Here is a 72089-nt window from a genome sequence, read left to right as displayed (position 1 = left end):
TGTAAGCTAGGGGAATCATAATTTTTGTTTCAATTTTTTTCTGTTGGAAATTTTGTCAACATTCTGATGCTTGAAAAATTTTGACCAGCTCTATAGTTGGGTTAAAAAACAAGGGGGTGGGGGGGAGGAATGAAAAATTTTCCTGCTCAAAATTAAAATTTTTTGACTTTTTTACATTGAAATGAGACATTTTGACATTGTTCATCAACATTTTGAAATGAGAAAAATTTAAACTAGCTTTACTAACTTCACTGTCATAGCAGCTGTGCCCTCCATGGTCAGAGAGTTCCAGGCACTATGCCACTTGCCAGTCTTCTTTGCACTTCATTCTAAATTAAGGGCAATGGGCCTTCCCAATAGGTTGCAGCAGAAGATAGCTACAGAAGCAGAACTCAGGACTGTGTAAAAAGAACAGGAGGACTTGTGGCACCTTAGAGACTAACAGATTTATCTGAGCATAAGCTTTCGTGAGCTACAGCTCACTTCGTCAGATGCATTTGCTAATCCTTTGCTCAGAAGATCTTGACTGGTCAGGTTCATTATGAACAAATAGTAAAATCTACTTTTTTAGTGATTGCAGTGGTGGTGAATGGTGCCATGTTGACAACGCTGTATGTTAAAGACACAGATTCGGTAAAGTGACAGGTTTCAGAGTAGCAGCCATGTTAGTCTGTATTCGCAAAAAGAAAAGGAGTACTTGTGGCACCTTGGGGACTAACAAATTTATTAGCGCATAAGCTTTCGTGAGCTACAGCATCCGATGAAGTGAGCTGTAGCTCACGAAAGCTTATGCTCTAATAAATTTGTTAGTCTCTAAGGTGCCACAAGTACTCCTTTTCTTTCTTAGATTCGGTAAAGCAAGGCTTGGGCATTATGAGCTCCTAGGGTTCCTAGCTCTGCCCACACCCTATGTCATCTTTTCTTTCTAGAAAGACACTCCCACCTCCTTAATATTGAGGTGGTAATGATCACCTACTTCACTGGTTCATCAGGAAAACGTGCATCAGTTCTGATTGGCAAAGACTACTTCTGCAAGAAGAGTGAGCACATAGTTGAGTCTTTATGAACATTAATTACTTGATTTTTCCTATTGGAAGTGCCCACTCTCAGATATGGAAAAAGAACCACACTGGCTGCAGTGGTGGTACTTACTATCAGCCTAGTTTTCAAAGCATTGTTTTGGAAATTAGCTGCATGACTTCCATTAATATCAATGAGCCAGACTTACACTGTGTCCCATCTATGTTGTATAACATTTTCAGAGGTTTCTCTCTGTCTAGGTTTTTCTGCCCCACCCATCCTGATGCTATTTGAGCACTTGAAAGAAAAGTTGTGCAACAAGGAAAGAGCCCGATGCACCAGGATGTGGTCAGGCTTGAATGGGCCAGGAAGCGCTGAATATCATGTTCTGCTTCTTACTGATTTTTTGCAATTGACTCAAGGTGAGAACTCTGTGTATAATGCATAAAACACAAGATTCAGTTCAAGCAGGCATGACTTGACATGTGGCATGCAGGGGCAGGGCTTCCAATAACTTACACATTTAGGGAGCAGCTCTCTTTTTGTAGCAGCCTGAAAACGGGGTGTGAAGTTTGTTTTCCATGCTGGCAATGTGGTCTCCACCAAGAGGCTGCAGGAATGATGTCTAAAGGGAAAAACAAGGTGTAGTTCCAGGTAAACTTAATGGATACCATAGGAAGTGTGCTGTCAGAGGGCTGATAGCCAAAAGCACACTCTGGAAATAGAGTGGAACGAGAACTCCAGATCCCAACGCTCCTCAAACTTTGGGGCAGTTTGGATCCAGATCCAAATTTTGCAGTTTCGTCCCATCTCTAACAATTGTCAGGCCCATGGAAAAAGTAAACAAGTTGTCACTAGAACAGTGTGAGGAAAAAGCAACTAATCAAATAAAAGGGTGTGCTTGCTTATTTGGATGGCTACGGCTTTGGTGATTATTCATAAAGGGAAGGCATGCATTGCCAAGAGCAGAATTTCCTAGCTCAATTTTGGGCAGTGACATACACTGCACAAGTGATGCAAATCAGATAGAAGGGACAGATCGTCAGGTGATTTAAACTGGGGTAGTGCCACTAAGAGGTAGTGTGGCCTAGCAGACGGAGCACTAGACTGTGGGTCAGGAGAGACCTGGGTTCTAGTGTGAGCTCTGGCCTGCTGGTTGACCCTCAGCAACTCACTTCCCCTCTCTGTGCCTCAGTTTCCCCATCTGTAAAATTGAGATAATGATGGTAAGCTTTGTAGATTGCTTGGGGATCTAATGATAAGCTAAGCATTACTATGAGGAAAAAGAATGACTCGTGTAAAACATAACTTTGTTGTTAGAATCTTCACTGCCCCAGGGCTGGATCTGGTATTACTTGATTGGTAACATCATTGCAGAATTATTTCTGAGTGTTTCATTGTTCACAGATGTATGTATCTTACTCAGACATTTCAATTATCTGTGTGATATCTGTAGTCTCGGGGACACCTTTGAATACAATTAAGCAGTGATAATTACTTGTGTGTGGGGAAAAATGAAGGTTAATGTGTTGCTTAATCACTTAGTTGATCACTTAGAGGAGAGGAAAGTGATCAGGAACAGTCAGCATGGATTCACCAAGGGAAGGTCATGCCTGACTAATCTAATCACCTTTTATGATGAGATTACTGGTTCTGTGGATGAAGGGAAAGCAGTGGATGTATTGTTTCTTGACTTTAGCAAAGCTTTTGACACGGTCTCCCACAGCATTCTTGTCAGCAAGTTAAGGAAGTATGGGCTGGATGAATGCACTATAAGGTGGGTAGAAAGCTGGCTAGATTGTCGGGCTCAACGGGTAGTGATCAATGGCTCCATGTCTAGTTGGCAGCCGGTGTCAAGTGGAGTGCCCCAGGGGTCGGTCCTGGGGCCCGTTTTGTTCAATATCTTCATAAATGATCTGGAGGATGGTGTGGATTGCACTCTCAGCAAATTTGCGGATGATACTAAACTGGGAGGAGTGGTAGATACGCTGGAGGGGAGGGATAGGATACAGAAGGACCTAGACAAATTGGAAGATTGGGCCAAAAGAAATCTAATGAGGTTCAATAAGGATAAGTGCAGGGTCCTGCACTTAGGATGGAAGAATCCAATGCACCGCTACAGACTAGGGACCGAATGGCTCGGCAGCAGTTCTGCGGAAAAGGACCTAGGGGTGACAGTGGACGAGAAGCTGGATATGAGTCAGCAGTGTGCCCTTGTTGCCAAGAAGGCCAATGGCATTTTGGGATGTATAAGTAGGGGCATAGCGAGCAGATCGAGGGACGTGATCGTTCCCCTCTATTCGACACTGGTGAGGCCTCATCTGGAGTACTGTGTCCAGTTTTGGGCCCCACACTACAGGAAGGATGTGGATAAATTGGAAAGAGTACAACGAAGGGCAACGAAAATGATTAGGGGTCTAGAGCACATGACTTATGAGGAGAGGCTGAGGGAGCTGGGATTGTTTAGTCTGCAGAAGAGAAGAATGAGGGGGGATTTGATAGCTGCTTTCAACTACCTGAAAGGGGGTTTCAAAGAGGATGGCTCTAGACTGTTCTCAATGGTAGCAGATGACAGAACGAGGAGTAATGGTCTCAAGTTGCAATGGGGGAGGTTTAGATTGGATATTAGGAAAAACTTTTTCACTAAGAGGGTGGTGAAACACTGGAATGCGTTACCTAGGGAGGTGGTAGAATCTCCTTCCTTAGAGGTTTTTAAGGTCAGGCTTGACAAAGCCCTGGCTGGGATGATTTAACTGGGACTTGGTCCTGCTTTGAGCAGGGGGTTGGACTAGATGACCTTCTGGGGTCCCTTCCAACCCTGATATTCTATGATTCTATGCTAGTTAGGGAGGCTGACCCAGAAAGAACACACACACAAATGCAGCTGCATGTTTTCTCATATAACCTAAGTATGAAACCTCCCATGGATCAGTCCAATAGCAGATGCGCTTGTTTACATGGAAAACTAACACACCCAGAAGATATGCTCTTCAGATCCTCTGATGCCATTTGATTACATTTGTCAAGTTAGTGAGTATGGTGCTCTTTTTACAAACATAGAAATAGGCATCACTTTTTGATCCAAAGGCCATTAAACATTCAATGGGAAGACTCCTTCTTGCTTTGGATCAAAAGCCCTAGATTGGGCCCCAAGGGTGCTAGTTGTACGGAAATGAGTCAGAGTGGTCTAACCTGCTTTGAGGGCCAGATCACAAAGCTCCTATTGTACTATAATTAGTCTCTCAATTCACAGATTAAAAAAGAAAAGGAGTACTTGTGGCACCTTAGAGACTAACAAATTTATTTGAGCATACTCTTTCGTGAGCTACAGCTCACTTCATCGGATGCATGATGGGATAATGGGATTTTGGTAAGTAATTGATCTTTAAATATTCAGGGTAAATAGGACTAATCCCCTGAGATGGGATATTAGATGGATGGGATCTGAGTTACCCAGGAAAGAATTTTCTGTAGTATCTGGCTGGTGAATCTTGCCCATATGCTCAGGGTTTAGCTGATTGCCATATTTGGGGTCGGGAAGGAATTTTCCTCCAGGGCAGATTGGAGAGGACTTGGAGGTTTTTTCGCCTTCCTCTGTAGCATGGGGCACGGGTCACTTGAGGGAGGCTTCTCTGCTCCTTGAAGTCTTTAAACCATGATTTAAGGACTTCAATAGCTCAGACATAGGTGAGGTTTTTCGTAGGAGTGGGTGGGTGAGATTCTGTGGCCTGCGCTGTGCAGGAGGTGGGACTAGATGATCAGAATGGTCCCTTCTGACCTTAGTATCTATGAATCACCTTTATTCACAACCAATTAAATATAAAGTATCTGAGTACGTCGCATCTGGAGAGGATACAGTGGGAAACTTGCAAATGTCAGACAAAGTTGTTTCCGTACACTGGTCTGGTGTTGAGACAGTTACTTAATTTTACTGACTTGGAACCTGCAGGTTCCAAACTCTGTTCTGTAGGGTGAGAGAACAGGAAACAAGTTGGGAGAGAGGAGAGAACATTGTTATTGCATTACTTAGCCTGTGAATTGGTTTCTAGGAAAAAGGCCATTTTTGTGCCACTAGGGACAGTCATCCTGTTTTTATTAGTGTAGCTTGTTTTAACTTTGCCACTCTGGTAAGATTACAGGCCAAATGTAAAATATAAGATTGAGAAGGCAGGCACTGCCCAGCTGTATCATTACCCCACACAGTCACCTACAGTACGCCTGCTACTTGGTTACTGGGCCCTCCAGCAGTTCTGCCACTGCAAATCCACTTCAGTCCTGACCTGCAGCATTCCCTGCCCTTCCCGTCCTTGCCTCTCTCTCAGCTCTGCCAGTGCACCTCTGTGCAGTATCTCCTGCTTGTTTTCACCTTTGCTGCACTATGAAAATACTGGTGCTGGTGAGTAACTGGAGGTAAAATCCTGGTGAAGACACGGCACTTCGAACTTTTCACACAAGCTGCCAGGGTGAGTTGAACACTAGTCTCTGTCATAACCTGACCTAACTCGTGTGAAAACTACAAGATAAGCTTCTTCTCTAGATTATGAATCATGTTTATTGTGGTAGTGCCTAAGAACCAAACAAAAATGGGACCTCAGTATGCTAGGTAAAACCAGAAGGTCCCTCCCCAATGACCTAAATAGAGCAGACAGGGAGGGGAAGAGGTAGAACACGCCGGCAGAGCGAACAATGTGGTGGTAGCAAATGTCACATTAGTTTCATGATTTGGGGGGGGGAGGGAGTTAGGAGGGGATGAGCTAACTGGGGAGTGACGGGGGGTGGGTAGGAGGGGCAGGTGTGGAGTTAGGCAGAGGTGAAGAGACGGAGAAGGAGGGCTGGACGAAACGGCACAGGGCTGAGAAAACCTGGTAAGAACTGTACAAGTTTCCCTGAATGTCCAGAGGTCCCTGCTTTGGCGGCTTCTGTCTCTATGGGCTGGAGTGTCTGGCTGGCTCCTCTCTGCCGTCTTCCCCCAAGGCCACTGGTGGGGGGAGGGGAGGCCACGTGGGTCCTAGTGCCACCAGAAGGGCACTCCAGTTAGCTAAGGGCATGCCCTGTGTTCTCTGTGAAGGCAAGGCCTCAGTCATGAGCTCCCATAGTCCTGCAAGGGCTCTTGGGTGCTGCCCTGCAGCACCCAGTTCTGGATCCTCACACGGCTCTGCCAGTGCATGTCGGCTCTGCCAAACCAGGCCCTCTGGTGTTGCCTTTCTGGACAGATGCTGTGTTAAAGTATACTGAACAGCGAGGGCACCAAGTGACTTTGCCTTGTGAGGTGAATAGAATATGAACTTGGGCCTCCTAAGAAGAAATGCTGGTGTAATGCTCACCTCATCACTCAGCCTCGTTTTCTGGCCCTTTTGCAAAAGTGACATCGCGTCTATCAGACTATTTACATTGCACCATAAAGTGTAGAATTTAAGAATAAAAGCACGTATCCCGTGACAATCATCCTATGACAGGAACACAACTGCATTACTGTAAGACGTGATATAATTGAAACATCTGGCAGATTTCCCACAGCAAAATTGTTAATCCTCACTAGCTAGGATTAGTCACCATTTTTTACAAGCCCTGACACACAGCCTGCAAGTTATTCAGTTAATCCCCATTTATGGGATAAATAGTGCATCCTATGGGAAATTTGGCAGTGTCTCCCTTCCATCCTATTGCATAATGATGCATTGTGTCTCTTTCAACTGAAGGTAGAGGTGGTGAAAAGCAATAAGGTGTGATTGATGTCAGCAGACTTCATCTGTCAGAACATAGCTGGATCAGCAGGGAAATTTAGTACAAAATAGCTCATTGAAACACACACTGGTGAATTCCCCTTCTCAAAACACTGGAGTATTCCACCTTTACTGTTTTAAAGCAGTAAATAGTCCTTGATTCCAGCTGGGATATACCTACTAATGTTTTCTTCCTTCTTTTTTTCCATAATAGCATGCCGCCGCCAGAAGTGGCGGTGTTGCCTTCGAGCTCATGGAGGTAACATTTTCAGAAGTACCTAAATCCCATTTTGAAAAGTGCCTAGGTGCCTAACCTCCATTGAAATCACTGGAATTTAGGCACCTACATACTTTTGAAAATCCCACTAAGTGCCTATCTGCATGTGTAGGTGAAGTGCCTAAATACTTTAAAAAAATCTGGTCCTACATCCCTTAGGTGCTTTTGAAAACTTCACCTTACGAGCATTTAGTAAACACAGCAATGGCCAAATATTCAAATTTGCAGCTGAAGTTTGAAACTAGCAATTTTGCACCTGTGTTTGTCCATCTGCAGTTGAATTATGGGTACAGATTTGGGTACTTTCATTTACCTGATCGTGGATGCAAATCGGGACACTAGAGTTGCAAGTATTCAACAGCTGTAATTTGTTTGGAAGGTGCAAAAATGCAGCTGCCAGTTGCTCCTGCAAAATGGGAAGCTGGAGCTTAGCTCTTTTTCAGAAGTTAATTCAAAGATACTAGATCAGAGCAGCAGATGATTGAAATCAATGGACCTCGGCTGATTTACATAAGCTAAGGATCTGACCGACTGTAAAAGGCAAAGAGTAGAGCTGCTTGGAAAAGGGTAAATATTTTCTGTGAAATTTTTTTCAAAATAAATTTAGAATTTTTATTTATCTTCCCAAATAGTTTAGTGGAAATATTTGTTTAGGATTTTTCTAATGAAAAAACAAAGTGGGGGTTTTTGGGGGCGGGGGTGGGGAGATGAGGTTGGTGGGTTTCAATATCCAAAAAGTGAACTTACATTTTGTGGGTCTCAGTTTTTCATCAAACAGCCGTAAATTTTCAAAAGAAGAAAAACTTGCAGAAAAAAAGACTTGTCTTCTAATTTTTTTAAATGAAAAATCAGGACTAGGTTTAGTAAAGAGCTAGCAGGGTTATTGAATGTGAACAACTTTGCTGATAAGCCTTTCTGTAACTCACCACAATTTCCAAAGTTTGAGTCTAGCATGCACTGGGGCTTAGATAAAGTCTGGCATGGATTCTTCAGGGGTTTTCTCTGTTGGTCCTGGGTTAGCCCACAAAGCACTTGCTGGTGGGTTTGGTACAAATGAGATCCTGTGTCTCAGAGCTTTCTGTTCCCCTTTCCAATCTCTTGCCCTACCTGATGGACTCCCACCCTACAAGACTCTTCAGGACTGGTAATGTTTTCCCAACATCTGATGGATATATTTGCCTTGTATACATATATCTAAACATTCTTGTATGGGCAACTGAGTTAGCAACTCATTATTCATTCATAGCATATTAGTGACTACAGAGAAAAAGGCTGTTAGATCATCTTTCACATCACCCCTGCCAGTGTAGACTTGTCCCCTGCAGTAGTACTTTGTCGATTCCTGTTTTAAAGAAGGCCCTGATGCAAAACTCACTGAAGCCCCATGGAAAGATTCCCTTTGATTTCAATTGACTTTGGATCAGGCCCTAAATCTATGATGCGCCTATCCCTTCTTTATGGTGTTTATTCTACAATCTAATCTCACTATGAGGTTATATTAATCCAATATTCAACTTAGATTTTAATTTTGTCCTAATTATCTACTCTTTATTCCCTGGGGAAAACCCTCACGCATTCTGTCTGTGATTTGAATTGATTTTGAAATACCTGCAGGTGTTTTGGAGTCAAATTGCTGAGTCAGTTAGCATTTGCAAGCTTTATTTTCCTCCCCTTCCAGCCTTGCTGAGAATTTTGTTTGAGGTTATTTTTCTGTTTCCTCTCCTACATCCCTTGTCATACAAGGTCACTTCCTCAGTTGGGGACTGGTTAGACTTTAATTCTGAAGCCATGGAAAATTATTATCAAACGGGACTAGTTTTAATGCAGATAATTAACTGGCATATCCGGTACCTGGTTATATTTTAACAGGTTGTTACTTCACAATTACCTTCAGCTGTAACAAATCTTAACTCAAAAATAGGTTTTCACTGAACCCTGTTTTCACTTAACTTAAAACATACATGGGCTTGACTGTGGGCCAGATTCTCTCTTGCAACAAGCCCATTTTATACTTCTCTGGCAGAGTACAGGGGACTTTAACCGGGTAGAACTGGCCCACTGAGAACACCCCCATTTAGGGAGCCTTCCTGGCTAGTGTACAGTTCATATAAGAATTCTACTCTGGCCCTGCTCCTAACACTTGGGGGTGCAGGGGATTGGGGTGTGTCTGATACATGGCTGGGATGTGCTACACTATGGCTATTCTCCATTTCCAAAGATTATGGGAAATAGTGTACGGTAGCACAGCCCTGGGGTTGCTCTGAATTACACCAGGGGCCAGGTAGAGCCTTGCATGGCCCCAGAATACATGGAGCACAAAAGTGGCTTCAAGCTTGCCCCTCCTATTCTGTGCCTGCCCCAAGTGCAGCAATGAAGAGACTGCGAATCAGACCTGTTTCTTTAAGGCATATCCCATGGTGGTGGGATACAGTGGTGCACCATGGGTGCATCAAGGAGTGCAACCCTTGAGGCACCTGCCCCATGTCAGGAGGAGTGAATGAATCAAACAGTTTATGCACAAGTGGGTGAGTTAAGGTTGCATGGCCTAACTTCATCTTTTGCAACCTGAAAAACGTTTTTAGCATTTGGGCTCTTGTATGGCATATGTATTGTAATATAGGATAATTTTGATAAATATCTCTATTAGCCATAGATTTGAATGTTGATTATTATATGGAAAAATGATTGATAACAAGAGGGAACATTACAATAAGTTGTAGCTGGGTTGGGAGTAAGGAGTCACAGATTGGGGAATCCTAACAAGAACATGTTTCTAGACTGTATTCATCACTCCAGTTAAAGATTGCATCACTCTTTCCATTACAGATCCTCTTTACTGGGTTTGAACTTATGCTAAGAAAAATCCTCCAGAACATGTTTCAGCCTGAAATGTAGCAGGTAATGTTCTGGCCAAGCCCATTTACAGCCACATCCTCAGCTGCTAGAAATCAACGTCATTCTGTTGACTGCGGTGGAGCTACACCAATCTACATCAGCCGGGGATCTGGCCCTTAGACCTTTACTACTTCAGGATATTTTGTCACTCTTTTCATCTGAACTCTCTGTTGGTCCTTAGGCTACTGCATGGGATGGCACCTCTGTGCAGGTTTCTTATACACAATCTCAAACCATGAAGGCTGGTTCATCTATGGGTCATCCTGTCAAAATGTTGGCTTTAAAACACAGAGGGTCAAATCCATCCCTGCTGTAACTATTGACATCAGTGGAGTTATGCTGGCCAAATTCTGCCATAAATGACACCGAAGCTTAGCTAGTATACAACTGATGACAGAAATTGGTCCTTATAACTTTTTTTTTTACAAGATCATCTCGTTTGATAAACATTAGGGGACAAATCCTTTGAAGCCATATGTGTAGCCATACCTGAGCTAGTTCCAAAAATAATTTCAATGAAGCTGCAGTAGCACCAGCTGTACAACACTGAGTGGGACTTGGCTTCATTGCTATTGTTACTCGAGCTAGCGAAATCAAAGCTAACTCCTCCTGTCTACGTGTGCTGTAGCCATACCTCTGACTGCAGTGCAGCGACTTAGTTATATATGTGCAACTGTGAGCAGACTCTTATAGTTTCTCATGGGAGATCATTTTAAGAGACTGAATATTGATGATGTGACGCACACTGGCTAAAAGAAGAAAATTCCAACCTCAGCTTGATAGTTGGGGTACTTTTTCAAAGGGCTGCACAAAAAGGTTAACTTCGTCTCTTCCATTTGACACTAATGGAATTGACTCAAGTCTCAATAAGCTATTCTAAGAGGGTAAAATTCACCTTACTTACAAGGCTAACATCGTACCTCTGAACAATGTAAGTCTGACTGCATTCCTGATGAGATGAACTTAGAATGGTGTCATTTGGCTTAACCAGAGAGAGAGATTCTCTGTTGACTCACCTGCCGTAGTTGTGTCCTCTGGACCACCAAGAACCTGTTTGGTATCTAGGCTGTACTCATGTGTCAGATGAACATTCACATGCTAAGCACAACCAGATGGTGCAGGATTCTGGCAGCTGGTTATGTTGACTCTGATGATTGGCCAACAGTCGGTAGAGATACCCAGAGTTGGCATTACTGAGTATCATGTCAGGCCCCCAAAATCATGAGATTTTTTTAAAAAAAAAAATAAGTAATTGTGAAGGTTTTTTTTGTCCTCTGATTCCTTAGCCTCCATGACATAATTTGGTCACGTTTTCAACCTTTTCTCTCCAACCATGAGAGCTGGAAGCTTACATTTTATTAACAATGGCTGAGATTATGCCCTAATTATACAATACCAGCAGCTGGGAAAAACTCACAAGAGTCATAAAATCAAGAGAGCCAGTCACAGTGAATACCAGTCCTGTGCAATTCTTTGAAATGTTCATTCTTCATGGCATTCTGGAAAATGCAACCCGACACTATCTCAAAGGTAGGTGTGTGTGAGGGAGGTGGGGAAGGAGGCTTTGCTGGATTGGTGGGAAAAAATAGAGTGGCTCCTTTTAAGGGTTTCCTCCTCCCCACTTTGGGGGTTGGGGGAGGGGTGTCCAGGAGGGCAGGGAAAGCATCCCCTGAAACCTTGGACGGGCTGTTGGGACTCAGATAAGTCTCCCACACTTTCAGGCAAATATATAAATCCTCTCCCTCTAGCTCAGTGGTTCTCAACCTGTGGCCTGCAGGTGCTGGCCAGTGGCCCAATCAGCACACAGCTGCGGCCCATGTGACATCCTCAGGGCCATACAGGTAGTATTGGATGCAGCCCACATAACACATTGTGGGCCTCGTATGGGCCGCATATGCAGCCCACAATGGTAAATAGGTTGAGAACTACTGCTGTAGCTGGAGACCCCTATCTCAAAGACATAGTGTCAGGTTTCAGTCTGAATTGCATTATCCAGCTCAGCTTCTGTGTTTGGTCCGATCATCCCAGGTAATTTTATATTTCCAAGATGCTAGCCAGATGGAGAGATTCAAAATCGTACCAGCTTCAAGTTGCCAAATCATTGGCAAAATCCCAGGGGTGTTTAAAATGGGGAAACAGATTTCTCTCTCCTTTGCTTGTGTTTTCTGCAGAGCTTTGTGTGTTCTCCTGGTGAGACTGCCTGGAAAATGGTATGTCCCAACAAGAGCAGTGCAAGTGTCTCCTCCCTGGTTCTCATCACCGACTCCATTGGGATGTACTGTCTGTAGTTATCGGCCTGTAGAGTGAAGGAGTACTCTTATCCTTCAGAGATCTCGGTACCTCTTTCAAAGCAGTTGAAATGTGGATTCAGGATTTATTGTACAGTATGTATGTTACTGCCAAAATGCAGAAGACGGAGCTGCAAGGCAAGAAACCGCACACTCATACCACCTTGTGCTAACCAGAGGTAGGACTTACTTAGCAGACTTAATATTTTGGATGTTAGACTTGGCAGGTAATGGTGAAGGAGGAATGGTAACTCAATAGGTCTCAGTGAGAACTGTTTGCTGCTTAGGACTCTTGAAAATCAGGCAGGTGCCTAAATATGGTATCCAGGAGCCCAACTTCAGGCTCCTGTTTTAGAAAATCTTGGCACCTGATTAAATTCCTTGTGCACTTTCAATTGGACACTATATTCTTTTTCATTTCCTGCCATAGGTTGAGGTGCAGGGTTAATTACAAAATTTCACCGCAGTAGGTGCATTTCAGTGGCAGGTGCAGCAATCCCTAAACATAGGACTAGGCACAAGACCTGAGTAAGGGGCGGTGCTACCCCAGCAGCAGGCCAGAAGGAGGCGGAGAGGTACGCTATGCTTCCTGCTTCCAGCCCTGCTCTTGCTCTGGAGGGGAAGTCATCTGTGGCAGCCCTATAGCTTGCCTGAGTACTGTGCCTTCTCAGCTGCATTAGCTGGCATGTTTGGGGGGAGGAAGAAACAGACACCACCCACTCTTTGCCCACACGTGCAGAAAGGAAAGTAGCAGCTGTACCCAGGCTACACCACCTGCAGCAATGCCGTGACCCACAATAAGCACAACCTGTACAGGGAAGGAAGGGAATGTGGGCTCGTGCCATGTGTCACCGTTGCACCCACAGCATGCATATCCGTTCTGAAAAGCCTTTTGGGTTGCTAAAAGGTTCTATACAAATGCGAAGGACTGTGGAATTTAATCTGCAAAGGTCACCATGACGAGCAAGGACTCGGAATCAAGGAGATCAAAAGGCAAGGAAATGAAGAAACAGGAGAGTGGGGAGAAAAAACAGGAGAGTGGGGAGAAAAGCAAACAGGAGAAGGCACAACCAGCCCCGTGACCTTTCCTTTAGACTAGGCTTCTGCTCTCCTTTTCAGTCCCTCAGAGGGGGTATGCAGACCCCCACTGGGCTCCTGGGGGTTAAAAGGCAATACTGGATTCAGATAGCCCTACCCCTCCAGTCTGCGAAGCATGCTCCATCTGGAGGAGCAGGTTAACAGGAGCTCAGAAGGCCAGATAAAGGGCTGCTGGGCAGGTTGCAGGAGAGACAAAGCTTCACCTGAGAGGCCAGACAGAAGGTGGAGCCTGAGAAGGGACCACAGAGCGGGTAGGGGCCACAGGCAGAACCTTCTCCAACCACCCCCCACTTGGAGAATCGGCAGCTTCTGCAGAGCCCTGCTCACTTGGACTCTTTGTTACTCTACTGACTGTTTGGGCTGTAGGAGCCACGCCCCAAACTGAAGGAGCACAAAGGTAGGAAACAGCCCAGGGTGGCAGATGTAGGCTCTCTGCAGGGAAGACCCTGCTGATGTTGCTTTCCACAGGACCCTGGGTGGGACCCGATGGAGAGGGAGGGCCTGGGTCTCCCTAACACCCTCCCCCTTAAGGGCAAAGTCCCAGGTGTGGGTGGAGTCCAAAACACTCCTACCCTAAGACCTGGAAATAGGCATATCTACAGCTCCCTGATAAAGAGCCAAGGGGCTGGAGGTCAGATGTGCTTACTGCTAGGCCACCTGGCCCTCTGAGCACCCAATTGTACTCTCTGCTATGCCCTCCCTTATATTCAGCAGTTGTGTTTGGTAACAAGGTTACATAGGGAGGAGTCATTTGCTCAGGTCTGGCCAGAAGAATACCAGATGCATCATAAGGGAACATTGGACTAGCTGCTGAAGCTCCGAACTATAGGACTGGACAACAGGCCAGGTTCTGATCACATTTATGACCACTTGTCTCTCTAGTGTAACATCATCAGCTTCAATTCAGTTGCGCCTAAGTGACTCTATTGGTTTGAATGGATTTGCACCTGTTTACACCAGAACTGATTTGACCCTTTTTCCTTACCTGACCTACTTTTCCCATTGCTGACTTAAAATGGATGTTTGCATTTGTATTAGCAACCAGATTCCACTGTAGTAAGCCGCATTATAAAGGAGTGAAATACATAGACACATATTTTATGATGTTTTTTTAGCTGTTGTAGGTGGGTGTAGTGCTTTGGGATCCTCGGGGGAGAAAGGAGAATAAAACATAGGTGGTTGTTGTTATAGACATTCATCCTGAAGCCTCGTGTAAGCCCCAGTTGTGAAGCTGAGCTTTAAGTGCCACTGTGAAGAATCATCCCTTAAGAAAACGCAGGGAAGCATTCAATAAACTGATTCCAGTTTTGTTAATGAAATTTCAGGGATAGGAGAAGTCACAAGTGCTGAGGAGGTGATGGCAGATTCTTAGGAGTCCTTAAACAGTATTTCCATTAAGGGCCTGATCTCTTTTACACCAAGACTCCTTTACATGGCACTATTATAACTGCCCATAACTATACCCACTTTCAGGTAGGCCTGGAAACTCTCTAGGAAACCCCATGCAGCACCGAGTCCTCCATGCTTGTAGCAGGAGTTGACCAGTTCCTTGTAGAAGTACCTGTTAGTTTGTTCCTGCCAAAATTTAAACTGACAATGCTGAGGATTAAAGGCAAGGGACCGGGTCCTCAGCAGGTGTAAATTGATGAAGCTCTGCTAACTCCAGTAGTGCTCCATGGATTGCTATGAGTTGAGGATCTGGCTCATTAAGTCTGCTACTTGAGCTGAAGGAGACACTTCAGTAGCTCAGACAGCCTCATGCAGACCTCTTTAGCCGCTAGGGAGAACAGTCGTTGGAAGTGACTGCTAAGGAAATTGCAGCTGTTCTGTTTAAAACATGACCTATGAGGTAGCTTAAGAACACATTTTCACACACGCCTACAATTCACTAACTTGGGGCCAAATGTTATCTGTGCTTTCAGAAAATGTCTGTGGACTCACCTGCTGTCTAAACAACCTATCCCAGAATACAGCTCTCAGCTCTTCACCAATCGCTACGCGCTTCAGATAGGTAGCAAGTGGGGCTTGCAGCTTGTCGTGCCTGCCCTGGTCATGGAGACAAGGCAGTGGCAGGAACTTTCCTTCAGCATCTGGGCTTGAGGTTGGTTGGTGTGGTGTCACCCCTTCCTCTGAGAACTGAACAGGGTTTGAGCCTGAGAGGGACCTTGGTTCTGGAGGGGGATGTAAAATAGAGGTCCTGGCTACTTCTTGTAATTAAAGATCTCAGGGCACTTGTCTTTAGAAGAATAAACAGGTTAGCCCAGTGCCTCAGTCAAGTCCTCACTGGGTAATTACAGCTCTTCTGTCTCCCTGCATTTCCTAATGCACACACTCTTCCCGTCAGGGGGGTCAAACTGGAAAAAATAAGTGGTGATGCTCAGAGAAACTCTGCCTGCAGCTTATCCCCAGATCCCTCCACATCAGTGTATGGCCAGACACCTCCCCATCCCACCTACAGTTTACCCCACCACTATGATCATAGATTATAAGGGCAAAAGTGACTCCTGAGACCAGCTAGTCTGACCTCCTGTATGACCCCAGCCGTAGGACCTCCCTGAATTAATTCCTATCTGAACTAGAGTCTTTCTTGGTTGGGGGAAGTGAGGGAGGAAGAGGCAGTGGTGGGGGAGGAGGAAGAAGAGAGTAGCGAGTCAATCTTTTCAATGTATATTAATGCTCGTATTTAGTGGCTTTTACATTAAAAGCAAACTATATCAGGAGTGTCACTGTGCAATGGCTACTGTGTGCGATCTTGGAGATAACTAACCACTCAAGTGCAGCCAAGTGAGTTCACTTAACTAACTGGATACTGTATGCTTATAGCTGGACGAAGAAGAGAGAGTGACTCTGAGATGCCTTTTCAGCTGAGAAGTACAGTACAGGTATAATATAAGGAATTGCATCATTATTATTGTATTCCTCCTCTTAGAATCCCAAGGGATGGCCTAAGACTCATGTATGCACACTTACACAGAGCAAGTTAAAGTGCCCGTGACATATATTGCAACCACATGCAATATGTTTGGGACCCATCCATATTGTATTAGGTTATGAATGTTTTATGTATCAGTGTGGACTACAGACGGCATGCAATTCTATGGAGGGAGGGTTACCAGAGCTCCCCCAGGAACTAAAAACTGGGTGGGTGATTACTACTGTCCCTGAAATTGTAGAGACTCCAGAGAAGTACCAACCCCATTGGGTGGTTTGCATAGACTAGTTAAGGCTGAGTTTTCCAGAAACTGGGAAACAAAGAAATGGCTTTTGGTGTATAAAGGCTGAGACTAAGGGGTCTTCCTCTTGTCACCAAACAGAGGATCATAGGTCCTAGGGGGGCCCAACCCTTGCTGAAAGGTTGGAAAGACTTGGGCTTAGTAGAACCCCGAAGACTGATTGGTGAGTCTGGTGGTATGCTTAGTAAGCATGTAGGAACTTCTATTGGTCTTTGTTTTCTCTGTATGCTTTTGTCCTTAAATGCTCTGCTGAGAGAGAGCGCTCAGCGGTGTGGTTGCTGCTAAAAACACTGTTGACAGTCTTCGGAGAGAAGGTCACACACAGGGTCTGGTCTTTAGGCAGACTGGCTTGCTGGGGATATCGCAGTGTAGTCAGGGAGCTGTGCAGCCTCCAAACCCCTGGGCAGGAGGGAGAGAGACAGACAGACATAGGGTCTCCATCCAAGAGAGGTGATGGCTGGGAGCCTAAAATCTCAAGGGAGTTCCTTGGAGGGATCGCAGGGGAGAAAATATAGGTGCAGTTACCCTGAAACTGTGACAGCTCCATTTATCACAAAGGACACTAGCTTTGTTACAATTTGTCTTCTTACCGTAGTTCCTAGTACCCCATTGTGCTAGCTGCTGTACAAACATGGAACAGAGAGACAGTCCCTGCCCCCAATGATCTTATAATCTTAGTATAGTTCTTCAGTAAGGTGGTTTGTTACAGTGGAGAGCTGGTTCTCAGTTGTCTGAGCCAAATCCATTTGGAAAACATAGAGTACTTCTCACCTTTATAAGGTATTTTATGCTCCAGAGCTGGCTTACTCACACCTAAAGGCAGGTGGGTCAGACCTGACTGTTTGTCTGGAAAAACAAATAAAAAACAATGAGTCACTTAATATAAAGCTGGAAAAAGCAGCCTTTGAAAGTAGAATTTTATCTTTAAAACAACAAAGTTTTGATGAAGGACAGAGGTGAAAAAAACTTTGTGGATGTATCTGCAATCTTCCATTCTCTTCCCCAACATGTATGAAAGGGGCCATGTTAGAGAGAGAAAATAGAAAATCAAATAGACTTATACAGTTAGGTATTTTATTTGTTACAGGTGCGTCTTATGTTGGCCTCGAACCACATGTTATGTGGGGTGGCAGTTATTTTGTTAGCTGAAGTGAGTCTTGCAGGGCAAATTCATCCTTGGTGTAGCTCCACTCAACGCAGTGGAGTTACACCAGGAATACATTTCATCCTTTCAGAGTATAGGACATAAAATAACACAGCAGGTCCTGCACTGCACAGGGCCTGCGTTATGTCTGGTTATCAGGCTGGGATTTCATATTTATTATAGTACGTCACTTGCAATGTTCAAGTGAGCTCACCAAATCGTTATGATCTTTTATACGCACCAACCGGCAAGGAGAAAAATATATTTAGATGTTTGATATCTAGACACATTAGGTACCCTGTTTGTTTCCACTGAATGGAATTCTGCCACAAGACCTTTAAGCACTCTCATAAAGGAAATGAGATACAAGAGAACTGCATTTTGGCTAGTAGTATCTCTAGTTTCCAACTTACTTTGAGCACCAATTTCATTTAACTCCATCATGACAAGTTATGCTAGCTCACCATCCAGCCAAGCCAGAGCTGCCCTAGCAATAGGTCAGAGTAGAGGCCGCCCAGCTGAAAATCAGCATTCTCATCAGGATGAAAAGTCAAAATATTTTATAAAACAGAAAACTCTGAAAATCTTCAATTGAGAAGTGCTGAAAAGTTTTTTGTTTTGACACTTTGATTGGAAAAATGTTTTGAAATTCCCAAATGTTTCCTTTCAGGTTGGTTTGGCATTGGACTGAGGCTGCCAGAGCTGCCCTGGTGCTTCAGGGGAGCTGCAGCTCAGCTGTCTCATGCCCCTCTTCTCTTCTCTGGGCTGGGTTCCTCCACCAAACTACATCTCCTGTGATGCACGTGGTTATGGGAATCCAATGATACACTTCGGTAGCTCATCATGAGGGCAGTGCCTGGTGTGCCACGGCTAGCTGGGGAACCGTATTTTTCCTTTGGGGAAAAAACACTTTGAGGGGAAATTCCTGCCATCTCTAGTCTCCAGCTTTTCATTCTGCAAACCTTTTTGTACAAGAGAGAACTGTTAAGGGGGCCGGGATCTCTCCCAACACACACCTCCACTTCTACCTTCCCATTGTCAAAATCTTAAATTCTGTGGAATACCAGATAGTCTCTGAAACATGGACTAAGAACCACTAGACTAGAGTCGTTCAGCTACCAAAAAATGAATACATACAACTAAGCCAAGTATACAGAGGCAATAGCATTGAGTGCCTCAACCTCCAAATGTCAACATATAACCAAGACAGAGATAGTGTTATCATACACAAAAGTATGAATCTCGGCATAGGTGAAACTCAATAGAGAACCAAAATAAGGTGTCATGTACCACAGCATAAATAACTTAGGATGCCTCAAAATGCAACAACACCGAAGCCTATAGTAATAAAGTTACTGAACCTCTATGTACAACTAGATTACACCTACATCAGCAACAGGTTACAGCGCCACTGGCTAACAAATATGTACAACCTGAAAATAGGGTTTTTTCCCCAGACAATAGACCAAATAACGGGGAAGCTGCGTGAATGGCAAGCTGGTGGGTAGTCTGATAAACCTGATACCAAATTAAAGTCCTGTCACTAAGCAAATTCCCAACTGGTCCACATCGTGCAGTGAATGGGGGATAATCTACATTCTAGGAGGGGCTATACCACATACGCCCATGATAGGGAAGAAACCACCCTGCAAATCTTTCATGGCAAGTGAATAGTAATGAGAACATACGTTTCCACTGTTAAGAGAATTTCCCGTGCAATGAAGTGCAAATATATGTAAATATTCAGGAACAAAAGACACAGGTTAATCACTGGGCTATGCTATAGCTATGGTTTTGATAGCTAAGCCTCTACAATAGTTTCACCATTTCTGCACTCTGAGTAGCTGAATATTGATATGGAAAAGGCTTTGTCAAAATGAAACTTGTGACTTTGATTCACCTCTTAACTCGTTTAAAAGAAAACTGTCAAAATCACTGGAGCTATTGGATGGACAGCATGTGGGGCCAGCGCTATGAAGGCAATTAAAGTCTTCCCTTCCTTGATTGTCCTGAGATAAAGCAAAAATGATTGATAGCAGGGTATACCTTGCAGACATTAGTTGGAATGATCGCCAGCCTTTCTTTGTCAGATTTCAGGGAGCATCAAATATTTACCACTGAGTGTAAGAAGGAGACGGGGGAGAGGAAGAGCCTGCTTTTGATCTCACTTACATCTGGGAGAATTAGGAATAATGCCACTGAAGTCAATGGAGTGATTCCAGCGTGGCACCAGTATAACTGAGAGACCTCTCCCACCTCCAGTCATTGCTTGCTAGTGTGGGTTAGCCCTGTGCTATCTGCGGGTCTCATCTTGAAAGCTGTCAGCATCCTGGGACCTGAGGGTACTTGGCACATCTCTGGATCAGGCTGTAAGCTGAGCAATCTCCAACTTCAGAACATATTGTATTTTTAGCACAACGAATGGTGATGATACTGACAGTAGAACAATCTAGCTTCCTCCCAATGCAACATGATTCACACGCTGTAAAAATAATGCTCAACGAAAGAGTTCAGAGTGGTAGCTGGGTTAGTCTGTATCAGTAAAAACAACGAGGAGTCCTTGTGGCACCTTAGAAACTAACAAATTTATTTGGGCATATGCTTTCGTGGGCTAAAACCCACTTCATCAGATGAAGAAAGCACTGTAGCCTTTTAAACTTTCTAGAATTGACCTCTTTTCCCTCTTTTTTTTTTTTTTTTTTTTTTTTTTTTTTTTTTTTTTAAGAAGCAATTTCTTGTGGAGTAGTTATTTTTGGTCAGGTCTGCCAAAGTGCAATGACCAGAGCTCTTGGGCTGCTCTGACTTGTGCTGGGGGATTAGCCTGACACAGCTGGCCGAGGACTGGGGGAGCACAAATGTGTTTTAAACCCACTTTGTCACCTGAATGGTGCTGTTGGCTGCTGAGTTCCAGCCGACAAGCTGGGCTCCCTTGGTCCCTTAAATAAGCAATCAGTCCTGTGGGGGCCAAGTACTCCAGTGACTTGTCGGGGAACTAGTTGGCTGAAAAAGTTGACTCAGGATAATTCCAGAAAGCTCTCAGGCATCTTGATATCACAGGAGAGGAAATGCTGATCCAGATACACATGACTGTTTCAGAAACGCTCCCTTATTTTAATACTTGCCTGGACAGAGATGCAGCTCTTTGAATTTTACATAACTTCTCTCAGTTTCACTGATCACAAGGCTGGAACTCTAGCAGGATTTTGAAGCCGCAGCAAAACAACTCTCTTCATGATGGTTCTATGTAGTTAGTGCTGTATAATAGCACTAGGAGGTGCGGCTAAGGCCCCTAGCAGGAGATGTCTGAGGACACAGCCACGCTTATCTCCTCAGTGCACTCAAGTTGCTCTCCTAATATATATAATAAGCATAGACACTTCCTGGCCAATAAGAAAAGGAATACTTGTGGCACCTTAGAGACTAACAAATTTATTTGAGCATAAGCTTTCGTGAGCTACAGCTCACTTTATCGGATCAATGCATCCGATGAAGTGAGCTATAGCTCACGAAAGCTTATGCTCAAATAAATTTGTTAGTCTCTAAGGTGCCACAAGTACTCCTTTTCTTTTTGCGAATACAGACTAACACGGCTGCTACTCTGAAACCTGTCTTCCTGGCCAAGTACTCCATACAGACAAGCCCCACCTATTCCCCTCAGACACAACCATAAATTAGCAGCCAGAGATGCATGACAGAGAAGAAGTCATGATACTGTAACATCTGCCACTATCACATCTTCAACAGATGCTGCTGCAATTCAACCCATATGGGAAATTAATTACCAAAGACAGTGATACTCCATTTTAAGGGAGAATCTGCTTGTAAAACATTGGCTTGATTCTATGTTTGTTGTTTGTTTTGATTGTTTTTAAGATATGGAATATTTCAATTCACTTATTTTGCTGGCAAGGTATTAAATTGTTTTAGCAAATGGTACAAAAATTCGATGCAAAAGAGGGCTGTAAAGAGTAACCTCAGGGTGTTGGTACCTCTTTAATTATTAGTACAATGAACATGTTCCTTTTTACAGCCCTTAAGTGGGGATATAATTCATGTGCTAAAATGATCGACTTCCTTAGAATCCATCAATAGGAATTAATAGCCCTGTATGGGGCCTCTACCCACATAGTGACCTGGTGTGAGAGTCACACTTGGTAGCTCTTTGCAAACTGTAGAATGTCCAGTGCCAGAATTAACATACAAGCGTATAGAGGTGGCAAATCCTTTTTGTTGTGAACATTCCTTATGTAGCAAATGCTCATCCCAGCTCCCCTTGATCAAATAACTGGGGAGTTTTGCAGGGCTTTTCTGGAAGATGGTCTTGGTGTTGACACCCCATGCTGCAATGAATGGGGCAGTTCCGCCATCACAGCAGAGCTGTTGTTTCAGGAATTAACAGCTTTGGTCAGACTTGAGTCATGTTTTAAAGTTTTTTTTTTTTTTCATGGCCATGAGGGCTAGGAACTTGCCTTCATTTTTAAATGAAAGCTGAGATTGAGATTCTGATGTAGTCACGTGAGGTAAAGAGCTGGGAGTGTAGGCCCAGGCCTGGGTGCCTATACTCTAATCCTAGGCTGTCTGGGAAAAGTGAAATCACAGCTTTATTTGTAAGGAAACAACTACTAGTTACAGCAGAGGTTACTTACTGATTCCAGGCTAGGTTTGCAATGCAGAGTTGCTTCGTAATTATATATTCCTGTAGTGTGTGTGCATTAAACGATTCAGCCATAGGTACTGAAATAACAATTTAAATCAAACAGCACTCAAATAAAAGCTGCAGGGTGGCAAAAGCCTAGTGTGGACTTTTCCCTGTTCTAATACCCACCTCTGACCTTTCTCTGAGTGAGAAATGAATAAGCCATTCAGAAGGAAACACCTGCAGCAGGAATCTAGCTTGTTACTATCGCTTGAGCTGCGCATGACATTTATTTCCTTTCCCTTTTGCAAACTTGATTCTCACATTTTAAATGGCACGGTTTTTATTCTGGGAAGTTGACTGATACGTTAGCCACATCATCGAAGAACTTCAGGTTGCATTGGGGGTAAGAAAATAACCATAAGCAGGGAATTGGGGACTACATGGTTGCAAAGGTGAATAAATTTGCAGAGACCTGAGTTCAAAGCCTATCTAAGGTCACAACTCATAAGAGTCCCTAGTGAAACTTTTTTTATCAAGTTAACCAAACTGCTGCACAATTTTAAACAATTTGGGGAGTTGAATAGCAAGGATGTCTCAAGTCAGAATTGAAGTGCAGCAGGAGAGGACCCAGTATTTCATAGTGCCAGTTACTGCTGTAGTTACATTGATGCATATGTTCCTAATCTAAACAAGTCTTTACTTAGGTTTCTTCCCTTGAGTAGAACAGGAGAGCAGTAACTTGGGTAACTTATTTCCCCAGGGAAGCACAGCTCAGTGCAAGCCCCAGGCACTTTAGCATCCAATCCAATGCCTTCCCAATAGAGGATCACAGTCTGGCCTACCAGAGAAACATACACCCTCCTGTCTGCTTAACATACAGGCTGTGAGAAAGCCCCAGAATCCTGCAGTTGATAGTTGGTGGACACAGCTACAGATGCAGGCCCTAGCTGTGAGGTATGTAATCTTCACCCCATCACACTGGGTCAGGGTTCACGCCACACAAGGCACAGGTGGTAAATTAGGATAATTAACCTGATAGGCTTTCCCTGGGGAAGAGCCAGGACTTGAAGGACTGATGGAGCCCACCCAGCTGGGGAGAAACAGGAAAGGCAGGTTTAAAGCCAGTAAGCTGAAAGTGACTGCAGGGGAAGTAGTCTGTAGTTACTCTCTGGGAGGAGGGTGTTTGAGCTGGTACACCTAGAGGTGGGGAAAGCTCAGGGTCTAAGTGAAAGTAGACCACTGTTGCCAGGTATATGATCTCTGGATTGGATCCCACAGCAGTGTGGGGCCCTGGGTTCCCCTACCAGCCATTGAATGAGTGGTACTATCTGGGCAGCGATCCTGAAGACTGTCCGGGACCATTTGCCCCAGTCACTGAGGGAGTGACTTAGCCAGGGCACTGGTCTGTGGATGGGAAGAACCAGCAATAGTGGCCTCATTCGATTTGGTGGTGTTGGCTAAGAGCTGAAGGCCTGGGAAAGTCAGGGCCCATGTCGCAATGGCCTAAGGCCTTAGAGGTCACAAAAGGAACAAAGGGAATTTTCCTCAGATAAAGGTAGGTTCTGGCATAAAACAGGAGATGGTAACTCAGTCATCAGAGGGGAAGCTACTTACTCCTAAGATAATGCAGAGAGAGAACAAATGAACCATTCGTGAACAAATGGCTATGAAAGACAGTCCCTCCAACTGAAGAGTTCCTGGCCTCTATACAGTTCTATAAAACGGGTGAACTAAGGATATAAACTGAGAATCTGGGGATAACCTACCGCTGGAATGCTGACTGTACCCTGATTCTGATCAGGGCCTAATGGAAAAAATGTTAGTTAACTGGCATGACAGACAGAGAGTCAAAACCTACATGGTTCTGAGACTAATGGGCAAAATAATAGCACATTGATTTAGCAGCTGGAAGAGTAACAATGAAAGTGGCTTTTTATGTTGGCCGTTGCATGTGAATACAGTGAAGACCCAGGTCAATTACATGCTCGCTAAAAGATCTTTCACTGGATAGCCTGTGCTCTCCGAGTGGCTGTGAGTCATTATGATCTTATTTGCTGTGGAAATGATGGCTTATTGCTGTTCAGCAAGTCTTTTGTGAGGTATAAACTCCAGTAGTACGTTAATCACTGTCCTTTCACTAAAAGAAAAGGAGTACTTGTGGCACCTTAGAGACTAACAAATTTATGCAAGCACTGAATTTAGCCGTATAGAGTGGAAATCTGTCAACTTCATGAAAAAACTCGTACAAATTTGTTAGTCTCTAAGGTGCCACAAGTACTCCTTTTCTTTTTGCAAATACAGACTAACACGGCTGCTACTCTGAAACCTGTCCTTTCACTGTGAGATCGAGAGTCAGGAATCCATCACATGACATTTTTAAAGATACATTTCCACTTTTTCACTCTGAAAGCTCTTGTTTGTCATAGGTACAAGACAAAAGATAGTGTGTCGGTCTGTCTTCTTTGTGCCTTATCCTTCAGTGAACAACTACCTTCCCTGAGCAGAGATCTTTGTTTCATTTCAATTACCTTTCCTTTTTTCCCTATCAATGAAAGAAGGATTATCTATCCTCACCTTTCCCCATGTGTCCTATTTTGAAACCTGGCATTCAAACCCAGTCCAATACCACCCCAAACCCACTAATTAATAGTTGTCACATTAGGAATGCGAAGCTGTGCCAGTGTGAGACTTAAAAAAAACAAAATTATGTGAGATTTGAAGGGTCTTATTGAACCAGAGCAAACTTCTGTACTATAAGAATGAGATGCTTTTTTAAAAGGCCTTTAAAATTAGAGGACCAGATTGTCACCTTTTACTCACTTTGAGGAGCACCTTATTCAGTAAGTAGTGCCAATGATTTCAACATGGAGTAAAGTACTACTCAGTATGAGGGAAGCAGGCAGAATCAGGCCCAGAAATTATGGAGGCGGGTGTGGAAATGGGTGTGGTGTGGGATTTGCAAACCCAAAATCCAGGAGTCGTTTTGATCCTATTTTACCAGACTCCACAAAATTCAGAGATGGGTGTAGATAAACACACCTGATTTTTGGCTCAGTTCTTCTTTAATATTAATCTGAAAGGCAAGAGTCCCCTCTCTATGTGAGCTGGGTCTAGAAACTGTGGCTTGTAGTGCGGGTCATTATTTCAACTAAGAGGCAGGGCATATGTGTGGTGATTAATCTCTGACTCTAGTCAGTTACAAAATCTTATTCATAAAAAAAAGTCAATAAAACAGCACTGAAGTAAATAGATTGTCTTGCCTTGGACAAATTTCCTGGAATTTCATTCTAAATACACACGTTTCCTGGCACCTTGGCTGTGGAAATACAGTAAGTTCACGTTAAAGTCAAACATTGAAGTTTCAATTGCCAACCCTGTGTTGCTATCTCTCTTCCCCCCACGGATGCTCTGAAAAGGCACAGCTAGGTCATACATTCTGACTGTCCCTGTGCTACTTGTTGTCACGTCTGCTTGGAGCATTAAGTTCAAAGGCCACTTCATACTGAACCCGGAAGATGAATTTTTTCCATACGTGTGCAGGAAATACAGCTTCAGGCTCCTGCTCATCTAAAACTGTCAGAGCCTTCCTGTAAATACAGGGACTTCTGTGAACACAAAAGGAAAATTGCTAGGGCCCTCCAGGTCCTAATGAGGAAATTAAAGAATTGACATTGGGCCTGATAGTGCCATAGGCCTCTATTGACTTCAACAGGATTACTCAGCATCAAGGTTACAGAATTGGGCCCATTATTAGTGATTTGTCCCATTTGGATGTGATACTCAGTTTTCTAACCCAAGCAACTCACCTAGGTTAAGTTGCACTTAATTCCACAGAGGCTGGTTTATGGGCAAAAGCACTGAAACTGTACTTGAGTGCATCCCTATTCAGAAAATCACGTGCCTAAGTGCTTTGCCAAATCAGAGCCTAGGTAGATTGTGTGCTATGTCAGTATTGGTGCTTTCTGTGGAATGAGCATTGATGAATTCAATCACCTGGAAAATTAGCACCAGTTTCCCACAGATACAGAAAATGTTCCCAATACTCCTGTCACGCTGGTGCAAATCAGGAGTGACTCTGATGAGTTGACTAGGGTTACACCAGGGTAAGTGAGAGGAGAGTGTGATCCAGTGTTCATCAGTCTTTGGTTCTTATAGAACTGTAGAAATGATGGTTTGGAAGGGACCTCAGGAGATGATCTAGTCTCTCTCTTCCCTAGGCAGGATTAATTATACCTAGACCATCCCTGACAGATGTTTGGATACAGTTGTGTGCTCCCCACTGGTGCCCAGCTTAGGAGAGCCCAACACAGCCACAGAGTGGAGCATCAAAGGGGGGACCACGGATGTTAAGGGCCAGCTTCTCAAAAATTGCTCAGCACCTAGCTGTTCCCACTGCCACTTGCAACCATATCTGTAGGTGGGCTCATTGCCTAACATGCACCTGGTGCTCTGGAAGACCCAGCCACTTATTCTAAGACCTATATGGGAGCTGAGCTCTCTTGAAAACTTGGCTCCAATTGCGGATGCTCAGCTGTCTTAAAAATCTGGCCCTCCAGAGTATTGTTCTTCCTCTGTTTTAAATTCTTTGTATTGATTACAGCGGCTGTGAGCTTAGGCCTAGATCCTCAAAGGCACATAGGAAATCAACTCCCTTAGACAATAAATACAGTATCCACCCAGTTGATCCTTCTCTATGCTCTAACCTGGCTGGACAGGCGGTTCTGGTCACTTGGGTGGAGCATGAGGCCATAGGGGACCAGTGGCAAACAGCAAGCATGGAAAAAGCTGTGTCCCATTGCCCATTCCCCGATCCATGCACTCCCCTTAGTGTATCCATGAGCCTTATGTATAACGAAAGCACATGCCAGTATATGCTATTGTGTAGCTAGATACCTACTTTCTAACGGCTCAGGAATCTTGTCCTGCAGCTTTGTGCCTCACAGAGGTCCCAAGGTCTTTACACCTTTGTAACCGCACTCCCAGCTGCTTTAAAATAGCAAAGCTCCCTGTGAGGCTGGACTATAGACTTTTGCAGTCTTTGCCTCTCTGAATGGAGCTGTGAATGGTTGGTTGATTGCTTCCTGGCTGGTACTGTAGGGGAAACATAAAAAGCAACTTGTCTGGGTACTACTTGATTCCTCCAGAGCATCACAAAATCTCTGTAACATGGTTAATATTGTACTTCTGCTGTACTCTCCCCGGTCAGCATGTCACAGTTGTCATAGGTACTGATCCCCCTCTCTCAGGCTGTGTTGGGAAAGGCAGTAAATGCCAGCTAATTTAATAACCGAATCCTACAGAGATGTGAGACTGGAGAAGGCTTTTAGCTACATATTCAGAGCCCTGTCTTCAGCTGGTGGAAATCAGTAAAGTTGATTGACCTCAATAGAACTGCACTGCGGTACAGCAGCTAAGGATCTGGCCCTCCATTTTTAATAACAGCCCAGGGCCTTTTACTTCCTTCATTGAATCCCTGGTGACGATGAGCGACGTTTGCATTGAGTTGAAGGCTCGTGGGCCTAAGTGTCTTCCACTGCTGGTGTAAATCAGGAGTAAGATGACTGATGTGAATGGAATTGCACTGACATGAAACTGGTGGGAGAGGGATATCAGGCCCCCGGGTTTGTTGTGCTGCGGGCTGTGTGTTTGCACCTCCTAATGAATTTGGACTATAGAGTGACAGTCTGTTTTTTTGAGCATAAGCTTTCGTGAGCTACAGCTCACTTCATTGGATGCATTCGTGAGCTGTAGCTCATGAAAGCTTATGCTCAAATAAATGTGTAAGTCTCTAAGGTGCCACAAGTACTCCTTTTCTTTTTGCGAATACAGACTAACACGGCTGCTACTCTGAAGTCTGTTTTTTGTTCATTTTTAGAGCGGCATACAGCTGATCTAAACTGGGGCAGTGCATGTCTGGAAGTTCTCTTTCAATGGGGAACTCATTAAAGTGCTTTTTATGAAGATCCTCCCTCAGGTTAGAAATCCTTCTGGGATTTTTTTTTTCCGAACACAGTTAATGTACAGCTCCCTCAATAGCTTGTGCAAACATTAACCTGCCATTCTGAAAGTGGAAACCAGAGGGGCCTGCCAAGAAGAGCTGGTCAGTGCAAGTCCCATGAATCATGCAACCAGCTCATTGGCTCATGATGACAGCTCACTTACTGACACAGGGAAGGGGGAGGGAATGTGATTCATTTCTCAAGCTGCTACCTTTAGGTTATGGAAACTGTTGTCAGGGAGTGCAGAACTGGGCCAGAAGTAAATGAACTGGAACAAGGAAGGCAGTGGTGATTTTACAGCTTGGAGGAGGAGCAGGGTGCGAGGCAGTGAGTGTGCAGTGCCCGTTCCTATTTAATTTATTACTTTGAATAGCTACATGTATCCGATCTCCTTGTCTCAGAAAAGCTGGGGAGAAAATGAGTTAATTAGGATCAGGGGGGCATTGTTTCTGAATTCAATTTCAAGTGAAATTCAATTGCTGCCCGCCGCTGGTGCCAACTCAGATTTCAAGATGTGGCACTTGTGCTTTTGGAGACAGCAGCAGCAGCAGGCTTACACTGTGTGCATCTCAGCTGTTCGCTTAGAGAGTTTCATCTAATTAGCATTGAAAGCCCTGGCACTCTGGGGTAATAAAGCAAGAAATTCATACTAATGAGTAATGTGAGGCGGTGTTCAGGCAGGAAATTTCTCGACTGGAACCACACACGTGAAATATCCTGGGGAATAGTAAGAAAAACAAAGGAAGAAATTGAAAGGAATTGGCTGGCTTGGGTGAGGAAGCTAGGGAAGAGAGACATGAATCCTACATAATGGGAAAGAGAAACATACTTTTCATTACTCAGACACACCCACCGGACCAGAACACCCATCAACTTTAGAAGTGTCTGCTAGTCAAATCGAGGTCTGACCTTCTCAAGAAGCCCATGTCTTTCTCATGATGAACCCAAATCCTGTATCTGAGCACCCCAAAACTTTTGTATGGTCAGAGTAGGAGCAGCCATACCAGATCAGGTCAGGGGTCCAGCCAGTCCAGCATCCTGTCTCTGACAATAGCCAGGATTAGGTGCTTCAGTGGAAGATTGAAAAAACCACCTATCCATGGGGGTAATTTGTTCATGCTGTCTCTCTGTTAGCAGTTGATTTATTGCCTCAAAGCATGAGGGTTTACCTTTTTTTATACATCTCTCATATTTAACATAACTGTGGATGTTTTTGCTGAAGAGGTAGTCCTGTCTGAGTCCTACCAAGCATGGAGAATATCTTGTGGCAAGGAGTTACACAGGTTAATTATGTTGTATAAAAAGTATTTCAGCTTTAAAATCGCCTGTCAGTTTCATTAATGTCCCCCTGCCTGCGCATGTGTGTATGATGATGTAAGTTTACAACTAATGAATAGTGTAAAGAAATAAATAGCAGAAGGGATCAGAATTATTTGTTGTAAACCATTTACTGGGTCTGTCCAGTTCTTTCCTGAGTTGTCTATGAATAAATAATGGCTTCAGCTGATGTAGTCAGATGTTTTAGGGCCAGGAGGAACTATTAGATAATCTAGTCTGACCTCCTGCATAACACAGGATGGAGGAGACTACTGTCTTTCAGAAGACCCTATGGGGTTTAGGAGCCCAACTCTTTCCATTTCAGTGACAGTTAGGCACCTAACCTCCTTGGGCACTAGCCTTGGTGAATTTCAGGTAGATAGTTGGCCAAGCTGGAATTATCCACTAAGACTGCGTGGTCTTTCCTTTCATAGACAGGCAGTGTGTTCTAGTGGATAGAGCATGGGACTGACTTGGGGGACCTGTGTTCTATTTCTGTGACTGACCTGCTGGGTGACTTTGGGTCATTAATTCCCTGCTCCGTTCCTCAGTTCCCCATCTGTAAAAGGCCACACCTTGGTAAGTGCTTTGAGCTCCAGTGATAAAAAGTGCTATAGAAGAGCTGTTGGGTGAAGGGTGTTACTGAATCTCAGTGTATGTACTGAAGTTGCCAGTAACACAACAGTACTCATCTGCGTGTCCCCCTTCCCAGGGTTTTCAAGCAATACCCCTCTTCTGGGAAAAGAGAGCTCCCCTTTTCAGGTATACATTAACACAATATAAGGGAAACAGCATAGACTTAATCCCATTTGGGTCATGGCCTTTGGTCTGGTGGAAGATTTATGACATTTCATTTGAGAGGCCTCAATTCTGAGCTCAGTTAGGTGAATCTACATGTATCATCATTCAGACTGAAGACCTATTGAATGGCCTAATATTGTTGATCCCTTAGTTGGGCTCAGAGCAGAAGCCAGCAGCAGCATTTCTCCAACCTTCACTGCTGTCGCCATGCTGTGGGCAGCACCATGAAGCCATGACTTCAATAAGGGAGAATAATGACTAATTGCAGATAAATGTTAAATCACTTGGCCAGAAAAAGGGAAAAGCTGATCAGTCGGAGAGACATAAACAGTGTGTCCTAAAACCTATTAAAATTGGGGCTTATGATTTAGTTAAAATTAAACCTGATCTACTAATAGCCTCTACATTTCCCAAAGTATTAGGAGAGAAATTGCCAGCAGAACAGAGTAATAGTTTATCCAGTTTGGTGTCCTATCTCCACCAGCGGCTTTTGATAGATGATTGAGATGAGGAGGCAAAACCTGCATAATAGGCCAGATTCATGGACGTTAGTGGAGTTACATCAGCAGAGATGCTGGCCCAACTATCTAACTGCTCCTGATTTGAAGAAGAAGAATTCCTTCCAGACCTCAGCCATAGATCAATGTACACCCTGAAGCAGGGGCGGGCAAACTTTTTGGCCTGAGGGCCACTTCAGGTTTCCAAAATTGTATGGAGGGCCAGTTAGGGGAGATTGTGCCTCCCCAGAGAGCCAGGCATGGCCTGGCTCCCCGCACCCTATCCAAAGCCCCCTGTTTCTCGCACCCTGACGGGCCCCTGGGACTCCTGCCCCATCCAACCCCCCATTCCCTGATGGCACCCCCAGACCCCTACCCCATCCACCCCTCCCTGTCCCCTGACTGCCCCCCACTGCCACACCCAACTCCTCCTCTCATTCCTAACTACTCCCCCCCAGGACCCCTGCCCCATCCAACCACCCCTTCTCCCAGACCGCCCCCGGAACCCCTGCCCCTGACTGCCCCCCGCCACCTCATCCAACTCCCCTTTCCTTCCTGACTGCCCCCTCAGGAACCCGCTGACCCCATTCAACCCCCCTGTTCCCCGCCCTCTGACCGCCTTGACCCCTATCCACACCTCTGCCCCCTGACCACCCTCCCAAACTCCCTTGCCCTCTATCCAACCCTCCCTGCTTCCTTACTGAACTGCCTGGAACACCGGTGGCTGGCGGTGCTACAGCCATACCACCCAGAGCACCAGGACAGGCAACCGTGCCGCCCAGCTGGAGCCAGCCACACCACCGCACAGCACAGAACACTGGGTCAGGCCGCGGCTCTGCAGCCCCGCCGCCCAGAGGATTGCACCGGCAGTGCAGTGAGCTGAGGCTGCAGTGGAGTGGGGACAGCAGGGGAGGGGCTGGGGGCTAGCCTCCTGGGCCAGGAGCTCAGGGGCTGGGCAGGAGCGTCCCGCAGGCTGGATGTAGCCTGCGAGCCATAGTTTGCCCACCTCTGCCCTGAAGGATAAGCAACAAATCGCTCTTACAGTTTTACCCTTAGCTAGTTGTATTGTAGGCTCAGCTGGTATAAATCAACCTAACTCCAGTGACTCGTGACACCAATGTACCTCAGCTGAAGATCTGTCCCTCTCTTCCTACTCATATGAAGTATTCATGACTTTTGTGGCTTAGTGCAGTATATTTAATGTAAAGGGAAATGCACATGCAGTTGCTTTATTATATTGCAGCCATCTTCTGAAGTAACCAGTTCAAAGATTGCCCCCCCTTGGCACATTTATTTTACACTCATTTCTCTCAAATGAATAATCCTTAGATGCATCTCACATGGTGCATGTTATGCTGCAAAGATTCAAGCTTTGATGCATCTGGAGCCTCGTGGGTGAGCCTTGTAGCTTTAAAAAATAGGGGAGGCTTGGAAAAATCTAGGGAACTTCTGTTTTAGCAGCTTTGATTCTGTACTGACCTCTCTCTCTCTCTCTCTCTCTCTCTCGCTGTTGGTTGCTGCAGAGTTTCCAGTTTCAGAGGGATGCTTGATAACATATTTTGGGAGAATCTTCTTTGGCTTTTCTACAAGTTCCTTAACAGCTTAGGGTCAGATTCTGATGCCTTTTCCATAGGAACATTACCATCATACTGGTACATCTGAGTGGTCATTCTAGTCCAGTGTCTCCCAATACCTTTCAGAACCAGATGCTTCAGAGGAAAATGCAAGAACCCCCCTCAATAGAAAGTTATGGGATAATCTGCCACCTGTGCAGATCTCATCCTAATGCTTAGTAATTGGAGATAAAATCTCATGCATATATCCTTGCCATTTATTTCAGTGGGACTAGCCATGGAGTAAGGTGCTATTCACCATGTGTAAAGGTATCAGAATCTGTCTCCCTGGCAGTAAGTCACATGAATGGTGTTCAAGGCCCATTGAAGTCCAGAGGAACATTCCTACAGACTTCACTGGGCTCTGGATGAGACCTCCCCACCCCCCAGCCAATGCAGTGGAGGTTCCTGTCAGCGATGACTTCTCAAAGATCAAGGAATGTGGGGAACCTTGCAGTGGGCAGGAACCCCAATAACTGTAGGGTGTCACAACGCTTTTTACAGAAGAACCTGGCATGGGAGGTTTACAGCACACATCTCTGGGGCAGATTTTCAGAAGTGCCAGTGGGATTTAGGAACATGCATTGAAAAGCCAATGAGCCTTGTGCTTCAAATCCAAGAGGCCCTCTTGAAAACCACCTCTCTTAATAATTATTAATAATAAAAAAAAACCTACACTAGAATTCATTTCCCTCTCATCGGTCTGCTCCATAGTTTAAAAGCAAAGACCAGGGAGCCAGGAGGCTGGAGTTACTGGAGGCAGGACGAAAGAGAGGGTTGTGGCTGTATGAGAAAGGAACCTCAAGTCAGGAGATGCCAGGAAGTGTCAAAGGGAAAAGTTTGTGGGGAGAAAAAAATGGTGATGTGTATCCCTTGCTCCACTAATTTGAGGGGGAGGTGTGAGGGGAAGGAACAGTCCCCTGTTACAACCAAGAAAGGGGTCCCACTAACTGTCAGAGCTCTGAACTCCAGAACAATTCCTCCTTAAAGAGAAGAGAGTGACTGTTCTCTGTGGCGCATGTTATCTTTGCCCATAGCTGTTTCATTCTGAGGCAATAAGTAACTTGTCTCAAAGGTCTTGTTTGCACTCGATGCAGCTTTTGAAGTCCTGAGTCACTCTTTACCCAAACTCACCCTAAGATACATCTGTTTGCTCTGTGGTTATATAATGGCTGGGAAAGTCCTTGAGTGCAAAGAAAGAAGAACCTTCAATTGCATCTTAAAACTCAACCCTGCTCATATAATGAGAAGTTAAAATATCATTTTTAGCAAGTGGGTCCCTTGATGAATCATCCCTGATTTCAGCACAACAGGTTTGCAAGCCCTGGAGTTGCATTTGGTTGTGCCTTTGGGATGGGAGATCTTTATGGATTTTAAATTCAAGACAAGCCCTACTAATCCCTCTGTTCCAAATTGCTCCCACTCTAAATCACTTTCAAGAATTGATCAAATAGGTTTCCCCTCGCCACCATTAAGCACTGATAACTTTGAGTCAGCACTCGTGACTCCAGCCGATTCAATGTGGGACCAATGAGAGTCTCTGAAGGGCGACAAGCAATTATACTTATCAACAGGCGCTGTGGGTGCTCAGCACCTTAGAATACGGAACTGAGTAATTTCAAACTCGGCTTTTGCTGTCAATGCTATGGAGATTAAAAAAAATCAAGTTCAGAAGAAAATTGGTTGAGTATTCACACAGCTGTGAAAGTTTAACATTGGAAAGCCCCTACTAAAGCAGCTGGAAAATCTGCTTTGAGCACTGAAGAGACAAATAAGACAGTATATAATCAAACCTCCCTGACTATGAGCCCCCATCGCTTCAAATGGGCGTTGTTTTTCTTTTCAAAAGCTTTTGATTAATAACACTACCACTGCCTTTCTTATAGAACACTTCTCACCCCAGACCTCAAAGCCTTTCACAATCTTTTAATCTAGTTCTCTTCACAACAGCCCTGGGAAGAAGGGAATCATGGTTATCATCCCCACTTTGCAGATGGGAAATGAGGCACAGAGAGGCTAAATGACTTGCCCAAAGTCCCACAGGAAGTCTATGCGGAGCAGGGAGTTGAACATGGGTTTCCCATGGTCCTCCATCAGTGCCTAACTGATAGAACCACCACTCTCAAAGGGGTCTGCAAATCACATTACATTTGAAGTTGCAGCCACTGTTACATTATCCGAATGTTCGCAAATCAACTGTGGACTGAGCCCATGCATGGAGAGAGAGAGAGCACCAGAAGAGTTTAGCGGAGTCAGTAATCAGCAACTGAAAAATGGGTGGGTTGAAGGGAAACCTTAGGTACAGCTGGCACGGCTTATAAAGTTTAAATAGAAACACAAATGTTTATCAAGTTCCCCTTTTGAAATCGTACAAGATCCTTTATACAAAAATACAACAATCCTGCCACCTCAATCTTTGTTCTCAGATCCAACAGAGCAGCAAAAACCCTCTTCTGGCCTAGTGCATTTGCTAATGATCCTTTCCCAGCTGGGTACATTACATTGGAATATGCAGGCGTTTTTGTAGTAAGAGCCCTTTCCATAATGTACAGAGATTGGGGTGAGCCAGCCTTTGCGCTTGTCTTTGCCAGACAGGGCTCTCTGCCAACTGCACTCGCTTAATTCCTTCTCTTTGTTCCTGTGTTTCCAATCTCCTTTTTGCACCTCAGGGCAACATCTTTCAACCTGGGTCATCCTGGGAGCAGGGGGAAAAAGAGAGGAAGAAGATTTAAAAACAACAACGTGTTGGCCAATGACTCCAAGAAGATGGAACAGTACAAAATCAGACTGGAGCCACATGTACTTCCTAGCTGGGCAGTTCACTTTCATCTGGCCATTAGATTTCAATCAACAGCCCTCAACTTCCCATGTACTGAAACCTGGTTATTATGGGTTCACATTCCCTTATTTTCATCCTAAATCTAGAGAATTAAGGGAGTTCCTCTAACCCTGCTGTTTAGGAACTCTCCCCTCTCAGGTAAGATGTAGTGAGAAGCTGATGCTTATCTGAAACCTCCAATCTTGGCGTCCTCTCCACAAAGGTATTTAGGTGCTTAATTTCTATTGTTTTTTTTATGTGATTTTTTTTTAAAATCCTGTCTATTTCAGTTACATGGCATCAGGCAGATGATGATAAACACATCTGACTTTGCTGGCAAGGATATTAGCAAAGCCCCCAAACACCAAAATATCCTGCAGGAAATAATTAGGAATGTCTCTTGACTCTAGCTTCAGGAATAGTGAGTGGAAGCCTTGCTATGGGGACTGGGGTGACTGCTGGAAATGAATGCACTGTTCTCATAACCTAAACATGCTAGTCTTAAGAGACAAGAAAAGCCTTGAGACAAGGCAAATCAGCTTATTAGCAGAGAGTGCCTCCAGCTCCTGGAACAGAGCATTGTAAAGAAATAGGGGAGTAAATAATTCTATTTATGAATTGTTTGTTTGTTTATAAGTTTATTTGTTTGAAATGATGAGGAGCAAACAAGTCTCTCACTATGCTGTCTGGACCTAATTTTTCCATTGCCCAGTGCAAAGTGAGGAGGAAAAGCTACCATTTTGCCTGGGGAGTGTATTGCACCCGGCCTCATCCTGGTGTCAATGGCCACAGTGTAGGGCAGTGGTGAATCAGGCCTATTATATGTGTCTGGCATTTTCACGAGCCATGCTGCACAATGAGCAAAATGAAAGCTCAGTAAATTAGGTGGCTTAAATCTCCATTCATGTCAACCTCCACTGGCCCTGCCGCCTGGTGTCGTCTGGACTGTCTGTTTGTAGAGCCATCATGGTAGGCAGAGATGTCATTGAAACTGACAGTAGGACTATGCACCAGGGAATCAGAATGATGGGTGGCATCTGCTGTGTCATGTCTGAGCCCCTTTTCTCCAGGAAGGGTTTCTGTCCCAGCTGATGATAGGAATCTTCCAACTGGAGAGAGTTGATGTGTCATCTTACAGCAGTGGCATAGCTGAGTGTGGCATATGACAGGGCTCCCAGCTTTAACATCTCTGTTAGGGCTAAAAAGGATCGCTTGCTCTTATGTTAGCCCTAAACGGAGAGTGAGGCAAGGGTATTGGTTTTCTTTTTTTTCCTATTTAAATGTAATGTTTTTCATGGAAAACATCCTTGTTTGTTTCAAATTTTCAGATTTTTCTGTTTAAAAAACAAAACAGAAAATTGAAAATTTTGAGGCCTTTGGCCTTTGAATCCCCAGATTTTTTTTTAAAGAAATTGATGAAAAACAAAAAAGATTTTTGTTTTTGATCAAAATTTTTCAAAGATGAAAAAAATAACTTCCTGATGTGCTCTAATAAGTTATTAACCAAGGCAAATGGGATGAGAGATACAATAATCTAAAGGGCAGCAAGCAATTGCAGGTACCAAATGTGGCTCATTACCACTTTATCCCCTTCTCTAGTCCAGTATATTTTCCACCTTTGCCTTCCCTTTCCTATTGTCTGTCTGTTTGCCTCTTAGATTGTAAGCTGTTTGGGGATGGGCCTATTTGGGTCTGCCATGTTTGGAAAACACCTGGTATGTTGAGGGCACTACTAGGAAAAAATGATAATGAGAGGGTGAAAAGTATCCATAAGAAAGAGATGCTGCATGAAGTATTTGTTTGTTCCTAGCAGGATGGTTGCACCTTCTGTCTGACACAGATAGATTCATACAAAGGAACTCCCACCTCTCCTGTAGGATTGCACACATAGCTGGGATGCTAGGGGAACTCTGGAAGGTATGATCTATGCATCTGCATTGCATTAGGAAGCAAAGGGTCTCAGTGACCCTGCCCCCACAGCAGCTAAATGAGTGACTGAAATTATTTAGATTGTAAATGCTTTGGGGCAAGGACCTCTCTTTACTATGTTTTTGTACAGCATCTGGCACAATGGGGCTGTGGTTGTGGCTCCTAGACACTACTGCAATACAAATAATAAACACTATACATACAGTGCCTTCAATTTAATTTGATCACTGGTACATTGGGTCCCCCATCAAATTTGATCAAAACTCCACAAACTGAATAACTGTTAGTAAAACAAAAGCAACTTTTGCCATTTATTTGTTACTTTTGCTCACATTGGGACGATTATTGTTGGATCATTGATTCAACCATTGGCTCAAGACAGTTGTCATATAATTATAATAAGGATGAGACCTTTTGAATGAAGAAGAAACCTCTCCCTTCCCCCCAGCCCCTAGTTGGCTTTTCAGGAGCTAGTGGGAAAGGAGTTTGGGAACTTTGGTTCTGTCCCCAAGTGACCGGAGTTCACATCTCAATAAGTAACCACCACAATTGCCACCATTGTTGGCAGTCTCAGCAGAGAGGCCAAAAACTCAATGGGCCATGGAGATGGAACTCCAGCCTTGCCCTTAAAAGAGGTCAGGGTCAGGGAATACGGACAGAAAGCACTGTAAGGGGAAGCTATTATATGTGGATAAACAGAGGATATCAGTCTTCATGGCTGTCAGTCTAGCATCTTTCACCAGCAATAAATTCACACAAATTTAAAATGACTTAACAAAAAACAAAACAAAAAAGAAGGGAGCCCAAGAAAAACTGTGACATCTGAGAGCTATACCACCCCAGCCCCACTATGCTAGATGCTGTGCAAGACATTAGGGAATTGCTATTCCAAATTTTAGCTCTTTGGTTGTATAGATTAGAGGGGCACAACTTATCTCAAAGATGACCGTGAGAGCATCAATGAACATTTACACTTGCAAAATGGGGAATCTCACAGGCAACAGGCACTTAATGTACAAGTATCTGTTTGCACTTGCAATTTCTCTTATGTGCACATATATGCATAACTTATGAATTACACCCTGGGCGCATACCATGTTTGATATTCTCCTTGGTGGTCATCTGGGTTGCAAGATCAGTCACTTTATTCTGTCAAAGTACTTCCAAATGGACTGGATTGAAATGAGCAGAAAGCTAAACAAAATATGCTAACAGTAAGTCAGTATTCACCCCTCTCTTCAGATTCCAGAATGTCCGATCAGTTGTGCCAAATTCTTCTCCTCTTCTTTCATCATCTCTCCAGCGAGAAGGAAGAGTCCTCTTTGAGGGAAATAGATAGATGTTACCATCCCCAGCTGCTGCCTAAGCCTACATGATTGTCAGCTAAACGTTAAGATATGCAAAAACTCCTTCCAGCCAAGACAATCATAGCATGAATCCTATCTGTTTGGTCAGCTGCAGGCTTCCTCATAGGTCTCCTGGCTGCACTGCCACGTCAAAGGAAATGTGCTAACTTGGGATGAACTCTTGCTGCACAATTCAGAGCTGGGTATGAATTCTGAATACTTCAGTTTCTGGTGTGTTTGGAGTTGATGTTTGTTTAGCCATTTACCCTATTATGAAAACTGGGACAAGCATTTGAATAAGGAATTTTGCCCTCCATCCTGGGTATTTAGATCTGGGGGGTTGGTTCAGTAATGTGAGATTTTTGCTGGATTTTGCAGTAGTGCAAAACATCCAAGGGCCAGGCATGACTCAGGGTATGCATCGACTGCCGTGAGAGGTGTGACTGCAGCACATGTAGTTGTACCTAGCTCAAATAACAGTAGCAGTGAAGCCATATCCAGAGCCCCAAGCAGGGGTGCAAAGCCCATGCTAAGGCCACACTGCTAGCACTGTAGAAGTATCCTTAGTCCTTACTCTCACAAATCTCCCACTGAAATCAGGGGAGTTGAGTCTGCTCTTCCATTGGTTTTATGTACCGTGACTCTTCCTGAGTTACTCCTCATTTACAGTGATGGAAGTGGGGATCAGGATCTGGCCCATTATTCATTTCTTTGTGATAGACGGGCTCTGATCTCTTGTGCTCAGTCACCTTCCCAAATCACAAGAATCCCTGGTGAGACATTCCATGTGAACTTGACCTGCTTCTGTGCAGTCTGATGATTTCTGGTCTCTTATTCATGTTTGAAAATTCTCTAAATTACTGGCAATTTTGTGTGAATACCTTTCCTGAAAGAGGAAACTCTCTAAAGGTTTTCAGTTGTTGCCTGTTTCTAAATGACCCCGCTACCCACATGCTGAGTCAGCCGTTTGTCATGTACCAGGGCTAAGTAGCTGCACTATAATCCTGTCTCAGGGTTATTCCATGTACATCCCCTGTTTCATGCTTTTGAATTTCCCTAAAATATATTCACATAAATTTAAGCAGCAAAGAGAAAATCCCCCCACAATGCATGTTTGTGATTATGCTCCACGACTTGGCCTCAAATGTCATTGCACCACTGGGGAAATGACCTTGATCATGAAATACCACAGGCCTGTTTTTCTTTGTTTTTGTAAAACTTTTTCCATATGTAGGCATAGGATGTCTTCTACATAATACTCACTCTGCACTGGAATATCTTTTGTATCCTAGGTCAGGTGTGTGCTGGAAGCCACTGTCCAGTGTATACTGTGGAGTGAGTGACTTAGTCCAGCTCCCATTCAAGTCAATGAGAGCCTTTCCATTGACTATATTGGGAGCTAAATCCCTAGGCCCTTGCTCTATTTTTAATTACAGTAACTCCTCACTTAACGTTGTAGTTATGTTCCTGAAAAATGCTACTTTAAGCAAAATGATGTTAAGTGAATCCAATTTCCCCATAAGAATGAATGTAAATAGGGGGGGTTAGGTTCCAGGGAAATTTTTTTCGCCATACAAAAGACATTATATACATATACAGTATAAGTTTTAAATAATTTTAAACAAACAGTGTGATACTGTGATGATTGTGAAGCTTGGTTGAGGCAGGGGCGTAGTGGGGTTGGGGTATGGGGGCTTGCCCCGCTCTGCACACCTGGCGCTTCTGCCAGAGAGCGGGGTCGGGGCGTGGGGGCTTGCCCCGTTCCACCTGCCTGGCGCTCCTGCCAGGGACCGGGGTCAGGTCAGAGCAGAGCAAGCCAAACCACCTTAAAATGGAACATTGCACAACTTTAAACGAGTATGTTCTCTAATAGATCACAACCTAATAACAAAACAATGTTAACTGGGACAACTTTAAGGGAGGAGTTACTGTACTCAGGCAAAATTCTCATAGGCTTAGGGTCGTTATGATTCAATTTTTATTCAGCCCTTGTTCAGGAAAACTTCCATTGGCTCCACGGAGTTATGACCTTAGGAGTTGGCCCCATATATGCAAAATCATAATAAGCTTGCTGTAGGCTGGTGCTGTGAGTCCATCCGTGACAAATGACACAATAAGCTACCCCATCAGTTCACCACTATTTGTTACCCAGGGGTAGCTTAAGATATTCATGGTTATTGCCCTTAGGTAAAATCAGCAAAATTCTCAAGCGCCAACATTGTTGGTAACATTTTGAGGCCTAGGACTTTGATTTCTCCGTCCTTCACTTGTGAATTAAGTGAGCAGAAGGAAAGAAGGGGGAAAATGCAAAAATAGATCTATTAATTTGAATAAATACAGATAAGTTCTGGAAAACTAAAAAGCTGTGCTTAGCAGTACATTAAACTTAGCTAGAGGGAGTTGGAGGGAAAGGGAAGGGGGTATTTTTAGACGACAGGAACTGGCTTTAAAAAAAAAAGAAATGGTGAGTTTTGTTACTATAATATATGCTGCTTCATGGAATGAGGGACAATATAAAGACAGAGGCAAAGGGCAGAACTTCTTTTATGTTGGTGCGTTGGCAAGGAAAAATAACATGCTGTAAATATTGTAGCTGACACAGCACAGACCCATTTGGACTGGAATAAAGGGCAATAAAAGCCATAAGGTGATTCCTGGGTGCTCTGTTAAGTCTGCCAGGTAGTTAAGAGAAAGCAGATCAGGAAATAAATATGGCAGATAAGGGTGGGTTGTAGGGAGACCAGCACCTCCTCTGACCGTGAAAGGGTTTAATGATTAACTGCATGGAAAAACTAAAGAAGAGGGAACGTGCTTCCAGGGGTCACACAAGATTGCTCTCTTGCACCATTAACTTGATAGCTGCCTTAGCAGAGCCAGGGACTGGTCTGCCTGGACCTCCTCATGTAATATGAGCCAAGAGCAAATTTTAAGGAGCTTTTAGGATCTGAGATCTAAGAGCAGCTTGATTCCAAGGTTTGAGTGCAGCATCCAGAACATCTGACTGGGGGGAAAGTTAGCCAAGGGGACCAGAAAGGCTTTTGAGGAATCCTGATGGGGAATTCTAGAATCAGATGAAATCCATCCCAGCGAAATATAAACAAAGGGGTGGGCGACATGGCTTTAACGGTGTTTGGGGAAGAGATGGAAAGAAGAATGAGCGCTTTGCCAGAGTAAGAACTGCAGGATTTGGCCTATCGGTATTACAGGGCCAGATACACTGATTTACACCAGTTGAGTATTTCCAGTGAAGTCCATTTACACCAGCTGAAGCTTTGGCCCTAGGATACTATTTTTGAATGTTTTTCTGTCAGTTTCCTTAAGAACTGATGGTAGCAGCAGATGGCCAAAAAAGTAACTCTTACCAACTTGATCCTTATTTGGCAGTCTGTAGCTCTACCCTTGTTGCGTGCTGTACAGCATGAAATGGGCCTGATTTTCCTTTCACTTACACCAGTGTAACTACATGTGCTTCAGTGTAGTTACTTCTGATATACAGCAGTTCAAGGGAAAATGAACTAGTGGCCCTGTGCGTTTTACTTCAACGGATTAGGAGTCTTATTGAAGGCCAATGGAATTTAGGCCCCTACATCATGTAGCCACTTCTTAAAATGTTACCCATTGTCCTTTACCTGTAACAGCAAATACAGCACAATGGGCAGATCCTCAGCTGGCTTTAAATCAGTATAGCTCCATTGTAGGAAATGGAGCCTGGGCAATTTAGACAAACTAAGGAGCTGGTGCAGAATATTAAAAATGCTGTAATAACAACTGGTGGGCATCATGAATGAACTAAGGCTGGGAAATATAAGTAGGCTTATATATTATATAGTCTTATATGCATGTATATACATATACACCCAACTATAAGTCAACTTGTGGATTACCTCATTAGTGACAAAAAGCGTGCTGGTTCCCTCTAGTATAACAGAGCTTGAATATTTAGAATTGCATTTGTGCAATTGGGTATGCAATTGCACACTTATAATTTGTTCACACAATGTTTGCAAGTGCATAAGTGACCATGGTAGCTGGTGGGTCAATCGGCTACACGGTTACCATGAATGTACATGTAATCATGAGGACTGCATGCACAAATGATGCATACAGATTTATCTAGTAATGGCCTAGATATCTACTACGTGATCGTTTCTCAGAAAAATAAATCATTAACATATTATTCATTATTATAGGTAATCAATATGCTCTGGTCCTGATCCATGAAGATACTAAGTGCATGCTTAGGTACTTTGCTAATCTCAATGGGAGACATGTTTAAAGTTTGGCATGTGCTTTGTTGAATCAGGGCTCTATGCTTTTGCAAGCAGTGTGAATGATGGCCTAGCCACAAGGCGCAAGATGCTTACCACATAAACAGGACCCTATAGTTGAGCAGTGCCATCAATAAGTAGAAGACGGCTTCGAATTAAAGCCAAGGAAAAAAGGGACAGTCACAAATAAGTGCATTTGGGTTCCTCCAGCTGTTGGGGGTCAGCTTACTCATACAAAGTGTTGATGCCAGAGATCATTTATTGTGGAGTGTGTAAATGTGTTTAAATTGCATTGGACTGTCCTTAATGATTGTACTAGAACACTATGTCCATGAGGCGAGAGAAAGAGAGGACTTATTTATAGAGAGGCAGTGAAGTGTTGCAATGGCTTCTGCAGCATGTACTGGGAGAAATACAAACATCGACTCATTTTCAATGCACTGTTGTGCGGCACCATGTGGTTATTTACAGAATCATGGTTGAAAACAGGCCACTATTTTAAGGACAAGAAATCAACAGTAATTGTTAATGGATAGTTTTGTAGGCTCTTGGCATGTTATTATCTGGCTTTCGGTTTTCTTATTCAGTTCAGGTTGGGTAGTTGAGCTGTGGTCTACACTGGGGGGGGGAGGAGGGAGGGGAGATTGATCTAAGTTACGTAACTTCAGCTACGTTAATAACATAGCTGAAGTCGACGTACTTAGATCGACTTACCGTGGTGTCTTCACCGTGGTGAGTCGACTGCTGCTGCTCCCCCGTCAACTCTGCCTGCACCTCTTGTGGCGCTGGAGTACAGGAGTCAACGGGAGAGCGCTCGAGGGTCAATTTATCGAGTCTAGACTAGATGCGATAAATTGATCCCCGCTGGATCAATCGCTGCCCGCCAATCCGGTGGGTAGTGAAGACATACCCCGAGTCTTTTAATCAGTTCAGTAATTATCCCCTAATTGTCATACATTTCATCTAATTAAAATGCCTTACAAACATAAACTTATCCTCACCGATCCCCTGTAGAGAGTCCATTCTTTTGGGGGGGATGGGAACAGAAGCACAGAAAGGTTAAGGCCAGTGTTTTTGAAATGTGGATGCTTAAAGTTAAGCATCAGGAGTGAATTTTTCCAATGCATGTAAGTGTTTTAGAAACGTAAGAACTTGTCTACATGGTGGACTAATGCGCTCTACAGCAGTGTGACTTCTAAAGCACACTAACGTGTGGCACATTAATTGGTCTGTGTAGTATGCACCAGCAGAGTTTAAAAGTTCCCTAGTACAGTTTAACATAGTTCTGTTTCAAACATCAAAGCACACCAGCAGGATCTACACAGACCAATTTATGTGCAACATACCAGAACCTTTTAGAAATGCAGCCTACCATCCCAGAGCGCATTATCCCATGGCCTGGATAAGCCCTAAGTCCCATTGAAAGTTAGTGGGACTCGGACACCTGAGTCACTTGAGCTCAAAGGTGTTGAAATCAATGGAAGCTAGACACCCGAATACCTTTTGTGGAGCTGGACTTGAGGCACCTTTTGAAAAATGGACCCCAAATCCATGTTTAGGCACCTCCATTGAAACCGTGACTAAGTAAAGCATGTGCTTAACTTTGAACATGCAGGTAATCTCGTCCTTATTCAACAAAACATATACTTAAAGTTTAGCACACATGTGCTTTGTTTGACTAGGGATGGGTCTAAGGAGTAGAACCCAGATCTGCAAGACCATGGGAAACTGATGCTTCCGTACTGCCAGCCATGGCAGAGTTGTGATCAATGCACTATAAACCCTGGGAGATGAAGTGCTGCCCATGGAAGACCTGATTGGTAGCACTCTCCATGACATGTACACTATTTAAGAATAGAGGAAGTTCCAGGAAGTTGTCCGTGCAATTTAGCAGAACTTTGGCTTGTTGCTACAGCAGATCCGAATCCTGTTCCCTGCTACAGACCCTGGCTCTGTTCTTCAGTTCTGACCTTTTGGTTTGACTCCTGGTTTCTGACTCTTGGCTTAAGGCTTTATTCCTGCTCTGATTCCTAGTCATACCTACTAGGTCAGCCTGCACACTTCCCAGCTGTGACAATTGTGTGATTCATGTGAGTAATCCCATTAAGTGTATTGCTGATTTAGGTCCGAACGGGTCTGATTCTCAAAAGGGTGGGGCACCTAGTGCGTTTGTTGCTAGAGAGATTTCTTCTTGCTGTTTAGCGGAGCGTCCAGAAGAGCTCCCAGTGTTTTGTAGTCATGTTAAGAAAGAAATGACCTAAGGGTGGCACCACCTCAGTGGAAACTTCATGCTCTGATCAAGAAAAGGATACTGAAATGGCAAGTTGAAGGATTCTGTGGCCCTGACGCTTTGCTGGTATAAAGCAGTGGTGTTCTGTTAGTGAAGCTTTGCTTATTTACACCAGCTTAGGATCTGGCTCTGGATAACTATCAGTGGGTTTTTTAAGTGACTTAAATTTCCATTATCTTCCTACCTGAATCCCCTGCCATCTGCTAAAGCATCATAATTCTCCTCTGTTGTGACCTGCCATGATAAGACAGCTCAGTCTCCATACCCACTTGATGAAGGCAATGGAAAGATTCATATTGACTCCAATGGGTTTTGGATAGTCCCTTCCTACTGAGACTATCCAACAAGCTACAGTTCTTATGGTTGCCAAATACAGTGTATTCTATCCCACCCCTGTGTCAATAATGAGGGCCTGCAGCTGTGCCTGCCCATTGGTCAGGCAGTCAATGAACACAGCTGGACCACTGCCGAACCTTCTGCTTGGCTAAGGCAGTCAGGTGGCTTGCTCATAAACCCAGTAGCTGTAGAAGATCAGCAGCTGCTCAATGCATATACTCATGGATTCTCTGCCTCCCTGTGCTTTCTTTGCTCTAAGCCCTGTTCCTGCTTTGCTCCAGCCTAGAACCTGCCCTACACCCAGCCTTGTTCCAGTCCTGTCCCAGCCCTGCTCTGGCCTTCCCTGACTTCAGGTAATCTGGTGCTGACCTTTGCCTCTGATTCTTGGTTCTGACTCTGTTTCGACCCTTGGCTCTGGCATTGAGACTCTGACTCTGGTTCTGACCTTTTGGCTCCAATCCCTGACTCTGGCTCTGCTTGGACCTTGGGCTTTGGGATTTGGACTCTGACCACTAGGCCTGACTGCCTACCACCCAGTCTCCTGACACACCCCCACTAACTTCTTTACCATGCTGTCTATTCTGGTCTTCTTAGTAACATGTAGAACTGCAGTGCTAAAACCATCATCTCTTCATGTTCACTGATCCAGTCTCATAGCTTAACATTTAAAATGACAAATTTTGTTTTCAAGGTCTCAGTTATAAATTCTCTAATCGTCCTATTCTCTGACGTAGCTGAACCCCACTCTTCATGCAAGTGGGTCAGCAAATAGCCTGCTTATTTAACACACTGTCTTGATTTTTCTTTGATCAGACAGTTAGCACTAGGGCTGGCTCAGCAAGCTCCAGGAAAATCTATATGCCAGCACTTGGCAAGATAGGTTATGCAGGCCCTCAACGCAATGGGGCAGCCCAATCCTCAGGTGAACTTTTAGCTGTGTCACATAAACAGTGCAGAGCAGCGCTAGGATAGCAGAAGTGTGAGGACACTAGCTACAACTGATTCTTTTTAACTAATATTTTTGGGCTGTGAAACTCAGTGATGTTTTAACCTTTAAAAAAAGGGAAAGACTTGAAAGCATGAGCTAATCTGAGGGATAGCGTAGTCAGAGGCTATTTGGGCACTTGGTACAGTTTGGATCCCGCAATGAGGAGTAGAGCACTATACAGATTGGCTCAGAGAAAGAACTGTCAATCAAGATCATGGTCATAAATATCTCAAGCCTTCCAAAGGTCGGGACTGATATGCTTGAAGGACTGCCCCTCTCTTTCTACAGCCATGGACATCCATGACAGCTGAGCTCTTCTGGATCATACCAAGGGTAAGATTGAGAGCTGAAGATAAACCTTTCTCAGATGTGCCGCTCCCTTGCTGAAGAGACGAGGATAACCACTTACCATTTTCCAACCCAAATCTTCCTGGGCCCTGGCTTTCCCTTGACAATAGAACAAACCCTTCCTCTGACCCATATCCCCATTTCACCCCTTGTTTCCCTTGGATCAAGAAAAGGGAACCATGAGCACCAAGCCATCTCTTTATTGTCTTGTAAGACTGTGGTGTTCTGTTCAGGAAACCCAGAACTGTGAGCCACCATTACTCCTCTGCAAGTGAGAGCTTTGCTGGAGATTAGACTGTCAGTCCCCTGCCACACCTGGCTGTCTGCCTCACCAACAAACTCCTCAAGACTCTTTCAGTGTTAACCTTGCCTTGCAAGTAGCAGTCAGTGAATCCCAGTTCCTGAGTTCCCCGGGGACGTCTCACTGTAGTGTCCAGTCTCTGTGTGACACTCTCAGAAATTAAGTTCGCTGCCTCCAAGAGACAGTGCACACATCAGTGTGTGAGGTTAGCTTGAATACACTGCACTGAGAAGGTTTTGTAATAAAACCAGAATAAGTTTATTAGCAAAGAACAGATTTAAGTGATACTAAGCAAGAGAAAAGGACAGGTGTGGTTACAAACAAAATAAAGCATGCTTTCTAGCATCTAATGCTTAACAGATTAAATCTTGGTCTCAGCCAATCTCTCATTAATAGGCAGAGACTTCAGCTCCCATGGTTGAAGGATTCACCTTTCATGTAATCCAAGAGTTCTGGCCTCTTTTGTCCCTTAAGTGATGGATAACTAGAATGTCTTTCTCCTCCCCTTATATTACTCAAAGTCCATTGACTCTGCCTCAAGAGCCAGGCAGGATTCCTGGGGTGCCTGCTCTGCCCTCTGGTGTGTGCACTCAGCTGCCATTTATTAGCTTGATGGCTTTGATTACCTTATATGTAAATGTACTTTCATTGTCCTCTGCCTATAGACAAGCCAGTCAGGCAAGCAAATCCACATTCCTTTTATCAAAGGCAGGCTGGGTTTACGCATTGTGTAACAAATACATTTTAAGAACATATTTCTGGCATGCTCGCTTGCATGCGCACACACACATACACAACTCTCTGCACACAATCTGTACATACATCATGCAATGATGTTACCAGTTTACATACTATACCTTACACAACACCTTTTAGATACATATTACGACAACAGTATGTAGGGGTAATGAGTGTTTTAGGCCTGATGCGAGTTACAGTAGGGTGGGCCCTCTGCCAGTGGGTATTGAGGAGCTCCCAGGGTCACAAAGGCACTCTGATTTCACAGTGATGAGCTTCAAAGCCATTTGTGGGAGTGAGGTATCCAACCCCCACAATTTAATAATTGGGGTTTGGGGGCCTATCTCCATAATACTTCTTTGAAAATCCCCACCTAAGTATCCAGAGAGAGATTTGCTTATGAACCTGAGTCCTGACCTCTATTGCCCAAACCGCTCTTCCCATACTTCCCCTCCCTATATCTCTTCCAGTGTACCTCATTTCTGATCTGGAGTGTCCCTTGCTGTTTCATTTCCTCTCTTGTGGAGACACTGCAAAGTGTGACCATTCTACACAACGGTTTTATAATTTATGTGCATTTCCGTGAGAGCCTGTGCTAAAGCAGCAAAAGTCATTTCACTCGTAATGAACTGGGTCCGAGCCAACACCCTGGACCTGAGCACTTCAAAGTTGGGTGGATGTTTGGCACCAGATCCAGACCCAAACTTCACAACTAGTTCCTGTCTCTACACTTGGCCCAACCAAACTGCTGGATCCGAACACACCTAAATATAGGGGAAAGTCTGGATCTGGGTCTGCTCTCTGCAGCTCAGCTCCATCTCTATGTGTAGCAGATGGACTGGTTTGGATAAATTAGTTAAAGAGGATTTAGTGTCACAGGGGTTGGCAATCCTACTTCAGATGCAGTCTAGATGCGACAGTCTAGTGCCAAACATGCCAAAGTCAACACAAAGACTTCCACTGACTTCAGTAGGCTTTGGGTCAAGCCTCTAATGACTAGGGACGAATGAAGCTTTCCGGATTATTCAAGAACTAACGTGAATCTTCACGCAGTAAACCTTTATCTGAGGTCTGGCAGTGCTCAGATTGTCTACGTGTCCTGCAGAGGAGTTGAAATTCTGCAAGAAGGGCTGTTATAAAATGTCAAGCCTGTTTTAAATTTTCCAGGCCCCAGAGCTTTAGGCTGTTTGGATATGGGCTAAAATGAACGTCTGAGCAATCTGAATTTTGCCCATCACTGACCTCATCACAGCTGGCACCGGCTGGCCTCCTTTTGCTTGCAATCTCAGCCCAAACGTTAACACCAGAAAGGGCCATGGAGGCTGAGCTTCCATCTCACCCCTCAAAGTCAGCCCTGTAGCCTTGGACAGAGGCATATTGGTGAGTCTGCCATTGTAGGGCCGGTTCTTGGGATACTAGGGAGAGTTAGTCTTTGAGTCTGTTAGTTTCAGGGCTTTCAGGGATGTTGCAATTGACTTGAAAATTGGAAAATGTATTAAAAAGCAAGCTGTGTTGTTAACGTGTAGCAAAACTCAGTGTGACCAATACTGCAATGGCATAAAGTATCTCTGGGGATCCTGTTGTACTAAATTTATGTATCACTATGGACCAGGGATTGTATGCAAATCCAGGGTGGGAGGGTTACCACAGATCCTCCAGGAGCCAAACATGGGAAGGTAGTGGGGATGATTCAGCTTACTAGGACCTCATAAGACTAAAGATAAGCTGTGGATATTAACTTGTATTGTTTTTTTCCTTCTGTAATCCTTTTACAGTAATAGTGAATGTTTTACATTGTGCAGGCTGGTTGGTAACTGATATACACCATTGTAGCCCCTGGAGAAAGGTTAACCGTAGGTGCTGTGCCCTGCTCCAACCTGCTGGGGAAATCACAGTGAGGTGCAGAGTGACTGCAAATCTCAACTTCCAATCTGGAGGAAGAGGGGCATGGGTCTCCACCCAGTCTGGGAGCCTGAAACCTTCAGTGCATGCCTTCAAGGAAGACCAGAAGGGGGCTCAAAAGTGCAGTTAACTGTGACACTTGGTACTTACCATGCTGTTCAGAATAGATCATCTTGTGTCCATTTGGTTCAGATGTTAGAACTGCCTAATTTGGCTGTACATAAAATATACACACAAGGCACTTTATGATTCGTATTACAAAGGTGTGGAACACGTAGGGAATTTTTCTCTTTCCAATGTTGGAAATGGCATAGTGATGAGTCCAAAGAAGATTTTGTGTAAACTGGCGCTGATGCCAATTATTTTATATATTTGGAAATGTTGTTTTTATCAGGAGAATCACGACGTAAAGAACCAGATTTGGGATTTTCAAAGAGACCTAATATAGTTAGGCACCTAAATCCCCCTCACTTTCAATTGGAGTTGGGTGCCTAACCCTGTTAGGCATCCAGCCTGAGGAAATAGCCAAAGGCATCACTGTAAACGTTAAGGGAATCTGTTGTTCTGTCAATGCATGTGCAGCGTGTTCCCATCTAGAGGACAGAAGACCCCTATATAGAAACCCTACAGCAAGGAGACAGGAAGGAACAGGACTCACTAATGTCTGCTCTGCAGGGTGTTCATCGTGGAGGATGGGGTCAGCTGACCCTAGGAGATGATGGTTCCTGCTCAGCAGTCCAGAGGAAGGTAACTCTCCCTAAATCCTTGTCAATACAAGGTGGGGAAAATTTCTGAATGTGTTTAATGGGAGATTGTGTTGCTCCTCATTAAAAAGCAGAAGTCACAGGATATGCAATTGGCTAGCTGCTATGCTACCGTTCAAACATACACGGATGGATTCTGTTTGCCATTCAGTAATGGGTCTGCCACGCAAATAGGCTCCGCTGTTTGTACTATAATAAAGCTATTAAGCACTTTTCTAATATGCAGATTGCCTTTGATATGTTCACCTTTTACTGATATTGCACAATCACAAACAGTCCCGGTAACTCCAAGCAGAATGCATCTGCTGTATGCATTAGTCACCATCAGCTCTAACAGTCCATGGATTTCCATGGTGTGTCCATAGACGATGGCAGTGACAGGAGAGCTGAGCAATCATTGGGGATTTTTTTTGGTTTGTGGCCATAATGAAAAATCCGGACAAAGCTTCATTTCAAGTTGTGCTGAATGGAAACAGTTTTATTTTTCTCACTGAAACGAAAAACCAAAATAATATTTTGTTTGTTGTTAAATGAATTTTTGTTTCATTTTCCCCGCTCCACTCCCGGCATCTGGGCCATGCGTTGCCCAGGCCCACCCCGCCTCTTCTCCCCCCCCATTCCTCCTCTCTCCCCCAGCGCCTCCAGCATGCAGCCAAACATCTGATGGCGGCAGATGGGAGGCACTGGCAGGGACGGTGGGGCTGATTGGTGGGGTCTGCTGCTGCCAGGAGGCACAGGGGGAGGAGGGGCCCATTGGTGGGTGCTCAGCACCCACTCGGAGCCTATGCCTAGGAGCCCTGTGGCCCGGCCAGGCAATTTAAAAGGGCCAGAGTCTCCTGGCTGCCACTACCACAGCAGTGGTGGGGGCCTTAGGCCCTTTTAAATTGCCTGGGGTCTTGGGCAATTGCCCCCTTTGTCCCCCCAATCGATGGGCCTGCCTGCAGTGGTGGTGGTGGTCGCTTTTTCTTGTGGTCTGCTATGTAGGCAAAAGTTCTTTGCATTAGATACTATTCACACACCAGTCACCTTCCAAAATGGAGCTTTTCAAGGAGATCCATTTTCTTTAGACCTAACATGTTTTCCCTCTGTGAGATTGTGCAGCTGGCCAGACAGCTCTGTGTGCAAAGAATTTGCTTCCACTTGGGCTTCCAACCAGACAAGATGCAATTCCAAAGTGCTTGCTGCTTTGCTGTGTGTTGAGAGCAGCAAGTCTTCCTCATTTTCTTCGGATTCCCGCTCGGTGTGGAGGATAGCATGCATGTGTATGGCCCAGAGGGATAGTCTGATTGTGAAGCTGAGCCAGTGAGGGTTAAGCAAACAGCAGGCTAAGTGACCCAAAATCAACCTCTAAGGACATATTAGAAAAAGTATTGGAAATGGTAAACAGGGCCATTTCTTCTAAATAGTTATCAAAGCCATGTTAAGTAGACTAAACGCTTTAATATGTATGCCTGTATTGTTAGAGAATCAAAGGCTAGATACTAAGTGTATTTGTCTGTGTTTACCTATATCTTGTTAGAAGTTTAACTATGTAAACAGATTAGCTTGTAGATGCTAATTCCCTTTCATGTCTTAATTACCTTAATTATGTATGCATCTGTATTCAGTTAACCTTAAGATCAAAGATGTAAGACAATGTGATAATATCATTAATTTCCTGCAGTATAGCTATCTGTGCAATAATGAAGGATCAGTTAATTGCTTTATGTGAAGGAGTATAACTAGTGTACCTGTGTATGCATAGGAAATAGCAGATTCGCTTCAAAGCAAAGAGCTACATTGCCTATTCTTCCTCAGAAGGAGGCCCTGCTGTGACAAGAGGCTTCTCAGCTGCTTGGGAACTATAAAAGAAGGTCTCGGGCCTCATCCTTTTTCAATCTCAGCTCTGCTTAAACTTTATCAGGGGAAGTTAAAGTTGCTAGACTGAGGTCTCCAGGTGTATTCTGTATTATCCCTGCAAATTCTCATTGAAGAATTTGAACAAATTCTGCACACGGACTGCCTATTGGACTATAATCTGTTGAACTGATTCTGGAAGGACTTTTATAATCAGCAGCCTCACCATCTCCTCTATGAAACTGACCTGAGACCTTTATTCATATCTGTGTGTATAATGATCTTTTAACCACAGTAACTCTTTCTTTTAGATTAGTAATAAGAATTGGCTGTAAGCATATATTTGGGCAAAATTTGAAGTATTCATTGCCCTGGTGGGTAATGTGTCTGATCCCTTGGGATTGGTAGAACTTTATATATGGTGAATAGGGTTTTAAATAACCCTCACTATATAGGCTTGACTGTCTGAGTGGGAGCAAAATCTAGATTGCTTGAAAGGAACTGCCCAGATGCCTGACTCATATCCAGTGCTCTAGCCACTTCACCGGCCTGCCTTTTACAGCAAAATGTCTTCTTTGGTGGAAGCACGGGAAGATTTGGCATTTCCTTCCAAGCAGCTATGTTCTGGGAAATGAAGTCCCGATTTCCAGTAACTCAAGGGAACTCTTCAGTGGGTTGTGAGAAAATCTAGGCTCCCATGTTGCCAGTTCTCTTAATAGAAAGGAGTGTGGTGTAGTTGTTTGAGCAAGCCCCTGAGAATCAGCTATACTGGGTTCTATTCCCTCTGACTGCTTACATGGCTTCAGACAAGTCACTCATCTCTCTGCAATGTGTTGTGAATTAACCATAAGATCATGGGAGGGAGATTGCTATGGGTCTGGTAGGGTTTCCCAGGCTTACATTGGTGTCATTTCCTTGATTTCAATTCCATGGAAATAGTGTAAAACCAGCATAAGGCAATGGGGAATCAGGTCCCATAGGAGCAAAAAACCTGTATTATTATTGATGTATTGATAGACAGTTGAGGGTACATTTCAAAAACATCTGTGGATGAGAAGGTTGTGGAGTAATAAAACAAAGGGGGGGAAAAAAGGCAGTGCTGCTCTTATAGAAGAAGTGAGCTTCCAAGATGGCTAATTGTACTCTGAGTTGTTGATGTCTGGTTCCCTGGGCTTTTCAGAGGAGGAAAGCATTAGCATTGGAGTTATTGAATGGGCTAAAAGGCAGTATCATCCCTCATGATGTGCTGCAGGCTTATTGGATATGACTGTCAGCAAGAAGTGTGATAAAATCCTGGTCGTGCTAGGAGACAGGCAGTGTACTGCTGTGGATAAAGTACTGGTCTCAAAATTGGGAGATTGGATTCTAGACCCAGCCCTGCCACCGACCTGGCTGAACTTAAACAAGTCCCTTCATCTTTCTGTTGCTCATTTTCTCCATCTGTGTTTGCTTCCTGTGTGAAGCAATCTACAGATGAAGAGATTTTAGTATTTAATTTGTGTGCTTAGCCTCAAAGCTAAGGGCTGTCTTTTTCCATCAATAGGAGCAGCAAGCATATTTATTAGGGGAATTCTTCTATCCCTTCCTTCAAAGGCCAGGACTTCTAAGTTATCAAACTAAGACGTTATCTGTCAGCAATAACATGACAGGAGCTGTAGTTAGAGTAGAAGCATTCCTGCTTGAGGGGCAATATCATAGAATATCAGGGTTGGAAGGGACCCCAGAAGGTCATCTAGTCCAACCCCCGACCCAGTGGGTGCGTGTATATACCAGATTCTCACATGCCTTAGCAATACCACATGAGAAAGTGTGTGTTTACCAGACATTTGAATGCCTCTTGGGCAGTAATTCACAGCAATGCATGTGGTTATGCTGCATATACCCCTGCTTCAGATATATTGTCCAACCGAGGCTCTTCATCCACCTGAGCAGTGCAGGTATCTTGGTGAACTATTTCCTGAAATGTTGGTACCCTTGTGCAAATATGATCTCATTACAATTATTTTCAACATATTGCCTAACGAAGTTGGTCCCAACCAGTTATTCTGGACACCTACATAATATAAACCTTGGTCAGCCTCTTGGCGTACTTTCATAATGCCCAGATTATAATTAGGGCCAGTTGCATGTGTGGTTTTGAAGATGATAATGAGATCAAAACCATGCATAATTAACCTGTGGAACACACCACCCCAAGATATCATTGAAGGCCAGAGCTTTCCAATAGGATTATCCCTTTCTACAGATATGGAGAGAAGATAAAATCACCTTATGGCTAATACCCTTGAATGGTCAATGACAGGACTCCAGTGGCACCAGGATTCCATATTTGCTTGCTAGACATAGGCTTGTATGATTCCCCATGTGGAACCCTAAAAAAGAGGGTAAGAATCAGGGGTGTTACAACCTCAAGAGATGCATTTTTCATAGCGCTCAGTGCAAATCACATTGAGGCTAATAGGAGCTGAGTGGCTTATGCACAGTGTTTTGCCAATATTGTTACCCCATGAGTGAAGAGACTTGGGTTGATGAGAGGATTTGGTTCATACTCATAAGTTGATAACAGTTGTGAACAAAGCAGGCTTCTGCAGAATAGAATAGAAAAGACCCCTGGCATAAAAAAGACCGCTGGGTATAATGCAGAATAATTGGAAGGCGGGCCTAGTGATGGTTGTATGGTTTGGAAACTGGCAAAGTCTAAGCTGCTTTTGCTGTTCTTTCCCTGCAGGGGTGAATTTACTGTTGCTTTCCGTATTGATTTTAGCAAGCCTTAGTACAATATTATAGTAGTTGGTGCTGTCTAATCCCTTGCTTGCTTCCTTTTGCCTGTCTTCCTGACATCAGGACTATTTCCTGTTTAGACTAGTATTTATTTATACTGGACTCCTGTAGTTTTGCCAAAGGTTATGGTGGCAACTTAGCCAGCTTCTGAAACTCAATTCATTTAGCAACCCCCTGTTGAATACTTATTGGCTTTATTATCCTACCCAGGCTGTTCCCAGAAAGCCAGCTTAAATAGTTTGGATGCTCCTACCATGCTCACATCAAAGGCTTATCACTGCTCTTCCTGGATAGCAAGCACTTTGCATGAAAATTAAATCAACTTTATCGCTTTAAAATGGTTGATAGTCTCGATTCTGGGCTGAGACCCAAGATCAGTTAGAATTCAAGTGAGAACATGCAGAAAAACCTGAGCAATCTGTAGAAACTCTTCCACATTCTGCATCTTGTTTGTTTCTTTGACATGGTAAAAACCTGGAATGGCTAAATTATGACAGCTTGTAAAAACGTCCTGACCGCTTACCAGTCTAGAAACAAAATCTCTTTGCCCACCCTAACCAAAAGAATGTTGAAACTCAAGAACAAATGCTATTCTACTCATCCAGAGGAAGTTGATGAGTAGAGTGTTCCCAGGTCTGACTTATGAGACAAATATAATAATGATTGCCCAGCTGGGATCCCAACCAAACTCAGTGAGCGTGGAGGGTCCTCAGTACCTTTCAGGACCGCATCCTCTCAAGCAACACATGGAATTCCCCCTCATGCTGAGGATGTCCTTGAGAGTGAAGTGGTACATAGCACTTATGGCACAGTGCCCACTATTATCCTCATTTTACGGATGAGAAACTGAGGCACAGCGCGATCGAGTGATTTGCATGAAATCACACTGGAAAGCCCCTACTCTGCACACGCCGCTAGAGGATTGTGCCAGATGTACGGTCAGCAGTTCCTTCCTGAATGTCCACCGTTTCAACATGGGAATGCCATTCCTGGAATAGAAATGAGACGCTCATTTGAAATCCCTGTACACCATGCCATAATTAAGAACAAGAAATAGGTTTGCTATTAATTAACTTGCACCCGACCCAGTTTTGACCCTCCAATATGCTATAGCAGTGTGCGAGGTCTCTGAGAAGGCATGTATGTCCTCCTCTCTGGGACAGATTAATCTCATTACTTCTATTACATTAGCCTGCCACTCTTTGTTACAGTCTCATTACGGTGGTCACGTGCATCAGAGCCACTGGCTGAGAATGCGACATGTTCACGCTTACCCTTATGAAAACTATGCTACAGTAATGGGTAACTGCTGTACGATACAAACCATCTGGTAAGGACTAGACCAGTGGCAAATAGCCATTCAGAAGTGGTGATCACCCAGTATTGTACATACAGCTAGTCTGAGCTAAAACACCCTGTTTTTGTTGTTGTTACCACATACACCGTCCTTTCTCTGCCCACTGGTTGTCTCATCCCCCTGTTATATTTTGTCATAGAATGTAAGCTTTTTGAAGCCAGGATTTTCATTATATGTTTATATAGCTCCGGCACAATGGGGCCTCTAGGTGCTCCTGTGATACACATGTTTAACAATAACACAGGGCCAGATCTAGCTAAGGATCTGCGCTATAATGTTTAGAGTAATTATGGCATGATCCCGGCCTCCTTATTTGTAAATGAGGAGTGATCCATTGAATCCTAGCTATAGAATTATGCCAAGTACAATGAATCAGGCCTATAATGTGGGATATGGTTGAGGGTTTTTTTGAAAGAGAGAATGAACCACATGGTCCCTCATGCAGTTTTCTTTGAATTGTTCCAGCTGACATTTACCAATAACATTTGTCATGGGAAGCTCAGCACCATGAGATCACAGTGCTTTGTGCCGGCTGTGGGGGAGCCGGTTCTTTGTTTTGGCTGCGTCTCCCGAAGTCTGGTTATATCAGTCAGCCAAACTAGAAGACCCTGGTTTGTTGGTGCTCTCTCACAACCTGCCAGGGCTGCTTGTATTATTTATGGTGCTCACTGCCATATGACCCCAAAATACAGACAATCCTTTCCCTGAAACATTTGTAACCCACAGGAGATACCAAGAGGCCAGGATGCTGTGGGAAAAGCAGGGAAAGGAACAGGGAAGAGAGAAAGGATGGTCCAACCATTAGGGTGATTGCTTAGCGCTCAGGAGAACAGGATTCAATTCCCTGCTCTCCCACAGCCCTCATCAATCTCAATAGTCCCATATAATCTAGGAAACGTGGAGAGTTTTAAAAGATTCATTAGCATACTATATTAAGTCAAAAAGAAAAGGAGTACTTGTGGCACCTTAAACACTAACAAATTTAGTCAGACTAACACGGCTGTTACTCTGAAACCTGTATTAAGTCACTTCTTGTGTGGCCTCCTGGAAATGAATGAGTTGCTGAATAGGAAGACCGCAGATGGAAAGAGCTATTGTATAATACAGGACACAAAATGTTACAATAGGAAATTGGCCAGAGCCTAAGTCAACTTCAGACTGTTTTCTTCTATCTGCTCCAAATCTGATGTCACACAAATTTCCATTTTCTTCATCAAGGTAATGTGAATGTTGTAGCTGGTGATGGAACTAGAACATGAAGGGGTTGTTAGTACAGCCTTATAGTTAGGGCCCTACTAAATTCATGGCCATGAAAACTGTGTCACAGACTGTAAAATCTGGTCTCTCACCATGAAATCTGGTCTTTGGTGTGCTTTTACCCTATACTATATAGATTTCACGGGGGAGACCAGGGTTCCTCAAACTGGGGGTCCTGACCCAAAAGGGAGTTGCAGGGGAGTCGCAGGTTATTTTAGGGGGGTCATGGTATTGTCATCTTACTCTGCTTATTTTAAGAGCTGGGCAGACAGAGAGAGGCGGCTGTTGGTCAGGTACCCAGCTCTGAAGGCAGCGCTCTGCCAGCAGCAGTGCAGAAGGGTGGCAATACCATACCATGCCACCTTTACTTCTGTGCTGCTGCCTTCAGAGCTGGGTGGTTGGAAAGTGGTGGTTGCTGATTGAGGGCCCAGCTTGCAGGCAGCAGTGCAGAAGGATGGCAATACCATACCATGCCACCCTTACTTCTGCGCTGCTGCTGGTGGTGGCTCTGCCTTCAGAGCTGGACTCCCAGCCAGCAGCTGCTGCTGCTCTCCAGCTGCTCAGGTCTGAAGGTAGTGCCACCAATAGCAGCAGTACAGAAGTAAGGGTAGCAATATTGCACCCCCCCCCAATAACCTTGAAACATCCCCGCCCACTCCTTTTTGGGTCAGGACCCTTACAATTACAAAACCATGAAATTTCAGATTTAAATAGCTGAAATGATGAAATTTACTATTTTAAAAACCCTATGATCATGAAATTGACCAAAATGGACTGTGAATTTGGTAGGGATCTACTTATAATCCTTTCCCTTGATTCCAAAGCCCAGCTGTTCTGGACACATCAATTACATGGTATGTTTTCAATCTCCAACTGAATGAGTGTAGTGCTAGGAATCTGGTTTCAGGTGTAAATGCTGGCCATTATGTATTCAAATGTTGTTTTCTACAAACATCTAGAAATTCAATTTGCCATCTCAGCAAACATTGCTGACAGGGAACTCATTTGCTAGCCTGTTTGGAGAAAATCCAACAGAAGGGACACAAACCACTGCAAGCTAATTCTTTTACACAGTTGGAATTAATGTTGAAACAGCCTGTGGTACTGGAGAGAGTGATGCGGAATCATGCTAGACCCCTGTGCCTTGCTCTGCTATTACATTAGCTGAGAAGGAAATCATAATGCTGAACGTACTATTAGAGCTGGTCAAAACTGATCTTGGTACCAATGAAAAACTTTTGGGTTTTCATCAGAAATTAGAAACTCGACGAATTATAGCCAAAACCCAAATATTTAGATTTGGGAATTCTGCTGTGGTGCATCTTAGGAGGTGTGTAGCCTTATGCTCCCATTCTCCTCTCTAGGCCAGGCTCCCTGGCCAGACTACATCTTCCATAATGCATCATGGTCTCACCTCTTCAAGAGGGAGGCGGTATGCCATGGGACTCCCTGGCCATGGTGCATCATGGGAGATGTCCAGGCAGAGAGCCTGGCTCATAGAAGAGAATAGAGACCTATGGCATCCATACAGCAGTTCTCATAAAGCACCACAGCAGTAACCCAATTCTCTGTCAAAACAAATAGTTTTGCTTGAAATGTTTTGACCAGCCTTTTTATTATTATTTTTTTTTATGTTTGTATTTCATTAGCACTGAGAGCCCTCTGTCGGGGATCAGGACTGCATTTGATAGGTCTAGGCCTTGTGTATATATATTTAACAAAAGAGCCATTGCCCCAAAGAGGCCGCAATCTATAAATATTATGAGAAACAACGGAGGGAGAAAAAGAAGCAGATGGAGAAGGAGGACAAGAAAACAGTGAACAGCAGCACCCTAGCATGCCCATACATGACAGTGAAGAGAATGAAATGCTGAGAATCAGCTAAGCAGTGGGTTTTCGTGATCCCATATCTAGATGGGGGAAGAAAGGTCTGTAGTTTCTTCCTATCACAGTGCCTGGAGATCAGGAAAGGGAGCCACCTGCTCAGGAGATGGCAAGACACATGGGGAAGTTATTACAAGTGTTTTAAAAAATCGAATTAAGCTCAGATTTAGTGCAATAGGTTGCATGGTTAGCAGCTGCTTAAGAAAGTCAGGGTATGTTATATAATTCTCTGGGGAAACACTACTGCAATGATAATAGGATCAGCTCAAAGCACTATATTATTTAAATAGACAATTTCTGAGTGCTGAAACTGTGTGGAGGAGGATAGTGAAGTAGTGAGCTTAAAAAAAAATCTAAATCTATGCAGCATAGTGGGGGTGGGGGGGAGTGGGGGAAGCCAGCGAAGAAAAGGATTCATTTCACATGTCAGAGATATTAACAGCATAGGCAGTGTCAGCTCTAGTGACATCTTTAAGAGGTGAGTGGAAATTTAAAGAGAAACATTTAGAACAGAAGCCTCAAAGCACTTTAAGAACAATGAATTAAAACAATGATACAAGTATGGTATAGCTCAGTCTACCTAGGAATGGCAAGATGCTCTTTTCATGACCATGTATGGCTATTTCTCTATATTACAGCTCAGGGTACTAACACTAGACCAGCTCAGAGCTGAGAAGTTAGGGCCCAATCCAAAATTCATTGAAGGGAGACCCTACAAGAATCTACAAACCACAGTGGAGATCAAGGGAGAAGAATTCTTGAAAAACCAAAAGCTCACAGCTCCTTGATTCAAGAATGTCATAGGCTAGAGACTGAGAAGATGATCAGGACCCCTGGGTTCTCTTCCTAGCTCTGTCAGGGACTCACATGTGTAACCTGGCACAAGTCACTTCACTTCTGTGTCTCATCTGTGAATGAGCATAATAGTATGTCCTTCAATGAGCAGGTCAAATTATTTGATTCCAAACATTTTTGGAAGAAAAATGCTTTTCCCCCTCTTAATCAAAAGACTTTTTTCCATGGGGAAATGTCTGGTTTCAGGAGCAACTTGTCTGTTTTGAGCCCAAATTTTTTTTTCAAGGTTGTTTGTTTGATTAAAATCCCAACAACTTTTGAAGAAAAATTGTCAATGAAAATTTGTCATGGAAACAAAAACTTGTCCTGACTGGTGTAATCTTTAGCTCCCAGGAATACACTGTAGTGCAGTGAATTAATGTCTGTACAACACTTTGTGATTCTGGGATGAAATTTGTTTTATAAGCACAGCATGTTGTTACTGTAACAAATTTGTGGCCATCTAGGAACTCCCTGGTCATCATTATGCTGCGCACCAGGACCATTCAGAACCTCATGCTGACAGCCTGGGTACAGCTCAACTCCTCCTGCTCCAAAAGCACAGCCCTCTGCCCATTGATCTCATGGAGAATCTCCATTAGCTGTTAGTAGTACAGGGTGTATGGTCCACAGCTGAGCAGTTTTAACTGTCTGTAATAAAGGGCAGTGGTGCACAGACCCAACAGTAAGTGTATTACACTAATCATTCCATATACTGTATTTAACACTGAGCTCTAGTGAGGCAATTGCTGACAAAACACTAAGATCTGTGGGTTAGATGGAAGAGCTTTTTACATCCCCTTTGGATTGTAAGATGTAACAGATGCACTCTCCATTTCCCTGCGCTGTGTGCAATCATTCACAGCAGTGCAAAGTGAGCATAAAGCACTATCCAGTTCATCCTATCTGAACTCTTGTCACACTGGTGTAAATGAAGGGCAGAAAAGACTCAGGCATTTGCTATCTTCTTGGCTCCCTTCTCTTGTATGTGACCTCTATCAAGTTTACTTTGGCTCTGTCGTGTTTGTGAAAGGAAAAGACACCACAGGGAGTTTGTTGATAACGATCTGAGATTGGAATCTTTGAGCAAAGTCTTGACTTGCCTGACTTTTGGTTTCTGATCATCTTTCTAAGCGAGGTACACTACAGTACTGCGCCAACCTGGTTGCTTTCCATACAACAGATCACATCAACTTAGCAATAATCTCTAACACCATGAGGCCTCCCTTGGTTAATAATCCTCTGTCCCATTTATTTCAGTTTGTAACTCAGCCAGGGTCATGGATATTAATTTGTATCCTCCTTATTTCAAACAAACAAGCAGAGCAAGGCGGGAGCAATATGATATCTGTGATATGTCTCTTGGAGTCGTTAGTGCCTAGTTTAATACAGAACATTAGGCAGTCACTGCAAGCTGACATACCGAAAGCTTTTAGAGAGACCCAAAGCAGTGCCTGAGACTAGAGAGCAGTACACAAGCTGTGTAAGGAAGTGAGTGAGAGAGAGAGAGAGAGAGACACACACACACACACAAACGTTCTCATTTCCTCAGGAACACAGCCTGATGCAAACAAAAGGATGAGTCAGACACAAATCACACACAGTTGTGTGATTTAGCAGCTGCTAGTTTTTAATTCTGTAATGTTAATATATTGGAACATTTAAAAAGGGAAATAGAGATGGGAAAGATGTGCCTCATTGTGTGTGGAGAATCTGATTTTCAGATGTGGGCACCTTACCTGGGCTTCTGATCTCTACTTTGGAGGTTTGCCACCTGTATGTTTAAGCTTGTGGCCATGGTTATGCATAGTCTACAAAGTTCTTTGGGGATTCTACAGGATGAAATGAACTGAAGAAATGTAAAGTTACAGAATTCTCTCATCTTTGTCCAGATCACTAACATTCATCTGTATCTCTCAAAAGCCCAAGATCTTTTTACTCCTAGTTATCTTTTGCTAAGGTTCCCAGAGGTCTTCAGTGAATGATCATTTATTTACTTGGTTGGTGCTGATGGCCTGTACGTAGAACCTTTTTTCTGGGTTAGGTAGGTCAGAGAACAATTCTGTGTGAAATGGACAGGCAAACCTTTCCCCTTTCCTTAAAAGTCCTCCTTTTGGCAATGGTCAAAACAATAGAAACTAAACCTAGGGGGATTAGGGTGAGATGTAGTTTGAAGGATGGAGACTTGAGTTAGACGGATAACTAAGGGAATATCAAGGGTATAGAAAGATCTTTAGTATATGTCAGACCAGAATTCCTTTAGCCTTCAGTCAATATCATGTTTCTACGTTTTGCTTGGGTCTGGACATTGGCATAGTCATTATTAGTGCATCTCATAAACTACTCAATAACTGAGGGTATTGCTAATAAGAACTGAGGAATTGTGGCAGAGCTGTGTCAATGATAACTTGAAATATCAACGTTCAGCGTTTCACTGCTGATCAAAGTCTAGAGGAGAGAAGAGGAATGGTTATATTAGGAAGTTATACGCAGTCTACTGTGTATGACATCTGATTTTTGGGGCCACAAGTAGGTGGCTCTTGGGAGATACCATTTTTTTTCTTCCCCAGTTGAGAAGCAACTGAGACTAGCAGAAGCCAGCAGGGCCGATTTCTAAAGTTAGTTAGGAGGTTAAAAGCGCAGATAGGCTCCTAGTGGGATTTTGTTATGTGCCTGACTCCCATTGAAGCAAATGGGAATTTGGTGCTTTTGAAAATCCTACCCTAGCTGCATCTTTAGCTTCGAACTAATGTTAGAAATCTGGCCTGTAGTCCTAGATCCACAAAGGGACTTGGCATGTAAGTCTCGTTTTTAGGCATCTCTGTGACCCACAAAATTCCCACTCGGCTGCCCCTTGACCCTGTAGGCACCTACATTTCCACTGTGAAAGTTTTCTAGACACCTGTGTTTCTGCCCGTGGGCACTGCTCGCTGCTGCCTCACGGTCGACAGCTGGATGCCTGTCTCCAGCCTGAGCCACAGTATGATCCATGAACTGGGGGAGATAGGTGGAGGAGCACCTAGCTCACCCATGGGGCCTCATCCAGGTGGCATAGTCAAAGGCCACCTACCCCAGATCGGGTCCTATTCAAAATCTGTCCAGACAAGGAGGGAGAGATGTAACTTTTTTCATCCAGTGGTTAGAGCAGTCACCTGGGATGTGGTAGACCCAGGTTCAATTCTCCACCCTCTGCCAGAAAGGGAGAAGGGATTTGAATAGGGGTCTCCCACCTCTGGCTAGGGAATATTCTGATGAGGGACTCCCAACTGCCTGCAGTGAGGCACCAGTGAGCAATGCCCAGAGGGGCAGATACTTAGATGCCTAGGGAACTGACAGGGGAAACCTACTGTGAGTGGCATCTCATTTGGATATCTCAAGTGGACATGGCTTATTTGTGGGGTAGTGCCTATATTTTTGGCTGGAGCCTGGGAAAGTTTCACTACCTCCTCCCACCATTCCACCTTTGCCTTATGTTCTGATAGTAAGAGTACCCCTGCAATTTGCAATGGACCCAGCTGCAGTGAGATCTAATGGGTGCACATTGTAGCAGCCCACATGATGCATGAAGGGAGGAGCACAGGCTGTAGGAGGGAAGCATTTGGAGGAGGCACCAGGAAGTCTGTGTGCACATGACTAGAATACTAGCTGCAGTTGCAGCATCTCTTTAAATAGTTTTCCTGATAAACAGCAAAATTAGTTTCCCAACATGGAGTCCTTTCATTGTCCCTTCAGAGTCCCTTCATGCAGTACCTAAAACGCACACATTGCTCTTCTTTTATTTTAACTTTTTATTTGCTCTATTTTCTGTCTGCCTTTTTTTTCTCTCTCTCTCTTTTGATTTGAGGTAGATAAAATCCAGACAGCACCTGACATCTGGCATCTGAAGGAATCTGAATGTGGATCTAAACCAGCCACCCAGCTCCAAGAATGCAAAGGAAGGGAGAAAATGCCTTTGGTGTTTGTGGGGTGATTTATTGCTTGTGTATTGGTCTAACTAAACTCATGCTTATCGAGGAGCCTCTTCAACAGCGCAGTAAACCAAGGAGATGGCTTTCAAAGCCCTTTTGTGCTAGAAACAAGAGGGAGGACAGGGCTGAATTGATTCCCAGTGTCTTCTGCAGTGCACTAGTTTCAAGATATTAATGTAGCCCATCTTCCCTCCTCCCAAAAAGGCACTGAGCTTAGGGTCTTGAAGCATGAGAGTGAAAGGCTTAGCACATCAGCTAGAGGCCGTTGCTATACAGGTTTCTCCCATAGAGTCAAAGGCTTGGTCCACACTAGAGCTAGGTGGGAAATTAAAAACAAAATTAATCAAATAATTTATCTGAAAAGTATCAGAACATTAATTAACAACATTGACTGGAAGATGCCCAAGAGCCACCTGGATCCCAGGACCTTTTCAGAGAATCTTGTACTTCAGGGTATAAGCCAACCATTCAACTAATTGAAAGAGGTTAGGAAAAAATTTCCCTTGTGGACAATCTCTTCCATAATTATGCGATTTCTTTTATCTGCCTTTGTGGCATCTGGTTCTGTCCATTTGTTATATACAAAATACCAGACTAGAGGGGCCAATGGGGTATTCTCATTTGGCAATTCTTCTGCTCCTAAAAATATCTAAGAAGAAACTATGAGAGCATATTGACTTTCACCAAAAGAAGTGATTGATTATTGCAGGGTCGGGTCAGGCTTACACAAAGATATGAAACGGTAGAAAACAGAATTACTTAGCAATTAGCATCTCTCACTCAAAAGGTTAATTGCCTCCACTAGATAACTTAAGTGAATTAGACTGGGTTTTTTGTTTACATTATTTGACACAGGAAATGTAGCCATGGCCTTTCTTTGTCTTCATCAGCTCTATTCAGGGGTAAGAGGAAGTGGTTTGTAAATGCAATTTAAAGGTGGATTGAAGTGTTTTTTTTTTTAATTAAATAACTACTAGTTTAAGTTCTCAAATCAGTATTGGAATAGATATGTCAATTTTGAATAAATGTAACTATATTTTAAAACAAAATATTTGAAATCAATTCTTTCTTAATTATTGATTCCTTTTATGACATTACTTTGGTCAATCTGGTGTTTATAAGAGCCAGGCAATCTTGTAGTTAAGGCAATTCACTGGGACTCAGGAGATCCTGGTTAAATACCCAGCTTTGCCACAGATGCTGGGTGTGATCTTGATAAATCACTTAGCCCCCAGGTGAGGAAACAAAGTTAAGCATGTGCTTAAGTGGAAATGTGAATAGCACTGTTGACTTCAATGGGGTTATGTAGTAAGGCGGTGTGGGTCTCTGGCACCCCAGGGAGAGACAAGCCCCTTCAGACACCAGAGAGGGCAGAGTCAGGAAGCCCTGAGCCAGCCCCCCAGAGGGTCAGGCATGGCATAGGAAGTATAAAGGCCTGACCCCAGAGCTCAATGAGAGAGCAGCTGCCGGGGAGGCCAGACGCCTCTGGCCTACCTCCTGGTTGGGGAAACCCCAGCAACCTGCAGCAGACCAGCTTCTCAGAGGAGCTGCCGGGTCTGCCCTCTGCCAGCTATCCCGAGGAACCCATGGTGCTGGACCCCCCTGAGGACACCACCCTGACCCAGGTCCTCCAGAGGGGGAATCTGGAAGTAGTCCGGGGGCAGCCGACCCTAGTCTGGTGCAGCACTGCCAGAACCCATGTCAGTGTGTTGCGGCCAGGTCCCCACTGATGCAGCAGCAGGTCTTCTGTTACTGCTAGGGCCCCGAGCTGGGACGCAGTGGAGTGGGAGGGCCTGCGTCCCCCCCTGCCACCAACTTGTGGGTGGCAGTCTCCCCCTCTCCCAGGCCTTCGGACCTAGGGCCTGGGCTCACTGTTTATATACTGTTGTTTCTCAGCCCCTGCCGGAGGGCCTAGCACGTGACTCACCATTGCCCTGCCCTGACCTAGGGCCTGGGTTTACGACTAACTGTATTTATTTCTGCTCTCACCGAGGCCTTGGAGGAAGACTCCTGCGGCCGGACTAATTCCCTGCTAGGCCTCCTCCCAAACTTAGCGAGGCAGTGGGGTCCCCGCTGCCCCAGAGAGAGACAAGCCCCAGCTAACCTGGTTACTTGTAGACTTAAAATTCAATATGTGCTTTAGTGCTCTGTTGAACCAGTTCCTTAATTTTTCTGCACTCAATTCCCCACGTGTAAAGTAGGAATAATTAATCTTCTACCCATTTTCTGTTTTGTCTATATAATTCACAGACTCTTTGGTCAGAGAGTTATCTCTGACTGCAGGCACCCAATAATGCTAGAAAATGAAACATCTGCAACAAGATGAACCATGACAAAATATTAGTGCAATCAGGCATCAGCGATAACGGGGAAGTGATAGGATAACAGGAAAACCCTGTGATCTAATGAATTGCTGTCACCTGTGGTGGATTTAAGACCCTGTTAAAGCCAAAAAAAACAGGAAAAAATAACCTAGACTAAAAAAAAAACTTATGATGATTGTGGAGGGGGAGGGGCAGCAAATAAGACTTTACAAATAGCTCCAAGCAAAGCCTACTGGCTCATCTAAACCATCATCAGAATGCAAAGCAATCCCTGGGGATTAATCTATTAATCCTAGATTACTGAGATCACAAGGCTACTGAAATGTGTATCATTTGATGGATTTGGTACTTTCTGGAGAATCCTCTCCCATTATGTTAGCCTAGTTTCAGAGTAGCAGCCGTGTTAGTCTGTATTCGCAAAAAGAAAAGGAGTACTTGTGGCACCTTAGAGTCTAACAAAGTTATTTGAGCATAAGCTTTCGTGAGCTACAGCTCACTTCATCGGATGCATCGGATGCAATTCCAAAAATCCGAAACACAATTTTTTCTGTTGCACAGAAATGAAAATTATTCCAAATTTTTACCAAATTGAAAAGTTGGAAAAAAAATATGCTGTTTTCGGTGGAACAAAACATTGTGTCCAACCCAAAACTGAATGTTTCATTTTGACTCTCAGCATTTTTAAAAAAATAAATCAATTGGAAGGATATTTCTAAACAAAAGTTGTTTCAAACCAAAACCAATCAAAATACTTTGTTTCAAAATCATTGAAATGAAACATTTTTTTTTAACTTTTTCAGATATTTTGTGGGGTAGGCTGGTATTTCTACATTAACAATTAGCTGAACATGACATAAATTCAGAAAAGGGTTTTGTGTTGCTTAAGCTGCATTTTTTCACTGGAAAAATCTTTCAGACAAAAAAATTCACCCAGGGGTATGTGTGTGTGTGCATTTTGAATAAGTTAGAATGATACCAAGCAATATCTTCCTCAAAATACTGGTGTCCCTCTACAAAAAATTACCCAGTTCCCCACGGAGGATGCATGGTGTCAGGCAGCAGCCAATAGATGAAAGATCAAATCCTGAATTGGTGACCTCAGTGGAGTTACACCAGTTTCTACCTGCAAAGGAGCTGGCCTCAGGTGTCAGGAAATTCTACAATTTGAAGTTAGTGGGGAGCCTGAGCACAGATGTGTCCTAAACCCCACTCCAGATTGGGTACAGCCAGTAGCTGAAGTGTGGCTGTCTCTCTAGTAATGCAGCTTGGGATCATTCAGGATGAAAAGCAGAGTAAACATAAGCTATTTCTTTTACCATTAGTGACCCCAACTGAAGAGGATATATTGTTAGTGCAGAAAATTGTGGCTTGGCATTTGCAGCAGTTAAAAGTGGAATGGAAAGTATGCCTGGCCCAGGCGCTCCTTAAACTAGAGTGCTCAGATTGCGATAAGTGAGTTTCAAATATGTCACTCAAGCATTGGATCAGGGACAAAGTTTCTATGAACTGGAGAGAGAATGGCTCCTGACATTCCATGCAATTCAGATTATGTTGGCTGTCAAACAAAGCTGAAAGGATATGGAATCCCATCCTGAAAATTCTCTTTTTCCTTCTTGATTTAAAGAAAGACGAATTTCAGTGAGCTGTAGCTCACGAAAGCTTATGCTCTAATAAATTTGTTAGTCTCTAAGGTGCCACAAGTACTCCTTTTCTTTTTGCGAATACAGACTAACACGGCTGCTACTCTGAATCCTTCAACTATGCAATTTTTTTGGACATTGCTGATTGCTAATGTTCAAAGAACAGAAATGGACCTTTACTGCTCTAGAGTTAGCTCTCTGGGCCTGGTTATTTCTGAGGTGGACATAAAGTTGGGTGGAAACCTGATTTTTCTATTTCATGGGAAATACCCCAAGTTACCTTCTCCCCCCCCCCACAATTCTGGAACAGGACCATTTTTTAAAGTGTCCATTAAAAAGAAAAAGAAATTTTGTTTTGGGTCAATCAAAATGTTATTTTTGGATGTTGATGTTTTAATTTTTAAAAAAATTGGTACAATAGAGAAAGAAATTTCTAATCAAAAAGTTGTTTGGCAAAAAAAAAAATCAAATTGTTCCCCAAAATGTCCAAACAGAACTTTTTGATGCTATCTAAATGTTTTGTCGAAACTGACAACGTTTCTTTGAACCAGTCTGCTCTCGACAAATGGGCATTTTCTGGGGAGAAAACCATTCCATTGGAAAGCTACTGACCAGCGCTAGTGCACACCAAGTACTAAACTTAGCATACCAATGTGATCAAACAATCAGGAAATCCACTCAACTGCAGCCTGCAACCCTCTAACATTGTCCATGCAGCCACTTCTCCTCCACATATTCTAGCCTTTGCTCCTGAGCTGCTGCCCTTTTATCTTTCAAAAGTTGCTGAGTGCACAGTAGCATGCTGGGCCCTTTAACACTAGATGCACTACACTGAATTCAGAGTAGCAGCCGTGTTAGTCTGTATTCGCAAAAAGAAAAGGAGTACTTGTGGCACCTTAGAGACTAACAAATTTATTAGAGCATAAGCTTTCGTGAGCTACAGCTCACTTCATCGGATGCATTTGGTGGAAAAAACAGAGGAGAGATTTATATACACATTATATAAATCTCTCCTCTGTTTTTTCCACCAAATGCATCCGATGAAGTGAGCTGTAGCTCACGAAAGCTTATGCTCTAATAAATTTGTTAGTCTCTAAGGTGCCACAAGTACTCCTTTTCTTTTTGCGACTACACTGAATGTTACTGGCAATGGAATGCTGGGAAATGTAGACTGAAGGGAGCCTGGGAATTAGCCCAGGGATCAGATCATTGAGGGAACCTTGTGACTGCGATCTGGTGGGGCGGGTCTGTATAAAAGGCAAGCTCTGTGGTCAGTCAGAGGGGGTAAGATGTGGGGAAAGGATTCAGAGTGGCTAGGCTGGAAAATAGATAGGATGGGCTGATGGAAGGGGCCTGGGACAGGATGTAGAAAGACCTGCAAGGAGGGGTGAAGTGAGAAAGAAGAGCCTAGTGCACTGCAGGGTGTGTTTGAGATCTCAGTTACCACCTCAACCTATAGGGGCTTCAGGGTGGGACTTCATTGCATTTGGGAGAAGTCTCCTCCCCCTTCTCTGGCCCTGTGTCATCAAGAACAAATGAATTTCTGAGCCTAGGGCACAATGTTACCCAGCAGGAGACTGGGTGTAATTTGACTGTAATGTGGGTATTTTCATTATCTCCAGGAGGGAAAAGACCTTATCTGAAGTTTGGCTAGAGTGCTAAACCCGAATTCACCCATCTTCCAGTGGGAGACTGCAGGCCCCTGGAGGGAAACTGAGGTACAAACAGAGGCAGAGATAAGAACCTATTATGCTCAGTAAGAGGATCAATATAAATTTGGAATTTATTTGCCTGGTCCACCCCAATGTCTGCCATACCATATTGTCTGAATGCTCGTGAATTTAACTGGAATAGTTCATCCTGCCAACTATGGAAGCACTGGGCTGTTATTATTGGGGGGAGGGATAGCTCAGTGGTCTGAGCATTGGCCTGCTAACCCCAGGGTTGTGAGTTCAATCCTTGATGGGGCCATTTAGGGATCTGGGGCAAAAACTGGGGATTGGTCCTGCTTTGAGCAGGGGGTTGGACTAGATGACCTCCTGAGGTCCCTTCCAACCCTGATATTCTATGTTGAAGATGTAGTAGGTGGCATCTTTAAAATCAGGTCATCTTAGCAAATTCTGCTCTTTCCCTTTCTGCCCTATGTGAGGAAAGAGATTACTCCTCAGGGCATTCTGTGCCTAAAAATTCTGTGCACAATATTTTAAAATTCTGCAAATTTTATTTGTCAAATAAATGTGGAGGCTCCAGCATGGCATTGGGGAGCACAGGCCACTGGCTGCAGAGGTGTGCAGCTCCCTTTGGGACATGGGCTCAGCAGTGAGGCTGCACCCAACTCCTCACACAGCGCAAGGACGAGGCCTGCCAGAGAAACACCCCAGGGCCATGTCCCTTCGTTTCAGGTGCACCAGGTGTGGGCAGGCAGGCTCAGCAAGGCAGGATCCAAGTATGGAGGAGCTTAGTATGGGGGGGAATCCAGGCATGGGTTGAAAGGGTTCTGTGTGGGGCAATCTGGGTGCGGGCGGCTCAGTGGGGAGGGGATCTGGGTGAAATGGTAATGGGACTCTGCAGGGGGGTCCAGGTGAAGATGGTTGGGGCTCAGTGGGGGGGGGATCTGGGTGTGGGGAGGATAAAGCTCAGCAGAGGGGTCTTGGTGTGGGGGGCTCAGTTGGGGGGGTCCAGATTCTGGAGAAGTGGGTCTCAATGGGGTGGGGATCCAGGTGCAGATGATTGGGGTTCAGTAGGTGGGGATCTGGGTGTGGGTGGCTTGTTGGGGTGATCCAGTTGCGGGGGAGTGGGGCTTATTTGGGGGGGTCTGAGTGCGGGGGAGGGTGGGGCTCAACAGGAGGATCTGGGTATGAGTGGGTCTGGATGCATGGGGGGTGGGTGGATGAGGGAGCAGCTACCTGTACAGCGATCTTTCCCCCAGCATCTGAGGAGCAATGGGTGCAGGAAGCGCTGGGCGGGCGGGAGACTTTCCAGAGCTTCGTACAGCTGGGGGAGAAATCGGGGGAGGGGTGCGTGTGACACAGGGGAATGCTGTGCAGGGGAAGAGGAAGTCCTGTCCTCCCCAGCCCAGCTGGGACTAACAACTGAGCCTGGCGCAGGGGAGGAGCCACCAGTCAAGTTTTCCCCAGTACCGCCCCCTGCCTCACAGTGATTTACTGCTCTGCCAGCTGCCCTGGGCACCCAAAACATATTGCTGGGGAAGGCTGCATGACCACTCTCATGGCTTCCCTTTGCTTCCCTGTCAGAAAGTCATTTTTCTGTGGGGAAGCAAAGAAATCTTCAGGGGACATAAATTCTGTGCATGCGCAGTGGCACAGAATTCCCCCTGGAGTAAGAGATGATGGAAATGAAGAAGTAAACTAAATTCCAGTCTATAAATACAGACACAGAGAGAAGATATCTGATAGTAGAGGACTCTTTCATCTAACAGAGAGGTGCATAATAAGAGTCAGTGGCTAGAAGATGGAAGTTGGGAAACCTGAAACTGGAAATGAGATGCAAAGTTTTAACACGGATGGTAATTAACTATTTGAATAGCTTCCCCAGCGCCGGGGAAAGATTCACTCATGGAGTCTCTAAATCAAGATGGCATGTCTTCCTAAAAGTTAAGCTCTAGTTCAACCACGA

General features: G+C 44.2%; 3 long non-coding RNA genes across 4 annotated transcripts in view; 2 read left to right on the top strand and 1 right to left on the bottom strand.

The window, feature by feature from the left end:
* The first annotated feature begins 9846 nt into the window (after positions 1 to 9846).
* On the top strand, positions 9847 to 14395 carry LOC119858864. Of its 2 annotated transcripts, XR_005294030.1 has the most exons (3): positions 9847 to 9918; positions 11202 to 11445; positions 12087 to 14395. It is a non-coding gene; the product is annotated as an uncharacterized LOC119858864 (long non-coding RNA). The 2 variants fall into 2 exon arrangements; XR_006282858.1 differs by lacking the exon at positions 9847 to 9918 and having other exon boundaries at positions 10385 to 11445.
* Positions 14396 to 23152: 8757 nt separating this feature from the next.
* Positions 23153 to 49885, top strand: LOC122461117. Its single transcript, XR_006282856.1, has 3 exons — positions 23153 to 23271; positions 28193 to 28291; positions 49709 to 49885. It is a non-coding gene; the product is annotated as an uncharacterized LOC122461117 (long non-coding RNA).
* A 14338-nt stretch (positions 49886 to 64223) lies between these two features.
* The window catches only part of LOC122461116, a 16179-nt gene continuing 8313 nt past the window's right edge, over positions 64224 to 72089 (bottom strand). Inside the window, exon 3 of the long non-coding RNA XR_006282855.1 lies at positions 64224 to 64235. This is a non-coding gene — a long non-coding RNA (uncharacterized LOC122461116). The remainder of the gene's footprint in view (positions 64236 to 72089) is intronic.

Source organism: Dermochelys coriacea, chromosome 7 (assembly GCF_009764565.3).
Source record: "Dermochelys coriacea isolate rDerCor1 chromosome 7, rDerCor1.pri.v4, whole genome shotgun sequence".
In the NCBI taxonomy this organism is placed as follows: Eukaryota; Metazoa; Chordata; order Testudines; family Dermochelyidae; genus Dermochelys; species Dermochelys coriacea.
This window is presented reverse-complemented; position numbering and strand designations above follow the sequence as displayed.